This window comes from Peromyscus californicus, unplaced genomic scaffold (assembly GCF_007827085.1).
Source record: "Peromyscus californicus insignis strain IS unplaced genomic scaffold, ASM782708v3 Scaffold_9__1_contigs__length_137607984, whole genome shotgun sequence".
In the NCBI taxonomy this organism is placed as follows: Eukaryota; Metazoa; Chordata; class Mammalia; order Rodentia; family Cricetidae; genus Peromyscus; species Peromyscus californicus.
In genome coordinates, this window is record NW_026294617.1 from 70114525 (window position 1) to 70183039 (window position 68515).

The 68515-nt window shown below is 46.9% G+C and overlaps 5 protein-coding genes across 12 annotated transcripts; 3 read left to right on the forward strand and 2 right to left on the reverse strand.

The window, feature by feature from the left end:
* Positions 1-780: 780 nt before the first annotated feature.
* Positions 781-12169, reverse strand: Chtop (chromatin target of PRMT1). 4 transcript variants are annotated; one of them, XM_052730842.1, is made up of 6 exons: positions 11750-12125; positions 10134-10216; positions 8693-8846; positions 4961-5147; positions 3979-4116; positions 781-1950 (listed from the first exon to the last, which is right to left on the reverse strand). In XM_052730842.1, the coding sequence occupies exons 2-6, from the start codon at positions 10148-10150 to the stop codon at positions 1745-1747; spliced, it is 702 nt and encodes a 233-aa protein (XP_052586802.1). In that variant the 5' UTR covers positions 10151-10216; positions 11750-12125; the 3' UTR covers positions 781-1744. The 4 variants fall into 4 exon arrangements, with proteins under 4 accessions (XP_052586802.1, XP_052586803.1, XP_052586804.1 ...); XM_052730843.1 differs by having other exon boundaries at positions 4961-5144; positions 11750-12122; XM_052730844.1 differs by lacking the exon at positions 3979-4116 and having other exon boundaries at positions 11750-12169.
* A 1515-nt stretch (positions 12170-13684) lies between these two features.
* Positions 13685-17803, reverse strand: S100a1 (S100 calcium binding protein A1). The gene is made up of 3 exons (XM_052731350.1): positions 17530-17803; positions 15331-15484; positions 13685-14013 (listed from the first exon to the last, which is right to left on the reverse strand). Exons 2-3 carry the CDS (start codon positions 15469-15471, stop codon positions 13870-13872), a joined length of 285 nt encoding a protein of 94 aa, XP_052587310.1. The 5' UTR covers positions 15472-15484; positions 17530-17803; the 3' UTR covers positions 13685-13869.
* Positions 17804-18059: 256 nt separating this feature from the next.
* Positions 18060-26534, forward strand: S100a13 (S100 calcium binding protein A13). The gene is made up of 3 exons (XM_052731349.1): positions 18060-18346; positions 19193-19385; positions 26234-26534. The coding sequence occupies exons 2-3, from the start codon at positions 19233-19235 to the stop codon at positions 26375-26377; spliced, it is 297 nt and encodes a 98-aa protein (XP_052587309.1). The 5' UTR covers positions 18060-18346; positions 19193-19232; the 3' UTR covers positions 26378-26534.
* A 92-nt stretch (positions 26535-26626) lies between these two features.
* On the forward strand, positions 26627-31308 carry S100a14 (S100 calcium binding protein A14). Of its 4 annotated transcripts, XM_052731348.1 has the most exons (5): positions 26627-28993; positions 29245-29304; positions 29615-29731; positions 30227-30373; positions 30586-31308. In XM_052731348.1, the coding sequence occupies exons 3-5, from the start codon at positions 29702-29704 to the stop codon at positions 30721-30723; spliced, it is 315 nt and encodes a 104-aa protein (XP_052587308.1). In that variant the 5' UTR covers positions 26627-28993; positions 29245-29304; positions 29615-29701; the 3' UTR covers positions 30724-31308. The 4 variants fall into 4 exon arrangements, with proteins under 4 accessions (XP_052587308.1, XP_052587306.1, XP_052587307.1 ...); XM_052731346.1 differs by having other exon boundaries at positions 26627-29304; XM_052731347.1 differs by having other exon boundaries at positions 29245-29731.
* A 7468-nt stretch (positions 31309-38776) lies between these two features.
* On the forward strand, positions 38777-44578 carry S100a16 (S100 calcium binding protein A16). Of its 2 annotated transcripts, none has more exons than XM_052730398.1 (3): positions 38777-38910; positions 43414-43585; positions 43829-44578. In XM_052730398.1, the coding sequence occupies exons 2-3, from the start codon at positions 43433-43435 to the stop codon at positions 43997-43999; spliced, it is 324 nt and encodes a 107-aa protein (XP_052586358.1). In that variant the 5' UTR covers positions 38777-38910; positions 43414-43432; the 3' UTR covers positions 44000-44578. The 2 variants fall into 2 exon arrangements, with proteins under 2 accessions (XP_052586358.1, XP_052586357.1); XM_052730397.1 differs by lacking the exon at positions 38777-38910 and adding an exon at positions 42620-42758.
* Positions 44579-68515: the final 23937 nt, after the last annotated feature.

A 68515-nucleotide genomic window follows, 5' to 3' on the forward strand; every position in this document is an offset into this window, starting at 1 on the left:
ATAGGAGGCAGAAAGGGAGTCTAGAGTCATTCTCCTTTGCTGAGATCTACCCCTGAGCACCAGCCTCCTACACCCCAAAGTCCATCTCCACTGGGTCCCTCAAGAATCTCCACCTTAAGCAAGTAAGGATTCAAATTCAGATGATGGTGTTTAGTATTTCCTTCCTGGCTCTTAATGCACACACCAGTTAGCAGGCTGTGATCTTTTCTAAACAGAAAAAGAAACAGTACCATGGGCCAATACACCAGTACTTTCTATGTGGGTAATTCTTCCTAAGGGCTTTATAAAAAGAAAGGAAAAGTTTTACTTTCTACAAAGCCAAATACACCCTACCTCTGGATTGTTTGTTTGGTTTGTTTTTTGAGCCAGGGTTTCTTTTGTGTAGCCCTGGCTGTGCTGGAACTCATAGAAATCTGCCTGCCTCTGCCTCCTGAGTGCTGGGATTAAAGGCTTGCAGCAGTACTACCACTGCCGGCCCCACCCCCAGAAATTTTAACATGAGAACTTTCTTGTGTGTGTGTGTGGGGTGGTTTGAGACAGGGTTTCTTTGGTGTTTTGTGCCTTTCCTGGATCTCGCTTTGTAGACCAGGCTGGCCTCGAACTCACATAGCTCCACCTGTCTCTGCCTCCTCCCAAGTGCTGGGATTAAAGGCATGCGCCACCACCGCCTGGCACAGCATGAAAACTTTCAACTATAAAGGGACATACTAACACACCACAAAAAAAAAAAAAAGGTTATACAGCATTTTAAGAAACCAAAAAAATAAAACAAAGCTTGGGTTGAATTTGAGAGAACAATTGTTATAATGAACCAGAAGTACAAGATTCCACTGAAACTGAACAGCTGACAAAATATGCATGAACTTAAACCCCCAAGAAGGTCAAATAAAGCCAGTTATGTGGATTAGACCAAAATTGGTTCTGGACAAGCACAGGTAACTGCACTTCAGCATGAGCAGCAGGTGACCCCTTCCCAGCAGTTAGTTTGTAAACAGTTTCCCACCCTTGTCACACCTGAATGGCTTCTTCTTCTATCCTGGATGCGCACAAGTCACTTGGACTAGCCACAAACCCAAACGAAAGCTTAAAAATCTTTAAGGGTGGAAATTGAACATATCCAGCTCAGCATGTCAGCTACCACTTATGTGATGTCAATGTAGGCAGCACCAACTTGACCAAATCAAAGTTGCTACCATGTATAAGCTGTTCCTGGCCCAGCAGCAATATCAACATTTCCAAATGACTACCTTCACCCTCAACACAGCAGACACACCTTTAGTTTTAGCTATTAACAGGAAGTTTTAAGGAAGATGTAGAACTGTATCCCAGAGAACACACATCAGTGAGAATAGTAGCTCCCTCCTGGGAACCTTTTTCAGGATCATAAAGATGAACAGAAGAAATATTAAAATGTCAGATATGACGGTGAGGCAGAGGCTGGAAAAATGTTCTACTCACAAGGCCAAAGCATTCCTGTTCAAACAGAAGTCTGGGTGACTGGATAAACAACAAAACAAACTCAACCAAATCAAAGGAAAATAGGGTTTCATATAACACAGTATCAAAAAGTAGACGGAACAGACTAATTGCCCCAACTGGTGGCAGGTAAATCCACAGCCTATTGTGATAGGTCCTTCCAGCATCAATCAGGTTTCTTCTCATGTTTTCTCAAGGTTATTATTTTTTTTTTTTATAGATGTGGTGACTTTAACAAGAGTCTAACAGGCGGGCAGGCAGGCAGGCTTCAATCATTGGTTTCAGGATCTGTCTGTGCCATGTAGGCATCCAACTCAGCATCCAGGTGTCCTTTAGTTTTCGACATGTATGCATCCAATTGGTTGTCCAGCTGCTCCTTGGTTAATACAGGGCGAGTGAGGGCACCTCTCCCTCGGCCACGACCTCGGCCTCGGCCTCCAAAGCCCCCTCTTCCCCGACCTATCATACCCCGACCTGGCCAAATGAAAAAAAGAAAGAAAGAAAGAAAGACAGTTACACATGGGTTTGATGGGTCCTAGAAAAAGTGCCCCATTATGGTATGGGGGCCTAGCTGAGACAAGCTCAAGGACAGGGTAAAGAGGAGAAATCTGGAAAAACAAGAAACACACTGGGTGGAAAGCAGGACATGGAAAGCACACACAATGAGTCCCTCTTAAGTATTCATTCTAATTGCTACTAAAAGAAAAAAAAAAAACCTGTCCCCTCCCACTTTGAGACAGGGTCTTGCCAATGCAGACCAGCTAGCCTTAAACTTGCACTCCTGGGCAGGAGTGTAGCTCAGTCAGTAGGGTGCTTGTCTAGTATGGACGAAGCCCTGGGTTCAATCCTCAGCACCACATAATGAACACCTGTAATTCTAGCATCTGGGAGGCAAAAAGCAGGAGACTCCTAAGTTCAAGGCCAGCCAGGGCTACGGGAGACCCTGTCTCAAAAAAACAAAACCAAGAGCCTCCCAGTTGCTGGGATTATAGGTGTGTAGTATTAGCTGAAAACTATTAAACAACATTAATAAAGATTCCTAAGACAAAGGAATCGCCAAAAGTTTGGGACTTACTGTAAGTTCATAATTAAAAGACATCATATAGAACCCTAGTTAGTTAGGAGGCAGTAAGAAGGGCACAGAGAATCAAGGGTATGCATATAAACCTTCTAGATTGCTATCTCATCTGTTTTAAATTTAGTAAGTCTAATCAGGTGACTCCATGTATCCAGAGACTGAAAAGTTATTCTAGAGAAAAAACTTAGCTGCTACTTCTCTGACTGGTCACCTTAGGACAACTATTATCTGAGAAATGATTTCTATTCACTAACCAAACACTCAGCTTTCTCAAAATTGACTTTATTTAGTCTTTCCTAACCTCTGGAGTCTCTCTCAGAAACCATGTCAAGACAACTGGAAATTGTCTTGGAAATCTGGAAATCTAGAAACCCATACAAGCTCGTACTTCATTCAATAAGCCAAGTTACATATAATGGCAGAGAAGAAAAGAAACCTTTGTTGTCAAATGTTCTTTCCTAAGTTACTCTTCAGCACCATCGATGCTAAGGATTATCAAGACCTGTCCCACACTTTAGAAAGAACAAGAACAATTGCCCATAGAGCTTACTAGAATAAGATGCTCAACCTATCAACAGGTGTTGGGAGTTTCTTACTAAGCTCTAAGCCAGAAAAGCTCCCATAAAATATGGTACCGACACCACCATCATTAAACTCTTCTAATCTGGTCCACGAGATCACAAGACAAGAATCAAGGCACCAAGGTAAGATTACTAACAACAGTCAGTCAGCTAACTGGTAGTAACACATCTCAGTTTCAACCTTGATCAGGAAAACTGTTTTTGGTTCTTCACAAATCCTATGTTTAATTTACTTGGTTTCAGAGGCAAGGACAGGTGCCAAGTCTCATCCCACTACCTCACAGTGCTGCTGGACTGGATCTAGAGTCTCATGCAAGCCTAGCATGTGCTGTACCTCTGAGCTCCATCCTTCACGTTTGTTTCTGTCTCTCTTATTTTGTTTCTATGGTATAAGATTGACCCTGCACCTCAGATATGCTAGCTAAGTGTTCTACACTGCACTCCACCTCAGTCCCACTTCTCCTATCTAAGATAAACGGGCACTGGGCTATGGAATGGGTGTGTAATGGTGGTGGTGGTGGTAGCAGGGGCGGCAACAGAAGGCAGATACAGAAAAAGGAAAAATCCTAAACTGATCATTGCATCATTTTAATAGAACAATTTAATTTTCTAAAAACCTGGAGAAGAATGCCTAAAATGTGGCTCTAGATAATGTACCTAACTGTTAATCCTAACAGACTTTGCATTGTCAGCATATAAATTTAGAAAACAAGCCAGTTTCAAAAAACAAACAAGACAAACAAACAAGCCTGCCTATGACTTGAAGCTGTGCAGAAAGGTGGCTCTGAGTTTTGAAGGGAGGAAAATAAGGGAGCTACTCTCTGAAGTTGGTAGCTGACTAACCTCTACCACCGATTCCGCCACGACCCATAGCTCCACGCCCTAGGCCCCCTCTCCCAGGACCTCCACGACCTCGAACACCACCTCTTCTTAAGCCCATTCGGGGAGCTACGGCTCGTCCACCTCGGAGCAGGTTTTGACCTTGGAGAGGAGGCATACAATGTATATGCAGGTAAATCCAAGAGAGACAAAGTATATTCTAACCAAAGGAAGGCGGTGAGGGTTAAATAAGAATAATTAGTTAATGTTTAGTCTGGGTGGGGCAAACTGCACAGTGTGTGTGAACAGATTAAACAGCTTATTCAATTCAGTAATTCTGACCACAACCATCTTTGGAAAAAGCTGTGACTAAGTAAGTTCATACATTTAATAAGCTAACAATCAGATGCCTGGCATTATGATAGATTTAAAAATAAATGCTATGATTCCTGTTTTCAACACATTCTTGAAGGGATAAGAACTTTATAAAGGGAACAGTTTAACAGTGTCCAAAGAGTATGATACAGATAGGTAGGCACTATGGATCAAACTGTCCCCTCTTCCAGATTAACAGTTTTTCACTTCAGGAAGGCAGACGGTTAGTCATGACACAGGCCAAAAGACCCATCTTTTTTTTTTTTTTTTTTTTTTGGTATTGAGGATATTCAACCCAGGGCCTCGCACATGCTAACCACACATTTCTTAGATGTATTTCCAGAACTTGAATGTGCTTTGATTCAAGCAGCAGCAGGTGTTTTCAAATGGAATGGAGATGACATGAATTACCTGTTGCTATGCAGGTCATAGCCTCTCATCATTGCACATTATCAGTAAAGGAATGATATCGATAAAACACATGCAGCAGTACTAAAAATGTGATTTCAAAAGTTAATTAGATTAATACAAATTTAGGATTAAAGGTGCTAAACAAATGTGATCATAGCAGCCCAAGAGAAAGGGGAAGAAGATAGAGTCCAACCACTATCAGCTACACACAAGCACTGACCTCGGAGCGACATCCCGCCCCTAAGCAGGGTTCTGGTGGCACGTCCCCCACGTAGTCCTCCTCGGGGCAAGCCTCTCTGGATTATGGGTAGGCCTCTTCCTCCAATTGCTCCCCTGGTCAGGGCACCTATGGGTCGGCCTAAACGTGCCTGGATGTTACTCTTACCCAGGCGCTGCTTTAAGCTCTTCTGGAAGAAAAGGTGTTAGAGGATTGAGATCAAAAAAGGAATTCAGTGGGATTAGGCAATTTAAAGTATAGGACAAATGAGGCAAGTGAGACGCTTGCTGTGGATATAAGCCTGTTGTGGGTAACGTAAGGATTCCAAACCAAAAGACTTTATTTACCCCCAAATATGGATAAAGCAGAATTCTGATCCAGAACTAAGGCTCTAAGAAGCTCTAAGTATGGTCCACAACATTGGCACCAGCAGACAACCTTACTAATTTGGCTACTCAAGTCACACAGCAGAGGCTGCAAACTTGCTGCTTCTTGGCCACAGGTTGACAATGACATGCCTTCATCCATACCTGCCCCAGGACTACACTATTTTCAAAGGCTTACTCACACACCACTGGAAATGCATCATGTTCTGGGTAAACTGAAATTACAAGTTCACTTGAATTCTTGAGATTTAAGGACAAGAATGGCTTCTCAGTCAGAGGCCAGGGTGCTCCAGTTTTCCTTTGAGTATCTATCGCCAGACAGTCCTTTTTATTTATTTACCTTAAGATGCAATTAAACAAATCAAATCAACCTTCCTTTCCTTACATCTCTTGCAAATCTATAAATTCCACATTTCTCCTTGCCAACAGCTAATCCTTAAGAAAGAAAAATGGCCTTAACCTCACAATTCAAATCTATCTTCATAGAGAGCCAGCCAAATTCATGTTAAAATTAAAACAAGTAAACTATTAACCACACAGAGGACCACACAGAGAACTAGTACACACTAGAGTTATCAATTTTTCAATGATTAGTTTCTCCAAAAGACTCTGAAGATCACATCTCATGGAGTTAGAGTTCTTCAAAGGAAAAGGAGAAAAATATAGCCTCAAATACAACAAAGGTTCTAGCAATTCTGTTCTTCCACAAAGCCAGTCAGTATTAATGAAAACGGTGTTCTTGCACACAATCCACCTCCATCACACACAATGGCATAGGCATATACAAATGCCTGTGCATATATACTTTCCCTGAATTAAGAGCTCTGAAAAAGACGTTGAGACATTATCATTAGCTTTCTGGCACAAAATCTTAAAATGCTTCTAATTAGGAGAAAGGCTTTTAACATTAGACACTTAACACAGGCAGGCAAAACCAACCTCAAGGGCCTGTCTTGTCATTCCCTCAATTAGCACGGTAATTATTTTTTGTGGTGCTGGGCATGAAAATCATGCCCATGGTAGGCAAATCCTTTACCACTGAACTGTACCTCCAGACCCTAGCATACAGTTATGAAGTCACGAGTGCATTCTCATGTTCAATTACTAAGTATACTCACTCTCCTGAATTGTGTAGTACGGAGCCATCTCCATCTTTAGTTGCTACTCACCCTAACACTTATATATACTGGTAGTACAACTCAGCTTTTCCTCTAGAGCTGTGCTGTATAATAAAGTAGCCACTAACCACACATGGTTATTTAAAATTAAAAAAAAAATTTTTTTTGATCTGGGTGTGGTGGCATACACCTTTAATCCCAGCACTCTGGAGGCACAAGTAGGTACATTTCTCTGAGTTTGAGGCCACTCTGGTCTACATATAGAGTTCCAGGCTAGTAGTAACTACATAGTGAGACCCTGGTCTCAAAACCACACCAAACAATAACAAAAACCCAAAACTAAACAAAATTTGGGTTGGCTTTGAGCTCACAATGCCTCGATATGCTGAGATAACCACTGTATGCCCTTCATCTGGCCTTAACATAAGTAAAAGGAAAGAAAATAAGCTCCTCCATTTGCACTAGCCATACTGGAAGCTCTTAACAGGACACACGGCTACTGACCAGACTGAGAGCATCCCATCAATGCAGAAGCTGGGGAATGCTGCTGCTTTAGAGCTTAGCCTGTTGAAAGGACCTGGCACAGTGCATCAGAGACGTCACGATTTTTATTTACTCTTGGAAAACGGTGGGCCTCTGGCTCATTGCTTTCCTGAGTCATGGATGAACTTAACCACTCCAAGGCTGAAAGGTAGACAAAGCAGAAAGCCTTGCTTATTTTCAGTCAGTGAGCCCAAAGTTTCAGAGTGGGGGTGGGTGTTATTAAGTGCTGACTCTATGCACAGCCATGCAGTGCTACCAGTTAAAGTCCTTACAGTTGCATGGCACCGCCCTCTGGACGCCCAGCCACAGCTTGGACATATCCTTCCACAGCCACTGTCCGGACTTGCATATAAAGTCTACGAATGATAAAGAGCAGGTTTTATTTCAAGCCTGAACAGGATTACCTCTTACTGGAAATGTGAAAGAGAACTAACATTTGATTATCCTATCCTGTATGCTTGCTCTACTGTGATGTAAAAACTAGGTGCCGTTTTTTAGCACTGAAAACCTTAGACCACTCAGATGCAGAATAAGATTATTCTAGTTCGTAAATCTTTCGAGACAGGGTTTCTCTGTGAAACAGTCCTGGCTGTCCTGGAACTCACTCTGTAGACCAGGCTGGCCTCGAACTCACAGATCCGCCTGCCTCTGCCTCCTAGTGCTGGGATTAAAGGCATGCGCCACCACTACCTGGCCTTGTAAATTATTATTATTATTATTATTTTTTTGGTTTTTTGACAGGGTTTCTCCGTGTAGCTTTGCGCCTTTCCTGGAACTTGCTTTGTAGACTAGGCTAGCCTCAAACTCAGAGATCTGCCTGGCTCTGCCTCCCGAGTGCTGAGATTAAAGGCGTCTGCCACCACTGCCCGGCATAAATTATTTTTTATAGAGAGCAAAGCAACTAAAAGTTACACTCCTGTTTTTTGGGAAGGGGTGAGACTGAACCCGGGGGCCTTGTCCTTGCTAGGCAAGTGCTCTACCTTTAAACATCACTCTTAGACTAAACAAAGGTTCTCTGTAGAAAAAGATTAAAAAAAAAATTCTATTTTAAGAGTAAGGATCAGGGGCTGGAGAGATGGCTCAGAGGTTAAGAGCACTGACTGCTCTTCCAGAGGTCCTGAGTTCAATTCCCAGCAACCACATGGTGGCTCACAACCATCTGTAATGAGATCTGGTGCCCTCTTCTGGCCTGCAGTCATACATGCTGTATACATAATAAATAAATAAATCTTTAAAAAAAAAAAAAAAAAAAAAAAAAAAAAAAAAAAAAGAGTAAGGATCAGAAAATAATCAATCCTCACTGATAACACAAACAGGCTACAGAGGTGTCAAACTCCCCTAAAAGAGAACGATATTAAAAAGTTTCTTAAACTGGGTGGTGGTGGTGCAGATCTTTAATCCTGGCACTTGGGAAGCTGAGGCAGGTAGTTCTCTGAGTTCAAGGCCAGCCTGGTCTACAGAGTGAGTACCAGGACAGCCAGGGATACAAAGAAAAACCCTGTCCCGAAAATACAAAAACAAAACAAAACCAAAAAGTTACCTAACTGGTACCTGCCCAAACCAATATTCTTTGAACATTTGTTCAGGTAAGTTTCAGCTTTTGCCTTGAGCCATCTTGGAATCATCCATTATATCCCGACAGCTTTGGTGGACTGCCTGACACAGACTGCCAAGACCCATTCTCTCACCTGCTTCAGTTTTAATGCTGCCTGGACAGAGGGTCTATTCTCCATCTGCTGGGCCAGTCTTCTGTTTCTGGCACTGGCTAGCTGCTGCTGCTGCTGCATCGAAGCCCGAATATTCACTGGCATCGGCTGTTTGTTCTTCAGCATATTAGTAAAGCTTCAAGGTCGAACAAAATGGGTGTTTAAATAAAAGCTTTATTATAAAACACTTATTGGCATTTTCATGGCTTGCTAGACCAGGAGCTCCAGATCCCACGAACTTTAAAGTGGTACATTTGGATCAAGGTTGATGTGGGTTAAAGACTCCTCTGTTTCCACAAACTTGCAAGAACCAGAAACTCAGAAATGCAGCCAAGTGCAGCACAATTAAAAGTGATAACAAGGGCTCAGGTAACAGCTCTTAGAGAAGTGAAAAGTATGAAAAACACGCATTAAGCCAATATGATGACAAGAGACAGAGAGAGATGCAGTTACAAAGACAAACAAAAATGCCTACACCTTTGGGGAGTGAAGGGTTCATTCTAAGGACAAACAGGAGGAAGGACCAGAACACCTTGGAAGTCCACTGAAATAATACAGACAAATAAATTATGGAAATTTATTACACTCTAACATGTTACTTAGTAACACATGAATACAGGTAATTAATGTGTCATATTTTAAGATATGAGCAGAGAAGTACATTTGCTTTAGAAACAAAAACAGACATTAAATGCCTTGGGAGTTCTAGCAGCAATATAATAAAATGGTGAAAGACACCAAATAAATGAAACTCTCAGAAACAAAAACTGCCTTTAACTTAATTTCTCTCAGTCTCAAATAATCACTTTTTCTAACTCAGTACTTCTGAGACAGTTTAATTAGTCAACCACTTAGAAGCCTATGAGGACATTCTATCATTCCTATTGTGATTAAGTTAATGGAAGAAAACATACAGGCGTCAAAAGAATGCCAACAAAACATACTAAAAAGCAGAATGGGAAGAGAGTGAAATGAAGCAAAGCAAGTGCCTCTTACAAGGCCCAAGAATGACATTCAGGGGCCTTTGGACATAGTCACGGCTTGCTACCTGCCTCTTACAGGCCAGCCACAACACTGCTGGCCTTGGACTAGGCAGCAAGCCTGTTGCAGCCAGGATATACCATACCATCATGCTGCACCACCCCTGTATCAATGTTTAAAAAGGAGGGTGTGAGGAGTCTTTCAAAAAAAAACAGATCCCACCATGTAAATATTTCAGATAGTTTAATATAAAAATCTACTGATAAGGGGTTTTGAAACAACCGCCCAATTTGTTCTGTGTACCACATTAGATGCAATTAAGAACAGAGGTCTGGTAGCCTTCTGTTTTTAGCTTACAACTGGTTTTTGTGTAGTGGACCCCAGGGCCAACTTAAGTACTGTTTTCTTAGGAAGGAGCTGAAGTTGCTGTTGGCTGCCTCACCGCTCATTTAGAGACATCTTGGTGGTGCTTTTTAGCACAACTTTCGGCGCTGACTGTGCGGCCCATCTTCAAATCCCGAGAATCTACAAAGGACAATATGCATAATGAGTGAAGTAAAATCATCAAGACTGCATTTTCTTTCTTTCCCCTCTGTTGTAGCCTTGGCTGTCCCGGAACTCAAATCTATAGACCAGGCTGGCCTCGAACTCAGAGATCTACCTCTGCCTCTGCCTCAGAGTGCTGGGATCAAAGGTGAGCACCACAACCACCCAGCTGAAGATTGCATTTTCACAAGGAACAAGGCATAAATCAATGAAAGGTCTATATTACAAACTGTTGAAAACCATATTAAAATTCATTTTTTATGAACATAAGTTTATATCACAGTTATCAAAATGTCAAAGCCCCAGTATGAAGAATGTCTGCCAAAGTCTCCAAAATGGCAGAATCAGATGTAGTCAAAGCCTAGGAGCCTGGCTTTCAATCTACAACAGTCCTTCCAGCCTACACTGATTCAGCCAAGTAACGTGAAAGAAAAGAAAGACCCCAAACCACATTTTACCTTGATGCCTGGACCCAGACCAATTAAACTACAATCTGGCCACGAGGACTGGGGAACAGCAACTGGGATTAGGGTGCTACCCAGGTGCATCTTAGAAGTCTATAGAAAATTGAAAACTATGTATCAAAATAAAAGCAGGAGCTGGGAATAGAATATAGCTCAGTGGTAGAGTGACTGTGTTGCACTAATGAAGCCGTGGGTTCAATTTCCAGCTGCGACAGGGGAATGGTGTTAACAGTCTGAGGCCATAGTGGGTTACAATGTGACATTGTGAGGCACGGACTCTCTCACACACATACAAAGAAATGCCTAGCTTCAAAACCGATTCTCAACTCCAAATGCAAGTGGCGTTCTAGTAAGATACGGCAGGGTGAAGACAGAAAGGGTTCTCTAAATGGGTATTCAATCTTGAGAGCTCTCAGGAGCACTCCACAAAATTTAACCGTAGCTACACCTGTTGGCACAAGCTCAAGGCGAGCCTGGGTGACTGGAGAGGCCCGGTCTCAAACGAAAATTAAAAAAAAAAAAAAAAAAAAAAAAGGTTGAGGACGTTAACTCGGAGCGCTTGTCTCGCCAAAGCAGCATTTTGGATTCAATGTCGGTGCCGCAAAAACCAGCACCTAGAGCTGTCGCTCAACTCTTGTAATCTTTACGTAACCTTCCACCCCATCCTCAAAGGCTCTCAAGATGCCCCCCACCCTCTTTGGTCAGTTGATTATTTCCGTTGTTACCCCCCCATCAGACACTACTCTGGCGTGGGGGGGAGGGAGGGGGAGGCTGCGGCCCGGGTGTCTAGATAAGTAAGACACCGGGGTCAAGGCCCAGTCCCGAAAAAGCCCAAACCACACCACCATAACCACACCAGACAACCCAAACCAGCACCGACCATCCCGCCGGCTCGCCGGCCGGCCGCGGTTCCGGCTCAGCCTCCGCCTCCCGGCTCCGCCCCCTCCCCGGCCTGCGCGCACCTCGGCGCCATCCACACCTGCCACCCGCGCCGCCCTGCCCCGAGCCCCCACGGCGCCCCGCCTCTGCTTCCGCCACAGAAACTCACCGAAGGAGACGGACGCCAGCGCTCCTCCCGGGGCTGCCACGACGGCTGCGGCGGGCGGGCCGGAGGCCGGCCTAACCTGAGCTGACGGGGGGACCGTTCGTGCGGGTTAACTAGCTGGGCGGTCGAGTGAGATGCTTTTAACGGTATGATGCGAAGCTCACTCGTCGCGGGCCGGGTATCGGAGCCGGCCGATCCTCCCCGCTCGTCAGGCCTGCCCTCTTCCCTGCCTTGTCGTCTGTGCCACCACAGCCGGCGCCGCCAACTCCCGCTTGGTGTCCAAAACAAAATGGCTGCCAGGCCCACCAGGGCAGCGTGACCGGCTAAAATGGCGCCGACGGACTTGCGTCAATGCGCGCGCGCGCGCGCGCAACTGGGGGCGTGGCAAATGGGTGCTTGGGCCGGCTCCGGAATCGCCGGGGAATCTCCAGGGGCCTTGGCAAAGGTCCCTTCAGTTAGGCGTAGTGCTCCGCCCATTGGGGGCGTGGTCATTGGCCTTGCTCGCTAGGATACCTCCTAGACTGCCTGCTGGAAGAGTTAACGCTCCACTTTAAAGGGATTTTTCTGGGTTGCAAAAGAGCGGTTTAGGTTTGATTGGAAGCAATGTTTGTATTCTGTTATTCCTCCATCCCTAAGCTAAAGACAACTCTTTTTTTTTTTTTTTTTTTTTTTGGTTTTTCGAGGCAGGGTTTCTCTGTGTAGCTTTGCGCCTTTCCTAGAACTCACTTGGTAGCCCAGGCTGGCCTCGAACTCACAGAGATCCGCCTGGCCCTGCCTCCCGAGTGCTGGGATTAAAGGTGTGCGCCATCACCGTATGGCAATTTTTTTGTTTGTTTTTCGAGACAGTTTCTTTGTGTAGCCTTGGCTGTCCTGGAACTTGCTCTGTAAACCAGACTAGCCTCGAACTAACAGAGATCTTCTTGCCTCTGCCTTCCTAGTGCTGGGATTATTGGCATGCACCACCGCGCCCAGCTCTTCCATGTCCTTTTATGTGGGCTGCCACTAGAAGATGTGGCTAATTTCAGGGTGGGTCTTTTCACCTTGAGTAATCCAATAAAGCCTGTCACAGGTGTGCCCAGTCCCTTGGGTTTTAGTTGATTCCAGATGGAGTTAGGTTGACAACTAGGATTAGCCATTACACAGGATGTCTCACTAGGATGGAGCCCTAGCTGGCCTTGAACTCTCAGAGATCCTCCTGTCTTTGCTTGTGTCTCTACCTGAGAGGGCTGGGATTAAAGGGTACTTCACCATGCCTAGTTAGAGCCACCGCCCCTCCCCACCCAGCACTATGCTGGGTGTTGAACCTGTTGAGCTAAATATCCGCCGCCCCCGCCCCCCCCCCCCCCGCCGCCGCCCCCCCCCCCCCCCCCCCCCCCCCGTCAGAACTGTAAATGGCTATAAAGCCTGACTTTGATGTGTTTTCCTTTCTTCTTTTACTCGTTTTTTGTTTTGTTCCTCCAAACCCCCACCCCAGTCAGGGGTTCTCTGTGTAGCCCTGGTTGTCCTGAAGCTCACTCTGTAGACCTGGCTGGCCTTGAATTTACAGAGACCCACCTGCCTCTGCCTCCTGAGTGCTAGGATTAAAGGCGTGCGCCGCCGCCGCCGCCGCCGCCGCCGCCGCCCGCCGCCGCCGCCGCCACCACCACCCACCTTTTCTTCAGTTTTTTGATTGCGTTTTTGTCTTTGTTTTTGGACACAGGATCTGGCTGTGTAGTATGGGCTGGCTTGGAACTCAAAATCTTCCTGTCCCATTCTTCAAGTGCTAGGATTACCAATGGCACTTCAATTTCAGCTAAAACTATGGACCTCTACATTTTTGGGTCTTGAATGTTCCTTAAATAAGATGTAATGCACATAAACTCACCAAGATAGGGAGTGTTGGGAGTGAGCACCCTTTACTTCACACATATCCAGACCCAGAGCAGATAGTCATTGACAGATGGTGAGGGAAGCCTTTATTAGAGTGAGTGGCAGACCTAGACAGACCACCACTCTTGTGCCCTTGGTGGGAGACTGGGCAAGGATGGGGACATGGGGAGGTGTAGGTGGGGTGAGGAGAAAGCAGGGTATAGGAGAAGTTGACAAGGCAGAGAGGAAGGGCACTGCCCATTGCGGCCATATGCTCAACTGTTCTCCCAGAAGAAGTTGTTACAAGCCACCGTGAGAGCAGCCACCAGCACGACATACTCCTGGAAGTCCACCTCCCCATCTCCGTTTTCATCCAGTTCCTTCATTACCTTGTCCACAGCATCTGCATCCTTCTGGACCTGTGGAAGGAGGAGATGGAAATTGATACCACTAAGTTAGAGCCTGCACAGTGGTTGAGGCAGAGATGAGCAAGTGAGAATAATATTTATGGGAGTCTTTGGCAGCACGAGAGACTGGTGAGCTCCTGGTGTCTGCAGAACCCAGCGGAGTTGATACTGACACCAGTTGTTGACCATGATTGTCTACAATGTGACAGGTGCTACATTAGGAACCTTACAGGCTCTGTTTTAATAAAACACACACACACAAAATGATTTTAGGGCTCAGTGGCAGATGCCTTTAATTCCAGCACTCAGTGGGGAAAGAAGCAGGTAGATCTATTTGAGTTCAGGGCCAGCCTGGTCTACATAGCAAGTTCCATGTCAGTTGGGGTACATAGTGAGACCCTGTCTTAAAACAAAACAAAACAAAACAAAACAAAACAAAAAACAACCAACCCAGTTTTTGCCACTTGACCCAGGCTAGCCTGGAACCTGAGGTCTTCCTGGGTCTGCCTCGTTAGTGCCAGTATTACAGATGTGTGCCACCAAGCCTGTCTTTAATACGAATGTAAATAATGTGGGAGGCGTTTCCACTGCTTCCATGACAGAGAAGAAACAAAGTGACAGTTGGGGTAGAAACAAAAGTTATGCAGCAACAAAATAGCAGGGCCAGAGCTTCAGTGAAGCCTAAGAAAGCTGGAGTTGGTATGTGGTCCCTGTCAGCATCTGTCTCTCTGCATCCTCCAGTCAAAGGAAGCTTCCGAGCAAACTTTCCATCCTTCCTCCCATGCTTCTTTTCACGTGGGCACCTCCTGCCATGTCTTAATTTACCTACAATCTTCCAGTGGAAATCTATGGCTCAAGTGCCACCTCAGTAGAGAAGCCATGTGACTTCAGAGTACTAATCTCCATAGTTCTAAGTTTCTTTGAGTTCATGGTTTTACTTTTTCTGGGGTTTTTCAAGACAGGGTTCCTCTGTGTAGTAGCCTTGGCTGTCCTGGAACTTACTATGTAGACCAGGCTGGCTTCAGACTCACAGAGATTCACCTGCCTGTGCCTCTTGAGTGCTAGGATTAAAGGCGTGCGCCACCACGGCCCGGCTGTGACTCCATTCTATGCTGTGGGTAATGTAATTGGTAAATCTGCAGAGCCTAGTATTGATAGGTGGTCAGTAAAGTAGGGCATTTTGACTTTTCCAGGGAGGTGTTAAGGGAGCCTGGAAAAACTTAGTTAACAATGGAAGAGGAAGATAATTGGGCTGAGCTTGGGGTGAGGCAGGGATATGGCAGGGCACCCATCTCCTTCCTCCACCCTGTACCTCAACCCTCTGCTCACATCTAGGAAGCCGGAGAGTTCAGTCTGTAGCAGGTCTTTCAGCTCCTTCTTGCTCAGCTTATATTTGTCCCCCTCCTTGCCCGAATGGGCATGGAACACGTTGATGAGGGTCTCCATGGCAGTCTCGAGCTCAGAGCCCATTTCAGCAGCACACCTACCCAACCCCACAAAGATGGAAGTGAATTGTAAATCAGGTTCAGGATATCTGGGGTCTGGGTAAGGGATATCCTCAGACTTGACCCTGGTTTCACAGCTCAAATAGCTACAGAATGGGCCCCCCTTGTCCTTTATCTTTCATTGGGATTTTTGCAATGTGGGAGAAACCCTATCACACCTAAATCCAGTCCAGCATTCTGGGTCCCTCCAGAGGGAGTCCGGGATGGGCATGGAGATTGAGCAGTAGGAACCGGGCTTTCTTAAGAAGCCTGCAACAGACATCTGCAGTGGCTGGCTCCTGGCTGCCTGGATGGAGTTGGGGTGGGGCGGGGCAGGCATGGGTGGACACCGGCCCAGGCAGCTTTTTAGCTCTATTTTCACCTTCCAGGCCTGTCACAGTCAAGCTTTGCAGTTAGTAGTAAGTGAGCTGATGTCTACGATGCCCACCCCAGGAAGAAGTCTGGTGCCTTTGGTGAGCAGTCAGGGTGGGAGACCCAAGAGTTGTTGGGGAGGGGGTCTCACTGTTTGAGCTTCCTGTCAGCAGGTGTGGCTCTTCCTCTTTAGGCACCGAGGATTAAGCCCAGGTAAGTTAGCTATATCTCCCATCTTTTCCTGCTTGGGATTTATTTATTTATGACAGGGTCACATTCTATAGCCTAGGCGGTCCTGGAACTAGCTCAGGCTGGCCCTCAACTTGTGGGCAGTCCTGTGTCCATGCCTGGCTCCCCTCGCTCCTCAGTATGTCGTTTTGGTTTCTCTGGGGCATGCTTCCCATTACCTCCCATTCTACTCATCCTCTCTACAGAACCATCCCTTTCCATCAGGTAGGCAGAAGGGAGGGAGAGGGAAATGTCTGAGGTTTTCCTGAGACGCGAACCTGAAGGCGTTGTCTCTGACGCTGTCCATTCCTGCCTCAGGCCAGCTCTGTTTGGGTAGCTACAGCGGGAACAGGATAGGGCTGGTTTGTGTTAGAAGGACTGAGTGCATGAGGTCATTTGAGCTCAAGGGGCTGGGGGAGAGCAGAAGAATGGGGAGGTCTATTGAGAAAGGACTGCCAAGCTAGGGGGCCTCAGACCTTTGGCCCTGGGAGGGTCATGCTTTCCACAGCCTCGGGGGCAGCTCAGATGTCTCAGATCAGGTGTCCTCATCCTTCCTCACCACTGGGTATACTGGACAATAGGTCCTGATTAGATGACATCCCAGCTCTTCAATGGAGCCCTTGTGACTGTCACCTGAACTCCAGTCACAAGAAGCAGTTGTCACAGAGACAGGGGGAGATAGAACCTAAGCCGGGCTGATCAGAGGGATAAAGAGTGCTCAAGGGAGGAATTTGGGTGGCTCAGTTACCGTTCTCATCTATGAGGGGCACCTGGAGGTCTGCCTGGAGCCCTCCAGCAGCTTGGAATTTAATGAAGGGGAGGACCTAGGGGTGGAGCAGTGGGAAAACAAAAGGAAAAATTTGGGGAGAGAGACGTGGGGGTCAAGACTGAAAAAAAGGGATAAGGAGGACGTCTTGTGAAGGCAGAGATAGGACAGGGCATACTGCCATGGACCCCCTTCTTCATGATATCACAGGGCCTATGCTCTGCTGCTCCTGACTTCCCCGGGATTTGGTTCTTGATAAGGCTGGTTAGGGGGTGGCAGAGACTGAGGCTGGGGAGGGGGCAGGAACAGCCGTTCTTATTCTTACCCTAAAGGAGCAGGGCTGTCTCTCCTCCCTTTCCACACCTAGAGACTGGGGTACCTGGCAGGGGACACTGGGTTCTGGGGGAAGGACTGGTGGCCTGGAAGCTGGGTGGCGTCCTCACTCACCAAACTTCTGGCTCTCTGACCTTCTCTCACCTCTTCTCAGTACTTCCCAAACCTTATCCCCCCTAGATACCAAACCGCCCTTTCCTTTCCCTTGACTGAGTCCTGCCAGACCCTTGCCAGACCCTCGCAGACTGTATCCTTTTCCAGGGCTCTTGGGGGTCTTTCTGAGGCTCCCTGTCCTCCAGGCTGGCTAAGCCAGGGGACCTATCCTAGTGAGGGTAGGGTACTCACGGTTGGCCTGGGCCTGAGGTGGGAGCAGGTTCTCGACAGGCAGGCAGGCTGCGAATGTGGCACCTCCAGCGGTGTGGGGAGACCTGCCCTTCCCTGCCGACCCTCCTCCCCACCAGCTCCACCCCTTCACCAACGACACCGCGAAGGGCCAGAGGCCAGGAGTGGACAGAGGCGCCCTCTGTCTCCCGGGCGGGAACGGGCTGCCCCGTGTTTCTATCCGTTCTTTATTGCATCCCCTCCCGGAGCCCGCAAGAAGGAGGTGGAAGAGAAGAAATCTTGGGAAGGGTGCTGTGGGGCGGACTGAGCAGGGGAAGGGAAGGATTCTGCCCAGGGGTGCTTAGCCTGTGCGCCTCCGTGAGGGGCTTCTGTCCGGGAACTCAGTGAAGAATTTCAATTGGAGTTTCATTATGGGGGCCTCCGTCTGGGGCTTTCCGAGTGCCCTTGGCTGTGGGGTCTTTTGCAGGGTCTCTGGTTTCTCAGACGAGGCTTACAGTGCTGAATTCCCCAAGCGTTTTTTTTTTTTTTTTTTTTTTAATTTTGCCAAACAGCAGTAGCAGCCCCTCTGACAGACTTCTGACTAGCCATCATAACTGGGAGGGATGGGACCCTATGGTCCCTCCTCAACAGGCTCTGTCCGAGTCGCGTGGTGCAACATTGGGATGGCTAGTGACAGCAGGGGCGGTCCCCTCTTTTCCGAATCAGCGGAGGCGGAAACTTGACACTTCGGAACTGGGAGTGGCTGTCTTCTTCCCTGGTGCTTAAAAACTTCAGCCTTGAGGCTTCAGCTCAGCTTACTGCATCCCATCTCCCTTCCCGGGTGAGTTGCTCTCTCTGACTCTGCAGAGAGCCTGGCCAAGACCTTTTCTTTATCAGCTCCCAGGTTCCTCCTTCCAAGTGGGTTCAGGCAGAGATTCAGGAAGTGGCTTCAGGAAAGCAGGCAAAGGTCCTTGCAGGAGTATGTGGGTGGGTGGACAGAAATGAGGGGGATGAGTAGGCATGTTTCTTCCCTTCCTGGAGCCCCGAGGGCACTGGGTGTCCATGCCAAACACTTTGTGGGCTGTGGGCTTGAGGAGTTTGAAGAGTCCCTTTCTGGACCTTGTCAATCATAGAGTGGAGAACGTTGGTGGGGTCTCGTGCTGAGCACTCTTGGACCCCCTCAGAAGAGGTAGGGTATGGGGCAGAGAAGATGGATCTGGCCCGATTGAGCCAGACCTGACCTCAGTTGGGCCTTTGCCAACACTAGGCTTCTCTACTATGAACAGTAGCCAGTCTGTGGGAGGGTGGAGACTCTGCTCTCAACATAAATAAGCACTGGAGACAAATAACTTCCTGACCCTAAGACAGGGAGAGACAACAAGAAAGGGTCATTAGAACAGAGACCCTACAGGTGATGTTAGCACACTCAGAAGACTCCAAAGAAAAGCCCTCAAAGATAGAGTGGTTGCCACACGGAGAGACGCTACAGAGGCATCCCTAAGACAGACACTTAAAAAGGACACTCAGACATGGGAGTCGGGGAAAAATTCTTTCTGGAAGTGAACCTAAACTGAAATACTGTTGCCTGTTCTGGACCCTTTCATCTTTCCAACACTGACCCTTTCAGGCAGCCACCTTACCCATTCTTGGATCCCTAACTCTCGTGGTCTCTTTCTTCCCCTGCCAGGTCACTCTGTGAAGACCTCGGCTCCTACTTTGGGGTACTAATGGCAGCCGAGCCGCTGACCGAACTGGAGGCAGCCATCGAGACCGTGGTCACCACGTTCTTCACCTTTGCAGGCCTGGAAGGACGGAAAGGCAGCCTGAGCATCAATGAGTTTAAGGAACTGGTCACCCAGCAGTTGCCTCATTTGCTAAAGGTTGGTGGAGGTCTCTGGGATTGAGACTGGCCTGTGTGTGCCGGGTGATGACACCGAGTGGATGATGTGACAGGAACAAATGTGAGTGACTGCAGGTGTGCTGGGTTTCCCTGTCTGAAGGGTGTGTGTGTGGGGGGGTGTGTGTGTTCGTGTAAAAACTAGATGAGCGAAGATGCTGTGTTGGTGCAAATGGGAATGTGTCAAACAAGGTTGTTGAGTACTTGAGTCTGCCTGGGTCTCTCTAGTCTCATTTTCTCAACATATTACTGGACCCAGAGGTGGATTCCCAGAGATTTACAGACGGTAAGAACTAGAAGGAGGCTTAGCAAAAATAAAACCACACCCAGGCCTGGTGCTGCCTGCCTGTACATATGTAATCTCAGCACTCAGGAGGCTGAGGCAGAAGGATCAGGAATTTGAAACCAGTTTAGGGAGACCCTTTCTCAACAAACAACACATAAAGTCATAGTGAGCTATATTCTCAGGGTACCCGGGTCTATGAGGAGCTTCCACGATTAGTTCCCACCACCCATGAGCAGTTCCCATTCCCTCAATAAGGTGGCTCATTCTACAGAAGTGATTGGGGGTTCTAATTTGTTGACTCTGAGTTTGTACGCTATTCTAGTCTGTTAACAGTTTCTTTTAATCCTTTATGAAAATTCACAGCCACATAAGAGTGTGTGACTGTGGCTGGGCGTGGTGGCTCATGCCTTTAGTTCCAGCACTGGGGAGGCAGAGGCGGGCGGATCTCTTGAGTTTGAGGCCAGCCTGGTCTACAGAGTGAGATCCAGGACAGCCAGGGAGACACAGAAACTGTAACCAAAACAAAACAAAGTAAAACAAAATCAATTCCTTACTCTCTTCTAAAGATCTATCGTGCACCTCAGTGTTCCGTTCTACAGTCCATCCTTCAATAGCCATCTCATATTCGATTCAACTGTATGTTCTTCATTAGCCAAAAAATGTGCCAATCCTCCAGCTCCTGGAGCTTTCAGAACCTCCTGTAGTCTCCCTTTGTCTGATCACCCTCTGTTGTTCCACTTCTTATTTTTGTGTTATTTTTTTTAACAGATTTATTATTTTGTGTGCATATGCAGCACATGTGTTCTGGTGTCTGCAGAGGTCAGAAAAGGGCGTCAGGTCCCCTGGGACTGGAATTGCAGTGAGTGCCAGGATTAAAGGAACACACCACCATTTGAAGCCATTTATGGGGTTCCCCCCCCCCCCCTTTTTTGGTTTTTCGAGACAGAGTTTCTTTGTGTAGCCCTGGCTGTCCTGGAGCTTGTTCTGTAGCCCAGGCTGGTTTCAGACTCACAGAGATCCACCTACCTCTTCCTCCCAAGTGCTGGGATTAAAGGCGTGCACTACCAGCCCAGGTTCCTCCTCCTCCTCTTCTTCTTTGTTCATTTGTGTGGTTTTAAAAAAAAGATGTATTTAATTTTTCATTTTATGTAGAGGATTGCCCACATGCAGGTCTGTGCACCATTTTCTGCGTAGCGCCCACAGAGGCCAGAGGATGGCTTTGGATCCCCTGGAACTGGAGTTACAGATGGTTGCTAGCCGCCATGTGGGTGCTGGGAACAAAAACCTGTGTTCTTTACAAGAGCAGCAGGTGCTCTTAACTGGTGAGCCATCCCTCCAGCTCCCTTTTTTTGTGTTTTTGAGACAGGGTAAAAAGTTTGTATAGTTCAAGATAGGCTTGCAGTCATTGCAGCCCTCCCGTTTGGGCCTCGTCGGCGTCAGTTTGGGTCCAGTTCTGAGCGTCTCGACTGCTCTGTTTTCGTTTCCTCCCATCAACATCATCTCCTCGTGCCTCTTCTTCTTTAGTTCGTGTTCTAAGACACGCCGTTGTAACCACGCTTGCAAACCCCTTCATCCTGTCTCTCTGTCGTGGTCAGTCAGGACCCCCGCACACCTACATTTCTGCCTAACCCCACCACCTGCGTCTGTCTGCACTTGGAGAGCTGAATCTACCCAGAGGATCATGCACAGCCAGGTTGACTTGTTTCTCTAAATCTATAACCACAAACTCCAGAGGAACCCTCGGCAGCGTCGAGCACTTCTGTATTTCCTTGTGAATGGTCGGGACACAACCTTTTCCTTCCTCAGATTCCAAAACCTCCTTCCACAGTCTCCCTGTCCCCGAGGAATTGACTCACTTCGAAAATAAGCAATCTCGAAGGTTCTCTGTGCTCCCTCATCCCCAGAGCGTCTCCTGGGTCAGCATCTACTGTGCCTTCCTTCGGGGCCTCACACGTGATCTGTCCGTGCTTCTAAGGCCAGCTCTCTGCTGGTGTCCTGCAGTGCATCCCCTCTCACCTACTTAGAATACTTGCTCCTGCAGTGATTCCCTTTTCCCTCTGCACCGTCACATTTCCCTTCTTCTGGATCGTTTGTAGTAGATTACCATGTGCTGGAATTCATAACAAAATCGGCTTAGAATTCGATTACCGGGCCCTTTCTTTTCTTTTCACCTCCCAGTTCAAAATGCTTTTTATCTCTTAAGAGCCAGAATCCGGGTGGTGGTGGCACCTTTAATCCAGGACTCCAGTCCCCCAAAACAAAAACCTTCCTGGTGACAATAGCAGTGCTCTTTCCACTTTGCCCAAACATGCCTCTGAATAGACCTGTGAGAACTTTAACATGGAGGTGCCCCACCCCCACCCCAAACCCATAGGAAAGGGGTACCAAATCCAAACAGGCACATGTGGCACTACAGTGGTCTAAGTGTTTATTTATGGAAGCCCCCCAATTCTCCTCAAAACCACTCTGTTACGAGGTGGACACTAAGACTGCTTTCCCTCCCTTACAGGTTGAGGACACGGAGGTCCAGAATTGTTAAGTAACTCGTCCAAAGCCCCGGTGTTTAGAATAGGCCCTGGACTGACCGGAAAAGAGGCCTGTGTTTCCTCGCCTACACTGTAGTCTATGCGATTTATTTAAGGGGGTGTTTCAGAAGGACTAACTGGACCCTTCCAAAGGAAAGTGGCTTGAGATGCCCCACATTTTGGGCTATTATTTTGCAAAGGAAAGCTCCAGAGTACGGGAACAGAATCTACCGTGACTCTGCGGCACAGAAAGGGCCAAGGAAGGCAGTTCAAAGGCTCCTAGCCCACTCAGCCACGCAGCATCCAGCGGTCACGTCAGCTGGAGGTGACTAGGGCCTGGGGTTAGCAGATTGCCTAGGAACTCATTATCACTCATCGTCAGTGGTCCTGTGTCGTTCAGCCCGCCCGAGGTGGTGGCTGGTTCATGCAGGTCCCCTGGCTCCAGGCGCGCCCCTGGGATCTTCCGGTGGATCTGGCTGGATGCCTAGTGGGGCCTCCTGAAGATCCCGGCGTTTTTTCCCTTGAGGCACCAGCTCTGGGCCAAACTTCATTGCCTGGGGCTAGGAAGCCCAGTCATCTGGGTGGGACAGCTGGTTCTGGTTGTTCTCTTTCAACCCAGCCGGGTTTACCACTAGCTCCCTAGACCCCCACCCCCACTTCCACAATGACACAGGCAGATCTCTGTGAGTTCGAGGCCAGCCTGGTCTACAGAGTAAGTTCCAGGACAGCCAGGGCTGTTACACAGTGAAACCTTGTCTTGAAAAACAAACAAACAAACAAACAAACAAACAAAAAAAGAGCTAGAATTGTCTTAGATCTTCAATAGGCTCAACACTCAAGCCTTAATGAATCTTCTCGGTAGTTTTAACATCTTTGAGGAAAGTAAACTTAGTCTGCCCAGGGTAGCCCATCATAGGGCCACTTTCCCTGGGTACACAGAGACTCCTTGCTCTTCTGTACTGTGTCACTTTGTGGGGTGTAATGAGTATTTTCATCCCACTTGCCAGCTCCCAAATAATGACATGGAGATTTCTTATTAATTATAAAAGCTTGGCCATTAGCTTTCACTGGTCCCACTAGCTTTTACAACTTAAATTAACCCATTTATATTAATCTATGTTCTGCTACTTGATGTTACCTCTTCCATCTTGCACCTCCTGTTTTCCCCCTCCATGTCTGGCTTCTCTATGGCCAGTTCCGGTCAGCTAGTCACTGGCTCTGCTCCCTGATTCAAGGTATAACTTTATTGGGCAGTCTTGGGAGTGCCAGGGGGCAATCAAAATATCCCACAATAGTGGGGTTCATGCTTACATTTCCTGCAGAAAGTCAGGCAGGTCTTAGAAAGTTCAAGATGTTCTTGGGAGTGCCATCAACACTGAAGCTTTTGCTTATTTATTTTTTAATACTTATTGTTTTTATTTGATGTGTCTGGGTGTTTTGCCTGTGTGCATGTCTCCGCACCATGTGTTGGTGGGGGCTGGAAGAGGACATCAGATCCCCTGGAACTAGAGTTACAGATTGTTGTTAGCAGTCATATGGGTGTTAAGGATTGAACCCAGATCCCCCGGAAGAGCAGCCAGTGCTCTTAACCTCGGAGCCATCTCTCCAATCTCCTGGTTAACATTCTTATAACTAAAAGCTATTTTAAAAAATTCTTTGTTAGACATGGTCTTATTATGTATCCCAGGCTGGCCTCAAACTTGCTACATAGCTAAGAATCATCTTGAATTCCTGATCCTCCTGCCTCCACCTCCCAAGTGCTGGAATTACAAGCACGTACTACTATGCTATGTTTACCTATTAATAATAGTTTTGTGTGTATGGTATTAGAGATTGAAACCAGGGCCTCATGCATGTTAGGTAAACTCCCAAGGGCTGAGCTATATCCTTAGTTGCCCCACCCCCCTTGTTTTTGAAACAGACTCTCATTAAACAGCCCAGGAAGGCTTTGAACTCATGATCCTCCAGACTTAGTCTGCTGGGCAGCTGAGACTACTGTCCTGCACCACCAGGCCTGGCTCATTTCTAGGGTTTTTGTTGTTGTTGTTGTTGTTGTTGTTGTTGTTTGTTTGTTTTTGTTTTTTTTTGTGGTGGGGGCAGGTGCAGGCAGGGGAGAAAGACACAGAGCAGTAGCTAAAGAATTGAAGCCCTGATTTAGAAAATCTGGGTTTGAGCTGGAGCAATGGCTTAATGGTTTAGAGAGAAGACCAGGCTTCTGTTCCATTGCCAGCATGACGGCTCGTCACTGTCCATTCTCCAGTTCCAGGGGGTCCACACTCTCTTTTGGCCTCAGCAAGTACCAGGCACATACATAGTACAAAATGCACATACATATAAGATAAAATAAAAGAGAAAAAGCTCTCTGTGAGTTTGAGGCCAGAGAGAGAGAGAGAGAGAGAGAGAGAGAGAGAGAGAGAGAGAGAGAGAGGTCGGTCTCGAGAGCAACCTGGACTCAAACAGGTTTTAGCTGTTCAACTGTGCTTGGTGCCAGTACCTGGCCTTTCTGGGGTTTAAGTTTCTCATCTGCTAGGCAGACTCATCATGCCTTTCTTGTTGGACTGGTGGTGGACTTCAGCCTGTACTTATTGAAGATTTGCTCTGTCTTTTCCTGTCTTAGCGAACAAACTTCAGCTGCGTACTTGACATTGAAAGTGTAGTGTTGGACAAGGTAGACCAGGCCCTTGTGCCACAGAAGCTGTCATTCCAGTGGACTATGAGGCTCAAATGAAATAAAACATAGTGTAATACCACAGTGCCTGGAGTCAGAGACGTAGCGGGTTGCCCTCCTACATTTCCCTTGACTGGTAGTGGAGGAAGTGTGGCTGTACAGTGAGTGAGCTTAAGACTCTGCTAAACTCAGGCTGGAGAGATGGCTCAGAGGTTAAGAGCATTGACTGTTCTTCTAGAGGTCCTGAGTTCAATTCCCAGCAACGACATGGTGGTTCACAACCATCTATGATGAGATCCGATGCCCTCTTCTGGCCTGCAGGCAAATATACAGACATTATTATGTATATGTATACAGACATTATTATGTGTATACATAGTAAAAAAAAAGACTCTGCTAAACTCAGTGGGTAAGCCTGATGACCTTGGTTCTATCTCCAGGTCCCACATAAAGGTGGTGTGCCCCTCCCCTGTATCATACACATGCATAATAAATCTTTTGGGAAAAAAAGACTCTGCTAAAAAAACAAAACAAAACAAAAAACCAAACCAAAACCAAAAACCCTCTATGGATTTGCTTCATGTCATCTAGAGATTTGTTTGGCAGATCTTTGCCTTTGTCCAGATGTTGACCCAAATGTTGAGCGTGGGGCTGGAGAGATGGCTCAGTGGTTATGTACACTACTCTTACAAAGGACCCAGGCTCAGTTCCCATATGGTGGCTCAAATCCATCTGTTACTTCTGTTTAGACAGCATCCTTATGTTGGTTTGAAAGAAAATGGCCCTCAAAGGGAGTGGCACTATTAGGAGGTGTGGCCTTGTTGGCATAGGTATGGTCTTATTGGAGGAAGTGTGTCACTGTGGAGGTGAGCTTTGAGGGTTCATATATGCTCAAGCCACACCTAGTGAGACAGTCTTCTGATCAAGGTATAGCCAGCACCATGTCTGCCTGCATGCTGTCATACTCCCCGCCATGATGATAATGGACTAAACCTATAAACTGTAAGCTGCCACCTCAATTAAATGTTTTCCTTTATAAGAGTTGCTGTGGTCGTGGTGTCTCTTCACAACATTAGAAACCCTAACGAAGACAATCCTCTTCTGACTTCTGTGGGCACCAGGCATGTATGTGGTACACATACATACCACATGTTGGCAAAATGCTCATACATATAAAATAAAATGGATGAATCTAAAAACCCTTGGATATGGGACCTCAGGCAGTGCAGTTCTGGGTCCGTAGCCTCATCCTTTGGGCAGGTGTTGACATTGTCTGAGGGAAGCACCTGATGGTTCTTCCCTCTCTCCCTGCTCCAAGAGCCCTAGTTCCTAATCCTTTTACATCTTCTTAGGATGTAGGCTCTCTAGATGAGAAGATGAAGAGCTTGGATGTGAACCAAGACTCGGAGCTGAAGTTCAATGAGTACTGGAGACTGATTGGGGAACTGGCAAAGGAAATCAGGAAGGAGAAAGCCTTGGAGATCCGGAAGAAGTAAAGCCTGCATGTCAGGATGAAGGAAATAAGGAAGGAGAAAGCCTTGGAGATCCAGAAGAAGTAAAGCATGCGTGTCGGGATTGGGGCCCAGCAGAGTCAGCTGGGCAGGGCCAGGCAGAACCCCACTCCCCCTAATAAAGCTTCCTTCTTAAAACACAGATGCTTATTTTTATATTCTACCAGATTTCTTTTTGTGAGACCAGGGAATGGGAAAGCCCTATCTTTACCTGAGGTGAAAACATGAAAATTGTAGGCACTTTGAAGGCAAGGAATGTGATTCTTCTTCAGCTCTCCTGAAGCATCTAGCATCCTACCTACTATATGATTTCTTCATCCCTCTGGTGTTCAGGACAGAACTCAGGTCCTTGAGCATGTGTGACATAGCAATAGGTCTTGCATTAAGCAGGTGCTCAATAAACACATAGTTGATGAGTGAAAAATATGGAGACGTGGGGGCTGGAGAGGCTCAGTGGTTAAGAGCACTGGCTGTTCTTCCAAAGGACCTGGGTTCAAGTCCCAGCACCCACATGGCAGCTCACAACTGTCTATAGTTCAGGTCCAAGGGATCTGAGACCCCAACACAGACATACAGGCCGGCAAAACACCAATGTACATAAAATAAAAATAAATAAATCATTTTAAAAGGAAGAAAGAAAAATGCAGAGATTTGAGGCAGGCAGCTCCTGAGGCTCAGCTCCATGGCTCCAGCTTCCGGTTTTCCCCATATAACTCCTGGAGTTTGTTCCTGGGCTGGTCAGGATAATGAACACCTGTTAAACATTTTACCCATATTGCCCTCGTTAACTGTCACAGCTGTTAAGGTTAATTAATCCAATTTTTTTTTTTTTTTTGGTTTTTCGAGACAGGGTTTCTCTGTGTAGCTTTGCGCCTTTCCTGGAACTCGCTTTGGAGACCAGGCTGGCCTCGAACTCACAGAGATCCGCCTGGCTCTGCCTCCCGAGTGCTGGGATTAAAGGCGTGCGCCACCACCGCCCGGCCAATTAATCCAATTTTTACAGTGTTGAGGATTAACCTAAGATCTTGCACGTGTTAGGCAATTGGAAGGAATCACACCCCCAGGCCTCTTTTAGCTTTTTTCTTTCTTTTTGTGTTGTTATTATTTTAATGATTTGCTTATTTTTATTTTATGTGCATTGGTGTTTTGCCTGCATGTGTGTCTGTGTGAGGGTGTCAGATCTTGGAGTTACAGACAGTTGTGAGCTGCCATGTGGGGCCTCTGGAAGAGCAGTCAGTGCTCCTAACTGCTGAGCCATCTCTCCAGCCCCCTTGGGATTGTTTTGAGATAGAGTCTTGCTCTCTTCAGCAATCTTCCTTCCTCAGCTTCACAGGCGCTGGGATAACAGGTGCACTACCACGCCTGGCTTTGAGGAAACATTTTTAGGGAGGCTAGGTTGCAAAGACAAGAATCACTAGTGCTGGACTGGAGAAGTGCTGCTCAATTATGATAGGGAGAGGGAGCTGTGGTAGTATGGAGTGCTTAGGGACAGAGTTGTCCCCACCCTGCATTCTCTGACTTGAGGGACGAGTGGTTTGCACAACTCACCACTAGAGAGAGTAGGGGTGTGGCAATGATGTAAGCCTCTTGGGTTCTCACTGCTGTAACTGTGGGTGTCCACGTGGGGCAGCTAGTCAACCAGAGGAAAATTAGCAGAGACAAATTCCCCATCACATACCAGGAGAGGGACCTCAGAGGGATCACTGGGCTCTCAGTGGGAACCCAGGCTGAGGGACTCTGAGAAGCCCTCTGATGGCAAGACCCTTGTAGTGTCTCCAGACTGAAGCCCTTCAGAGGAGCTTTCCAAAGGAGACTGTTGTGGTAGAGTCCCCGATTGAGACCACAAATACAGGGGACCTCCAGCAGGTGACACAGGGAAGACCATCTGCATATCTGCTCTTGATTTCAGAGTTAGGAAGGGAATTTTGAGTCTAGGCCCATGTAATCCTTCTACTGACCCCTCAGCCCTTCCACTGTGGTCTGTCCTTCCCATGACTTTAGGGGCCCAGCCAGGTCCTAGGTCCTGGGCAGGTGAGGAGGGCTAGTTGGATTGGTCACAGTCCCAGGAAGTATAGTTTAGGCTTCCCCTGGGGTTTCTGGGTAGTAGATTGGAGTTCTGATGTTTGACATGCTGTTCAGGGAAGGGGTAGGATTTGGAGGGAGGGGGAGAGGAGGTGGCAGCCCAACCAGTTTGAAGAGGTTGTTCCCTGCCAGGGAACTCCTTTGAGCCTTGCACATGTGTGCCCTGGGCGGCTGCAGGGCGCTGGCAGGGCGTCAGGTGAAGGCTCAGTGCGGTCGGTTCCCAGTACCAGGGTGCACTGCTCTGGCCCTTCCTTTCAACCTTTTCATCTCTATGCCATCAGGACTGGGAAAGGCTTGGCTCTGGGTTTCAGCAGGCCTGAGTATTACTAGCCAAATTCGCTCTGGTTGGGAGGGAGAGGGGAGAAGAGTGAGTGAGCATCCGTCCAAGCACAGAGACCCTGGGGATCTCTTTCAAGCTCCTCGTCCCACAAATTCACCTTGATCAGCCCTTGCTTCTCCTTCCGTGCAGACTCCCTCTGCTCCCTGCCTCACAGCTGCTACGGGTTCCTACCCTCCCGGGTATGGCTCCTTCTGCACCCCTTGCCTTCCTTCTCCCCTCTCCCTGGGACTCTGTAAGGTGATCTTGTGCCAGGGGTATCCCATACCCAGCCCTCCATGGCTTCCTCCTCATGGTAGGGGTGGGAACTGACTCTAGCGCTGTAGAGGGTGGGGCTCACAAAGCTGGCTCCCAGCCCGGGAGGCTGCAATAGCTGGGGTGGCTGAGGGATAAGGCCCTGGCCCTGCCCCTGGCTTCCCCTCCCTTCCCCCAGGTATAAGAGCTGAACTCAGGTGAGCTGGCTCCTCCATCCTGTCTCTGCAGCTGCCAGCAGGTAAGAAAGTCCAGCGCCTTCCGCCTGGAAGGGCTGTCGCTCTTCAGGGAGTACCCCATGCCTCTCTTGCCCAAGTCTCACAGGGGTGGCTGGAGGAGGTGGGCAGAAGGAGGCCCAGGGGGATACCCTCTGAGTGGGTTGGCCTGGGGGCTGTGGCCTTAGCTCCTGGAGTTTGGGCAGGGACTGGATCTGTGTGGAGTAGACTCCAACCGCTGAGGTGAAGGTGTATGTTGGGTGGAGCCAAACGCGGCCATGAGAAAAAAAGAATGAAGAGCTCTCCCCTCACCTCAGGCCTCCCCCTCTTTTCCAGGCAGATCATGAGCCATCAGCTCCTGTGGGGCAGGCTATAGGACAGACGACAAAACTAACTCACGGAAGGACCAGTGTACCAGGCACCATGGGACAGTGTCGGTCAGCCAACGCTGAGGTGGGCCCATTCATCTGGCCAGTCTTTCTGTTCTTACACTCTTCTTGTTAGGAGGGTTCATGCCCCTACTGACTTCTGCTGCTTTCCTAGGCCTTGCCCTGTAGACACTGCCAGCAAGCCCCCAATCTCCTCCCTTTTGCTTACCCAGGATGATGCAAATGGAGTTCTTCTGGAAATAGGATGTCTGGGCACATGCTGGGGCCTGCCCTGCCTGGGAGCTGGGGTTGTGGGGCTTGCCTAATCTGTGGCTTAGGGCAGAGGCCACTGAGTCCTGGAGCCTGGGCTAGGGGAGAGGGAAGTGGGGCAGGATTCTGGGCTCTGGATTGTCTTCTAGCTGCTTTCTTATATTTTTGGTTGTGAGCCTAGCCTTTAACGGCTGAGCTATCCCTCCAGCCCTCTAGCTGCTTTCTAGCCTGTTGATTTTCCAAGGCTCCTGGGAAGGGTTTTGTAGGGTGGGTGGGCCCTCCTGATGTGGGTTGTGTCTCCTGTCTTCAGGATGCCCAAGAATTCAGCGATGTAGAGAGGGCCATTGAGACCCTCATCAAGAACTTCCATCAGTACTCTGTGGAGGGTGGAAAGGAGACACTGACCCCGGCTGAACTACGAGACCTGGTTACCCAGCAGCTGCCACACCTCATGCCGGTACTGAGGGAGTGGACCCCACCCCACCCAGACCCCTGACTCCCCAGACTAGTGCTCCAAGACCCCACCCACACTGGCACTGGTAACCCCGTGCCTTTCCCTCTTGCCAACGCCTGGTAGGCTCCTGCCCTCCTACCCGCCCCAGGCCAGGGTGGGGCAGGAAGATCTGGAGGTACTGTCTTGCTGAGTTGTGGTGTCTTTCCTGTCCTCAGAGCAACTGTGGGCTAGAAGAGAAAATTGCCAACCTGGGCAACTGCAATGACACGAAACTGGAGTTTGGAAGCTTCTGGGAGCTGATTGGAGAAGCAGCCAAGAGTGTGAAGATGGACAGCCCTGTTGCTCGGAGCTGAGGACCTCTTCTTGGAACTGGTTGGGGGTGTTGGGGGTAGGGGATTTTCGAGGTCCTGAGCCTGGAAATAAAATGTTTCTCTACCCCCACCACCCCATTCCCCAGCCTGCACCTCTCCTCATCTCTGTAAGGACAGCCTTCCCTGTGGGCTCTGTGCACTCATCTAGGGTGCTCTGTGGAGCTCCTGGGTCCAGAAGTCCTCATCCCAGGGGAGCTCAGGGGGTGGGGTGGGGCTGGAGAGGATATGCAGGGATCCTGGCGGGGTAAGGGCCAAGCCCTTGGTAGTAGGGGAAGGGCAGAAAGGAACTGGGCTATGGGAAGTGATCTGAAGAATGGGGCTGGGAAGCTGGCTGGATACTTGGTCCTGAAAAGGGTGTCTGAGAACCTATCCCTTCTAATCCTGTCCGACCTCAACTGTAGCTGTCAGCCTTGTGCCATCCTTGCTGCTTCCAGCTCTGCCCCATCCTCCTTCCAGGGTCTGTCTCTGAGTAGGAGCAGGGCAAAACAGGAGCAGAGTTGCAAAAGAGGCTGAGGAGGGCATGACTTCAGAGGTTTGGGGTGAGAGGACCAGCTAGGTGCTTGGGCATTTATGGATGACAGTTATTTTATAATATTTGATTAATAAAAATATTGGAAAAAGTAAAATATGTTGTCTTGACTGTTTGTTCCTCTCCTTTGCCCAGTCTTCAGGGTTCAGGGATGAGGGGTTCTTTGAGGCAAACGGCGGAGTCATTGGTGGGTGAGAGACAGGAGGATGGAGTGGTTGGCAGTGGAAGAGATTGGGTGCTCACCTCTCTCCATGGACTTGGGTTGAGGATGGTCCTAGCCCTAAAAGCTGAAGAAGATATTCCTCTCAGAGAGACAGGCTCCTCCTTGCCTGGGCTGGTCCTCTGATAGGAGATGAAGGCATGTATTCATACCCGGGGAAAGGAATGAACCCTGTGTCCTGGGGCACAGCTGACTAATGTGAAGGGAAATGGGCACTAAGAAACAGGTTGAGTGGCTGGAGGTTGGATCCCAACTCTGCCACTTATGGCTTTGAACTCTGGGCATTCTCCTTCAGTGTGTTTCCTCATGGGGGTGTGACTAGTCCTCTCATAGGAGGAGGATGTGATCCATCACCTGAAGTACTTGCCAGGAAGCCCGACACAGTGAGTGCCTCGTAAGTGGAAGGTGCATGAAAGTGAGGATATTGGTGTAGTCGAGGAGAAGGTTTTTATTGTGGAGATGGGGGAGAGAACAGCCAGAGAGAGGCATCTGGAAGAGTCCAGACTGAACGTGGCCAGCAGAATAGACCGGGCCATGAGAGGAGAGAGAGGGAGGGAGAATGAGAGAGGAAAAGAGGGCGGGGGCCAAGAGAGGGGACCAGGAAAGGAGCCAAGGACCAAGGGGACAAAGAAGACCCAAGAGTGTGTGGCAAAATGGCTGGGTTATGATAGGAGTCAGAAGCTGGGGGAGGGGGAGCAAGGCTCCGGGGCTGGAGAGGTTTAGGGTAGGGCATGGGGCTGAGAAGCACCGAGAGGAGCCAGGACTCTATGTCAGGCACTTGCAATGGAGAGAGCCTGGCTTTGGTCGGCTCAAGAGGCACCACAGTTAGCCATTTGGCTGGGGTTTCTTTGGGAATCTGACATTCCAGCCTTTTTGTTGATGATAAGGGGTGAGGTAATCTCTTCTTAGTTGAAATTGGGACATCGTTGTTGGGGGCCCAAGAATGCTGGAAGGAAGAGAAGGGTGCAGGCTAGAGGACATCTGTTTTGCTCACTGCCCAGGTTCTGAGGGACCACCTGAGGCTAGTGAAGTGCAGGCTGCTTTGGAACAGTCTAGGATGCAGATTCCAAGGAACATCTGGGGCTGGAGTGTTTCAGGGAGTTTTGGGGCAGTCTGCACTCTTCAGCTGATTGGAAATCTGCTGGGACAGGTACAGGCTAGGGACCGAAGGTAAAGTTAAGGAGCTTAGGGGAAACTTTTTATCTTGGGTGTACACTTGAAACTTCTAGGCCCATGGCCCTGGTAATTGAAGAAGGGGAGGAACCCTAAGACCAGGGAAATGGGGATCCCACCCTCAGAAATAGGCAGGTAGGGAAACTTCGGCTGTTGATTGACAGGACTACGTATCTGGAGTCTTTGACCTGTGAGAAGTGGATCCAAGTCTCATGACTCCCTGAAGCTTACAAGAATTTTTTTAAGTTTACAAAAATAGATAAAAGTTTTATATATATTAGCATTATCATTCTTTGTAATCTGTACTGAAATTTACATTGTAAAAAATTGACTCATGCCCTTGAGTCATAATAAAAGCTTGGGGACCCTCCCCAAAAAATAATTCTGAGTTAAAAGCATGAACAGGCTTTCTTTTATCTAGAAACTGCACAGATGTCTTTAAAACAATGAGAAGCACTTTTTAAGTTCATACTTAGAAATCAACCAGCCAGGGGGTGGTGGCGCACGCTTTTAATCCCAGCACTCGGGAGGCAGAGGCAGGAGAATCTCTGTGAGTTTGAGGCCAGCCTGGGCTACCAAGGGAGTTCCAGGACAGCTAGGGCTGTTATTAGAGAAACCCTGTCTTGAAAAACCAAAAACTAAGCCAAACCAAACAGAAACAAAACATCTTCTTAGACCCTCACAATTTAAGTTTTCGCATCCTCAGACCTTTACAACTTGCATTTATATAACTTCAATCACGTTTTTTTTAGACCCTTACAGCTTACACAAGCTTCAAATCTTTTCTTTCCACCCAATCAGTTGTCATGAGACACAGGTGATTGGTTCCTGAGGGCAGTCATTGCAAAGCAAACTCCTTTAAATGAAGGAATAGTAAGAAGTTACACTGAAACCTGTTTTGTGAGTTTATCTCATTTAAAGTGTGAAGGCCGTAGGCAAGGTAAACTGTCTGTGTCTGCCTTTCTCAGCAGGAGACCTAGTAGCTCATATCTTTTGAAATGGACTGACCAGGCCGTACAGCCTTGGGGAAGGAGCTGGTTTTCTTGCTGCTGTTAACAGCAACAGTTAGTCATCAACAGTATCAGAGACTTGAGAGGGACAAATTATAGCAGGAAGTACAATCCAAACTGCCTCTGTATCAATTAAAATGACTACCTGGATGGCTAGTGTAGGTGCTCCATGGTGGTCTCAATGGCTTTGTTGGGGGGCAGCTACTACAGGATACAGCATTGGCCTTTGACTGCTAGACCCAGAGATCTGAGAGATTTTCCTGTGGAGGAGGAACTTGGGGAAACTGGCATACCTTGATGAGGCTGAGTAGGACAGCCAACTCAACAGTGTCCACAGTTTGGGCAAAGCCCTGGTGTGGGTGAGGCATGGGTCAGTTCTTCATCCAGTGGTTAGTGTTGCCACAATCCAGGTGAAGTCATCTGTGCCCTATTGTCTTCTTTGGAAACCTGAGGGTCATTGTTAGGAGTGGCAACTCTGTCTATCACAGGAAGCTTTTTCCATTAAACATTTTAAATGCCATATTTAGCAGATCTCTGAGGAGTCTGAGGACCATCATCTGTTAAGCATGCCTGAGTTAAGAAAATTTTACTTCTTTTTACTTATTTACTTTAGGATTAACCTTGAAAAACATATACAGAAGGCTAAATAAAGCTTGTCCCTGTAAATGAATTACATTTGTACTTAGTGTGGCTTATGAGCATAGTTTTTAGTACATTAAAGAATTTGATCTTTTTTTTTTTTTTTTTGGTTTTTCGAGACAGGGTTTCTCTGTGTAGCTTTGCGCCTTTCCTGGGACTCACTTGGTAGCCCAGGCTGGCCTCGAACTCACAGCGATCCGCCTGGCTCTGCCTCCCGAGTGCTGGGATTAAAGGCGTGCGCCACCACCGAATTTGATCATTTATAAGGTGACTGACCACTAACTTGCATGTCTTAATTGTCTTTAATAGTTTACAACAAGTTAGCACTTTTTTTTTTTTTTTTTTTGGATTTTTCGAGTCAGGGTTTCTCTGTGTAGCTTTGGCTGTCCTGGAACTCATTCTGTAGACCAGGCTGGCCTCGAACTCACAGAGATCCCCCAAGTGCTGGGATTAAAGGCATGTGCCACCACCTAGCTTAGTTAATAAGATCAGGATTTTACAATTTTATCTCTGTTAAGTTTGAGTCTTAAAATTTGGAGTTTAAGATCCTTTAGCACCAAGATAAAACTTTAAACCATAAATAAAGTCTACAAAGAGACTGGGAATTTTACAAAACCATAAATACAGTCCACAGAGGGATTGGGAAACTTATTTTCTTGGTCTTTCTTTTATTGTTATTGTCTGTTTGTTTGCTTTTTGAGATGGGGTTTCTCTGTATAGCTTTGGCTGGAACTCACTCTATAGACAAGGCTGACCTTGAGCTCACAGAGATCTGCCATCTGCCTTCCTCTGCCTCCCGAGTGCTGAGTTTAAAGGGGTGTACTACCACTACCTGGCTTCTTGATCCTTTATAGTGAATGATTACAGAATATCAGTTTCTTGTATGATTCAGTTTATCCCAGAAGATAAAGCTTAGAAAAGCTAGGAAAGACAAAGAGGAGAGACATGCATCTTCAAGTCAGCTATTGTTTACCTGAGTAGATCTTAGGAATTTATAAATCTTATTTACCAAATACACATTATTTATCAAACATGTTGTTTGTTATTAAAAATGTTCTAGAAGCCTGGTATTGAACAGTTAGCAAAGATGTAAGTGGTTAGACTTACATCTCCAAGTCGGTTTCTGTTAACCTGAGTAAACTTACGAATTTATTATCACATAAAAATCTATTCTAATCCAAAATATTTTGGACCTCGTTCGTCTAAAAAGGAGATACAATGATAAACAGAGGGTTCAGTAGGACTAAGGAGTTTCATGAGTGTTGCCTTAGTTGGTTTATACCATGTGGTCATCTTAATCAAGGTGGTGGTGAAGTCACATTGCATGTACTCTCTTTTAACCCCAATAAAGTTGGCTGCCAGACGCATGGTTCCTTCCATCCTGATGAGGTCATCAGCCAAGATGGAGGTGAGCCACATGGTTGCTATTTAAAAACATCTATTTTTTAGTAGATCTATTTTTTAAAAACAGGAGTTGAATCCAAGTTACATATACACTATATTCTAAACAACAATAAAATCATTGCCAGTCGGTGGTGGCACTCGCCTTTAATCTCAGAATTTGGGAGGCGGAGGCAGTCAGATCTCTGTGAATTCAATAACAGCCAGGTCTACAGAGCGAATTCCAGGACAGGCTCCAAAGCTATGCAGAGAAACCCTGTTTTGGGGGGGAAAAAAAAGAATTGAATCATATATATATTATATGTGTGTATATATATATATATATATATATATATATATGTATGTATGTTGTAGCAAATTAAGATGACCTATGTATAGTTTTGTAATTGTAGGCCCTTTGTTATAAGTTTTAAGTTAAATTTTGTTACAGATTTTTAAAACATACCCAGTGAATTTACACATTCTGGGGTAGTTTACAATATAGTCTTAAGAGATTATTTGAGAGCAGAAAGCAAAGAAATAGTAAAGATAAAATTTTTTTGTTGTTGTTTTTTTGAGACAGGTTTTCTCTGTGTAGCCCTGGAGCTCACTCTGTAGCCCAGGCTGGCCTCAAACTCAGAGATCTGCCTGCCTCTGCCTGCCTAGTGCCAAGATTAAAGGAGTGCACCATCACCATCTGAGATAAAAGGTTTTTTAAGAGAGGAAAATAGAAAAACCTTAGAGATAAGAGACTTTTGGAAGTGTAGAGCAGAGATTTTGGGGATCATTTGTTTGTGCAGTGGCAGAGATTGTTACCATATGAGAGTATCTGAAAACCAATGATGTCAAGTCTTGGTCATTGATTGAGCTGTACTGAGACCAAGTTGTTTACAGTAAGACAGTGAGGCTTTAATGCAATCTCTGAGTCTGAGGAAGAAGAGAAAAGTTCATACAAGGCCGGGAGGGTGTCAGGAAGCAGTGGGACTTCCAGGAGGCAGCTGAGAGACAGGAGAGACAAGGGTCACAGACAGAACTCTGCCTGAGGGAGGATTTCAATGTTGTAGCGGTCCAGGAGGACGATAGGAAACCATGGGACTGCAGCTCCTAGGCAGAAGTGAGGGAACTCCAGGAAGGAGTTGAGAACAAAGGGAGCAGGGGAGGTGTCATGGTGACAAGAATCTCAACCTGGAGCATCCCCAAGGGGGAACTGAGAGCCTTGTCAGAGAGAAATGTTCCAAATCACAGAGGAGAAGCATCCTTTCCCACGTGCTAGGGGCTCTGGTAGGATGAGCTTTCTAGCACATGAGTGTGGCTTTTGTAGTAGTCATAGACAAATTAGGTAGCTCCAGGGTGACACTTACCCAGTAGAGGAGTAGAGCAGGTAGAGGAGGAAACAGCTGAAGCCGTGGACTGGGGGGAGAAGCTTTTGGGGAAAGGGAAGATTCCAATAGAGCAGGGTTCCCAACCTTCCCAGTGCTGCGACCCTTTAATACAGTTCCTCATGTTGTGGTGACCCCCCAACCATATTTTCGTTCCTACTTCATAACTGTAATTTTCGCTATTGTTATGAATCATGATGTAAATGTCTGTGTTTTCTGATGGTCTCAGGCAACCCCTGTGAAAGGGTTGTTTGACCCCCAAAGGGTTTGTGACCCACAGGTTGAGAACCACTGCAATAGAGGGAGGGAGAGGAGCAGGTAGTAGAGAGATACCCATGTGGTGGGTGCCCCAGAGGGTACATCAGGCTCCAGGGGCCAGAGAGACACTTACTGGAGAGAGGTGAATGGTTATGGAGAGCAGGTGGAGGGAAGAAATGGCTGAAGAGGCAGACTCTAGAATTTGGAGTCAAATTTGGTGGGTGGCGGAAGCCAGCGGAAACAAATGATCCGTACATTCTTTAGGAGAGTCAAAGAGAGAGAAAGAGAGAGGCTGAGCCCCTTGGAAGGAGGCTCATATGTGCCCCTCTTGGGTTTCGAGCACCACATGAATGACAACGAGGAGGACATTGACTGCCCCTAGGGATGGCTGAGGAGAAGGGTTCTTAGTGTAGATATGGGGGAGAGAACAGCCAGAAGCAAGTGGAAGCGTCCAGTCTCAACATGGCCGCAGAGCAGACAAGGCCGCGGGAGAGAGGAGGGGATATAGCGAGAGGAAGAGGAGAGAGAGGGGACCAGGAGCCAAGAGTGGAGGACCGAGAGAGAAGCTGAAAGGGTGAAGAGAACCAAGACAGTGTGTGACCAAAATGTCTGGGTTATATAGGAATGAGAAGCTGGGAGAAGGGAAGGGAAGGGAAGCTCAGGCTGGAGAGGTTTAGGGTGTGTGTGTGTGTGTGTGTGTGTGTGTGTGTGTGTGTGAAGTGCTGAGAGGAGCCAGGACGCTGTAACGGGTGCTGAGAGAACCTGGCATGTGCTTTGATATGCCAATAAGCATGTCAGTTAGCCACTTTTTTTTTTTGGAGGGGGGCTCTTCGGGACCTGACAGAAGCCATCACGGGAGTGGGCCAAAGGGTCCCCTCGGTTTTGGCTGCTGCCCTCTGAAAGGAAGTCAAGCTGGCCAGTTTCCTTGGGTACCTGCAGGAAAGGTGTGTACAGAGGAGGCATCCGCCACGAAGGAGGGTCTTAGGAATGGGTTTCTGAGCTCAGGGTGGCTGAACCGGAGAAGGGAGAGCAGAAAGAGCTGCTGTGCGTGCCCTCTTGCTCTAGCCAACAGAAATCGGGTGTTAGAGTCCGTAAATCCCAACAGTGCAGAAGTTCCTGTGGCCGGGTAGGCTGGCTGGGAGTCTACTGAACTCATCTTTGGTGGAGGCTGCCCTGAAACCTGGCTTTCAGCGACCTAGGGGAGAAGGGAAGGTCATGAGCCTCCCTTTTCTTTCCTCTATCTTGTTAGTTCTGCTCAGAGCCTGTGGGGTTAGGAGGGTGGGGTTGGGGGAGTGCCAGCTTCTACCACTCCCTCTAGGGTGAGGGTAGAGGGGTGTTTAAAAAAAAAAAAAAGGTGTGTACCTCTTTAACAAGGGCCCAACCCCAGGGCCAAGTCAAGAGTTCAGTCACTACCTTCCCACAGCCAGCAGCTCAGCCAGGCAAAGCGGAGAGGGAGTGGGACAGATTCTGGGAGTGCAGTTGGGAGGAGTCCTGGCTCCGCTGAGCAGGAGCTGCCTGGCTGTCAGTGCCAGAGCCCAGGCCTCAGAGCCCTGCTGGAGGAGGTGGACAACGTGGAGGCAGGTGAGCCTTGCAGGCCCGGCTGGGGAGGGTTGGGGTTGCTGGGGGCACCCTGAAGCCTTGGCAGGTCAGAAGAAGGGTCAAGGAAGGGAGCCTGGGGAGAGGTGCCTGCCAGACACAGGGCAGAAGACGTTGGTAATTAACTCTCTCCAAAGGCTGGTTAGGCAATGAGGGGCCCTAGTGGCTTTGTGAAACCCTTAGAGGACTAGGCAGGGTGGTAAGCCCCTCTCCTTGGCCAAGCAGCTGACCTGGCTCATCTCCAGGGGCTGGGACACTGGTCAGGACATTCCAGGGCCTTGCCCACAGCTGTTGCGTCCTCTCTAAACCGGGAACAGGGCGAGCAATTTCTTGGTGGGTGTTGGGGGCGATCAGACTCTAGACACAGGCCTCACTGGGCTACGGTAGCTGTGACCGGGGAAAGACAATGGGGTCCAGGAGGAATTGGAGAGGGCCCAGGGCTCCTAAGAAGCCAGGAAAGGGAGGCAGGGGCTGAGGTGGTTTCTCTTCCACCTGAGGCACAGGCAGGGTCTGCATGCAGGCCTCATTTGCTCTGGGTGGTGTTCCTTGGGAGGGGCCTGGGGAAGCCTGGGAGGTCCCCTGGAAGGGGAGAAAGAAAGAGAAAGGAGTGGAGCTTCAAATTGGCAGCTTTTCCATTCCAGGACCTAGGCAGGTCTCAGCTTGACTGGCTTTGCCTGGCACAGCCACTTGCACTGTAGGAGTGTTTGCCCGCCCAGCCCAGCTAGGGGCAAGGGCAGGGGTGATGATAAGGTGGGCTCAGCCTTTCCCCAGGAGAGAAGCCCTATGAACGTTGGGGAGGCCTGAGGTAGAGGTGTGTGTGTGTGTGTGTGTGTGTGTGTGTGTGTGTGTGTGTGTGTGTGTGTGCTCGCCACCCACTTACAACTTTATGAGTTGGGAAAAAAATTCAAAGGACTTCTTGCTTCAGCAGAAGTTGGCTGAGGATAAATGGGGTACCCAAGCAGATCAGGACTAGCAGAGTTCTCTGCTCTGTTCATGGATGTTTGTATATGGGTGTGATGTCATGAGTCCTGTGAGGGTGCAGACGTAGGAGCACCTCTGTGAACCATTAGCCTCCAACACTGGGAAAAGCACGAGGGAGCAGAGACCGGGCCTGGGAGGCTGGAGAGAGTCACTCAAGAGCCTTGAAAAGGGAGATTCCTAGTCCAGTTCAGTTATTTTACTATCCCTGTGTATTGATAGCCGTTGGGAGGCATGAGCTAATTGAGAAGGGAATGACTGAATGAATGAGGCCGTGAATGTGTTGCTGAACGTATAAATGAATGAATGAAAATGGGTAAATGAGGCCATTGGTGAATGAGTCAACAGACCAGTGAATCTGTGGCAGTCGAGAGGGACGCAGGGCATGCCAGAGTCAAAACTGAAACTCTTTTAGGCTTTAAAGAGGATCCTGAGTAGGAGAGGTAAGAATAGGGACATATTCAACATTTGGAAATAAGTTACGACTTAAGTGTATGAGGTGAACCTTGGAGGGTGTGGTGGACATTCAGAGTTCCAGACCAAGGTGGACTAAGGGATGGTGGTGAGCAGGCTCTTTGAAAGGGGTGGGGACCAGAATTTGGGGGTGGGAGGGTGGAGCTAGAGTGGCTGAGATCCAGGGGCATGGTGTCAGGGCAATTTGGGCTTTTGGAAAAGTCAGCAAGCTGGGCTCAGGTGGGCGGGGAGGTGGGGAGGTGGGAGCCTCTTGGTTGCTCAATGATGAATCAGTCCAGGAGACTAAGAGAACATTGGGGGAAGGGTGGGGCCCAAGGTGAATGGCCCCTTTAGGGGAGGGCCCTTTGGAGGGTAAGTGATTCCCCTATGTCTGCTTTTTTGGAAAACTTCAGTGTACACTGGCATACTCCCATGTCCTCAAGACCCCCCGACTCTCTTTCCAAGGCTTGCCTGTGAAGAAACTACCTCCTGGATAGGTCTGCTAGAAAGGGAAGAGTCCCGCTTCCCTCCCCCATGCCTGGAGGTCCTCAGGCCTGACTGGTTGAAGGATGGGGCAGCTGCAGGAGCAGGTGGCTGTGAAATGGGCGGGGCAGCCGAGCCTGTCTTCTGCCCCCCAGGGGAGGGTGGGGAAGGAGAGTAATGACACCTGACTGCCTCGCTCTGATGCTCTGTCTTCAGAAAAAGCTCCAGAAAATCACTTGTCCTGATGGTTATCTCAGAGCTGTCCATTTTATAAGAACCTGGGGAGGAGATCCCTGGGAAGAAGGCCTGGGAGAGCCAGGACGCAGAAGCTGCATCTCTGGTCGGCCCAGTGCTCCTGAGACAGGTGTCTGCCTCATCTGTTGGGTGTCTCTCTGTCAATTGCTTGCTTGGCTGCTGCGAGAGGCCAGGTAGGGATTAGGCAGAGCACTAAGGGGCAGGAGGAGGCTACGTCGTCGGTGGAAGGCAGATAGAGGGAGAGCTGGCCTGGCCTTTGGGGAGAGCAACAGAGTCACACCATCCCAATGATCTCCTTCCCTGTCTTCTCCTTGACCGTTTCCTACAGAACTCTTCCCTTGGAACGGCTCTGGGATGGTGAGGGGTGGGAGGTTCTCTGATTCTTTTCTTGCTCTCAAGGCTTGGGTGGGAGAAAGCTGAATGCCGCCCTTCCTGATCCTGGTGCAGGTTCCAGAATCTCCAGGAACGCTGGCCACGGGCCATCCTCACCCCACCCGAGGGCATCAGGGCAGACAGATCATGGCTTGAAATTTGTGTGCGTTAGAGAATTTGTCTGAATGTCTTTCAAATATTAAACCACACTGTTACACCCTTAACAAACAGAGTATGGGCAAGAATATAGTTTCCTGTGGGTCTGGCACTATACGTCATCCTTCCAGCCACAGACCAGCGTGGTTAGGGGGGTAAGGAGGGGAGGATATCCCACCGGAGATGCCCCAACCTGACCCCGCTCCCTCTCAATTCTCCTTCTTTCCTGCATCCTGGCCTCTTCCTTCTGATCATCCCTTAAGAAAAAGATGCACAAAAGTGTAGAAGGCCGGAAGGGACCTTCGATGCTGGACATCAGGGCTGGAAGAGGGTGAAATATTGGAATATCTCCCTTGAGCAGGGCACTTGGCCAGGCATTGTAGGCCAGGTCAGTTACAGAGATTAAAAAGAGGGTAGTTGTATATTCAGGATTAGAAAAGCTTGCCCTCACATCTGCATATTCAGCTATTTGGATCAGAAAACAGCAGCGGAATGTAAAAAAGCACGATGGAGACTTAAGAGCCAGAGACTAACCAACCTGGCTAATGGCCCCAGCTGGTGTTGACATGGTGAAGACAGACATGGCTGTGGGAATCCAGGAGGAGTGTAGAGATGACAGAGGTCAAGGCAAGTTTTCCTGCAGGCACAGTTTGGGGAGGGCCAGAGTGACAGGCCCTCAGCTGAGAGGAGTGTGCCGGCTGATGGGCACCGGCATGGGAGAAGAAGACTCCGCAAGAAGCAGGTGGGAAGGACAGGAGGCCTGGTGGGGCCTGCTGAAGGAGGCTGTGGGTGCTCAGGCCTGCCCGAGTGGCTGTGTCCTTTTGTGTCCACCTCCCCTTCCCGGGACCAGCTGGGTGAGGGCAGCAGGACTTCATTCTTGTGTCTGAGGGTGGGAGGGGAGTCTGATTTGCCAGGCTGACTTGGAGGGGCTCTGGGCCTGGGCGGCGACTCACAGAGTAGATCCGCCTGCTCCCCTCATATCCTGTTATTCAGAAGGCTGTATCCGCTTGGAGTGTGAGTGCCTTTTGTTCTGGGGTGAGGGAGTGATGCATCTGGCCTCTGCCAGGCTGCTGCTGCGTCCAGAGGCCCAGAGTCTGTCTCCAGCTGGGGCAGAACTGGGCCTGGATCTTCCTTAGGTAATGGGGTGAAAATGTCATTGTGCCATGATGTATATACTTCGGAATGGTTGTGAGGGAGGAGAGGCTGACAGGGTGTGGCCAGGAGGGGAGCCACACAAAATCTAATCTGATGGAGCCGGACCTTGCTCTTTCCTAGAGAGGGGCCGTGGTGGCCTGAGGCCCTGAACTCACTGCCTCAGAGCTGGTACAAGGGGTGAAGGTGGGCCAAGGGCTCCTATTCCTGGTTTGTGGCCTAGGGCTGGGGTCTCAGCCAGTCCTTGGGATGGAAGGTAAAAGCCCCTGGCCTTCTCTGTCTTGATTCTTCCCAGCAATGGCTCCCTAGAACAGGGGACCTGGGTAGGTGTAGGGGGACAGTTACCTGCCTGCTCTTCCCACAGGAACCTCCTGCTCTCAAGAGGGCTCTGACAGGCAGCATGGCTGCCGAGGGCACAGGAAAGACCTGGAGAACCTGTTTTGGCAGTTGGCAGCCTGGCTGGGGAACACCTGGCTTAGAGGAGCCACATAGCTCTCCTTCCAGGACCACCCCCACACTCACTTTGCGACGCCTGCTCTGTTCCGGAAGACAGGCAGTCTGGGGGTGCTAGGGGGCTGTGTGGGTGTGTGTGGGTGTGTGGGGATGTCTCTCCTCATCTCCTCTTTTTCTGCTTCCTAGGCCCAGCCGAGACAGTGAGATGGCTGACTGCTATACAGAGCTGGAGAAGGCAGTTGTAGTCCTTGTGGAGAACTTCTACAAATATGTATCCAAGCATAGCCTGGTCAAGAACAAGATCAGCAAGAGCGGCTTCCGCAAGATGCTCCAGAAAGAGCTGAACCACATGCTGACGGTACCCTCACTACCTCTCTCCCTGCCTACTCTGCTCCTCACAGGCCTCTCAGTGACACCCCGCCCCCGGCCCCCCCCCCACAACCCCAGCCCCGCCCCAGCCCCGCCCCGTGCCCTGCTCAGTGACCCCTCCCTGTGCTCTGCCGTCCTGGCCAAGGCAGCTGCTGTCAGGGCTGATTCTGGGACTCTGCCTAGGGTCCTGTCTGGGTCATCCCAAGCTTTACTGACTCCAGTTCTTCTACAGGACACAGGGAACCGAAAGGCAGCTGACAAACTCATCCAGAACCTGGATGCCAACCACGACGGGCGCATCAGCTTTGATGAATACTGGACCATGATAGGCGGTATCACCAGCCCCATGGCCAACCTCATCCGCCAGCAGGAGTGCCAGCAGGAGCAGCAGGGCAGCAGCTAGAGGCCCCCCTGGGCCTCTTTTCATGTCCTGACCCACATCCCGCCAGTGTTCTTCCCATGCTTTTCCGTCGACTCTTTCCTCTCTTCTCCCTCCAGACCCTTTCCTACCCTTGCCGAACAGCACAAGGGGGTGGGGGGCTATCACGGCCTCTTTGTGAGTGTCTCACTGTGGTCATGCTTCCCTGAGCATTCAGTCCCTGGAGCCTGCAGGCTCTGGGGGGTCCCCTTTGTGAAATACCAATGCTGTTTGGGGGCCCCCAAGAGTTTCCTCACCTGTTGAGTCTGTATACTCTTGCAGTGTCTGATGTTCCCGTCTGATTCTTGCCTGATTCTGGGTCTGTCCTGACCTCTGGAGGTCAGCTTGCTGCTTGAGGTCTCCCAGCTCCTGGCTGTGGCAGCTGTGGAAGTGGCAGCACCAGTATTATCTTCTTCTTCTCCTCCCAACCTCTTAGCTGGGTGGAGAGGCATTCCCAGGGGCTCCCGTCCAGCTCTCTCTGTCTGGGAATGACCTAACCTGGGTTGAGCCTCCTCTCTGCTCTGCCACTGAAATAAAGGCTGGATTTGGAGTTTGTAACTCCTAGCTGGTTCCTTTGTGATGTTCTTTAAATCTGCCACACTCCCTGGGCATTTATCCCATGTTGGTGGTCTTTGACCTGGACTCTGGGGCTCTAGGGTATCTCACAAGCAAACCTCATAGGCAAACAAAGCAAGGAAAAAAAAAAAGCCAGAAGTTAAACTTGGCTCGATGGCACACGTGCGTAATTCTAGAATCCAGGCTGAAACACAAGGGTCTGGAGTTAGAGGAAAGCCTGGGATACATAGCTCAGCATGGTGGTGTTTGTCTGCAATCCCCAAAGACCCTTGTAAGCCAGTCTCAGACTCTAATTCAACTTCTAGGTGCAGAGTAGGTGTCCTTTAGTCCTCACTGCAGTTAAATAAAAGGGCTTATGACCCTCAGTTTTGAGCCACGAGTAGCATGGAGGGCTTAGATCCTCCTCAGAGGATAATTCTGATGTGCAGAGATGTTTGGGGTGGGGACACAGAATGTAACGGGAGGGAGGTATGGGAAGCCAGAGACAGAAAGGGAACCAAAGTTTTCAGCTGCTGGGCACAATGCCAGCTTTTCCATCTCTCTCTGCTACTGCACCGAGGAGACCTCAATAGGCATACTGCAGGAACCTCAGCCTGTCCCCACAGTTTAAGACTGCCCCAGAGAAGCACAGGTCGGAGATTATTTTCCCTCCCCATTTTTTTTTTTCAGACAGGATCTCACTGTGTAGACCAGATTGGCCTCGAACTCACAGAGATCCAAGTGCCTTTGCCTCCCAAGTGCTGGGATTAAGGGTGTGGGCCACCACCAGGCCCAAGTGCAGAGACTTTTATTGGAGTCCATTTAAAGATCTTCAACTTTGTAAAACTGGTGTGCCTCAGACAGGCTGGTGTCAAGGCCATGCTGGCCCTCCTTTCCCACCTCAGCATTACAATAACACTCTTTTTTTTTCAAACGTAGTTTTAATTTCTATCTATCTATCTATCTGTCTGTCTGTCTGTCTGTCTGTCTATCTATTTTTTATTGAAAAGAGATTCTTCTCTCATACAATACATCCTGACCACAGTTTCCCCTTCCTCCATGCCTCCCAGCTCCCCCAACCTGTCCTCTCCTTTGGATCCACTCTGCCTCAGTTTCCCTTAAGAAATAGCAGGCCTCCAAGAGACGACAACCAAACACAACAAAACAAGATGCAATCAGACAAGGCAAAAGCCCTTACACTGAGGCTGGACAAGGCAACCCAATAGGAGGAAAAGAGTCCCAACAGCAGACAAAAGAGTCAGAGACATACCTGCTCCCACAGTTAGGAGTCCCACAAAAACACCAAGCTAAGTCACAACATGTACGCAGAGGACCTGATGCAGACCCATACAGGCCCCAAGCTTGCTGCTTCAGTCTCTGTGAGCCCATGTGAGCCCCGCTTAGTTGATTCAGTGGGCCGTGTTCTCCTGGTGTCCTCCATCCCCTCTGACTCCTACAATCTTTCCTCTCCTCTTCCTTGTGATTCTCTGAGCTCTGAGGGGATGGACCAGATGGAGACCTCAAATATAGACTCTCTCTCCAATAATGTTTGGCTGTGGGTCTCTGCATCTGTTCCTATCTGCTGCCAGAGGAAGCCTCTCGTATGACCACTGGCCAAGGCACTGGTCTATGAGTATAGCAGAATATCATTAGGAATTATTAAATTGATTTTTTTTAAAGTCCAGTCCTGTTTAGTTCTACCCTAGGTCTGTTGGCTACCCAGTCTCTGGTTCCTGGCCAGCCAACCAGTGTCTGGCATGGACTTCCTCTCCTTGAGTGGTCTCAAGTTATATCAGACATTGGTTGGTCACTTCCACAAGGTCTGCAGCCTCGTTGCTCCAGCACATCTTGCAGGCAAGATGTAGGTCAAAGGTTTCATGGTTGGATTGGTGTCCAGGTTTCTCTTTTGGTGAGAAGGTGCTTCTCTGGTGCTTGCAGAGTACCTTTCCATACCAAAGAGACTAGAATGTGGGGATGAAGGCTCCATGCAGGCACCAGTTTGACCTCTCCACGTTCAATGAGTTGTGGATGTTGTCCTCAGCAATGGGGTTCCTCTGTCAGTTTCAGACAACATCCCTCCGTCCTAGCATCAACCTTGGTTGTTTGGGGATCTCCATGGACCACTTTGACCAACAATTCAACTGAATGGAACCTAGTCCCACCACTGGGAGCTTGCCTGGCTACAAGAGATGGCCAGTTCAGACTCTGTATATCCCCCATTACTAGAAGTCCTCACTAGGATCATCTTCATCGTTTCAGGAAGTATCCATTGTGCTAGATTCTACACCATCCCCCAAATGCAACCAAATTCCAGCTGTCTCTCCCTGCACTCTCTTCCTCTATCCCAGGCCCCCGACCTGAACTCTCCCTCTCCCATCCCCATCCACCCCAGTCTACCTTCAAAATCTATTTCCTCTTCCCAGAGAGATCCATATGCCCCCCTTAGAGCCTTCCTCTTCACCTAACATCTCTAGGTCTATGAACTGTAGCTTGATTATCATTTACATAATGGCTAATACTGACTTATAAGTGTCAGTATACCATAATTGTCTTTCTGGATTACCTCACTCAGGATGATTTTTTTCTAGTTCCATCCATTTGCCTGCAAATTTCATGATATCATTTTTTTAAACAGATGAAAAATACTCCATTATGTAAATGTACCACTTTTTCTTTATTCATTCTTTGGTTGAGGGACATCTAGGTTGCTTCCAGTTTCTGGCTATTATGCATAAAGCTGCAATGAGCATAGCTGAGCAAGTGTCTTCTGGTAGAATGGAGTGTCCTTTGGGTATATGCCCAAGAGGTATAGCTGGGTGTTTTAAATGTGTGCCATTTTGCCTAGGATTTTTTGTTTTGAGATGGCCTTTTTTTTTTCTTTTCTTTTCTTTTTTTCTTTTTTTTCCCCTGAAGCTGAAGACCGAACCCAGGGCCTTGTGCTTGCTAGGCAAGTGCTTTACCACTGAGCTAAATCCCCAACCCTGAGCTGGGTCTTGAGGCAGAGCAATTCCCAATTTTCTGCTGAACCTCCATGTTGATTTCCATAGTGGCTGTACCAGTTTGCACTCCCACTAGCGATGGAGGAGTGTTCCCTTCGTTCCACATCCTTGCCAGCATAAGCTGTCACTTGTGTTATTGATTTTAGCCATTCTGACAGATGGATTCTCTAAGTAGTTTTTGATTTGCATATCCCTGATGGCTATGGATACTGAAAACTTCTTTAAATGTTTTTTGGCCATTTGAGATTCCTCTATTAAGAATTCTGTTTAGATCTATACCTCATTTTAAAATTGGATTATTTGGTTTATTTGATATTTAGTTTCTTGAGTTCTTTATGTATTTTGGATATTAGCCTTCTATCGGATGTGGAGGTGGTAAAAATCTTTTCCCATTCTGTAGGCTACTGCTTTGTCCTATTGATGATGTCCTTTGCCTTACAGAAGCTTTTCCCTTTCATGAGGTCCCATTTATTAATTGATGTTCTAAGTGCCTGTGTTATCCGTGTTCTGTTCAGAAAATCTTCTTCGCCAATGCTGTTAGGATCCTGCCCTCACTTCTCCAGGTCTGGCATCTTATGTCATCAGTGAGCGTGGGCAACTACATAGCTGCCTTAAAAAGCCAGACATGGACCTTCTCTCTGTGTGTTTTCTAAGTGCCACCAACCAGTGCCGTTTAACTATCAAATGTGTTCAAGGCTATTCCCACTTTCTTTTCGATCTGGTTCAGTGTGTTTGGTTTTATGTTGAGGTCTTTGATTCACTTAGACTCGAGTTTCTGCAAGATGACAAATATGGATTTATTTATCTTCTTCTACATGCAGATATCCAGTTTGACCAGCACCATTTCTTGAAGATGCTGTCTTTTTTCCATTGTGTATTTCTGGCTTCTTTATCAAAAGTCAGGTGTCCGTGGTATGTGAACTTATGTCTGGGTCTTCAGTTTGATTCCATTGATCCACATGTCTGTTTTTATGCTAATACCATGCAGTTTTTATTACTATAGCTCTGTAGTACAGCTTGAAGTCAGGGATGGTGATAGCTCTAGCAGTTCTTTTATTGTTCAGGATTGTTTTAGCTATCCTCGGTTTTTTGTTTTTCCATATAAAGTTGAGAATTGTCCTTTCAAGGTCTGTAGAGAATTGTGTTGGAATTTTGATGGGGATTGCATTGAATCTGTAGATTGCCTTTGGTAGAATGACCATTTTTACTATGTCAACCCTATCAATCCATGAGCATGGGAGATCTTTCCATCTTCTGATGTCTTCTTCAATTTCTCTCTTCAAAGACTTGAAATTTTTGTGTTTCATTTGCTTGGTTAGAGTTATCCCAACATATTTTATATTATTTGAGGCTATTGTGAAAGGTGTTCTTTCCCTGGTTTCTTTCTCAGACTATTTGTCATTTGTATATAGGAAGGCTATTGACCTTTTTGAGTTAATCTTGTATCCAGACACTTTTTTTTCTGAGTAGATCCAAAAATCTACCTTTTATCTTATCATTTTTTTTTTTTTTGAGACAGGGTTTTTCCGTGTAGTTTTGGTGCCTTTACTGGAACTCACTGTAGACCAGGCTGGCCTCAAACTCACAGATATCTGCCTGGCTCTGCCTCCAGAGTGCTGGGACCAAAGGCATGTGCCACCACCGCCCTGGCTTTATCTTATCATTTTTATATCTTCCCTTTTTCAGCGTAGATTCAATGATCTACCCTTTTCTATATCTTCTTTCTTTTTCTTTTAAACAAGAACCCTGTATCTAATCTCTTTTGTTTAGCATTTTTTTTTGACCATTAACAATTAACAACTTGTAACTAACCATCGTAAACAATAACAATTATCCATAAGCCATTGAATGACCAAAAAACACCCACCCCACCTCTTGGGAATGTGGGTGTCATTTTCTTAAAATTACTTCCTGCTTTCTGGGGATGAAGACATCTTTAGGGAATCCTGAAAAGAAAATTTTGGGGTTAATTGTCAAGTCCTGAGAGAGTTAGCTGTAACATTTGTCCAGTCTCTGCATAATGGGAAAGTGCAGGGCTTGTCTCAAGTCCTTGCTAGAGTAGTCTGTGAATCTGGATCATCTCAGCTAGCCATCTCGAAATTATCCTGAGCAGTTTGTAGTCCAAAACCAATCTTTTTATGGTGTTAATCAGCTTAATGGCTTTACCATAGTCCGTGTGGAATCATCCTTGTGGGATCCTGTCATCTTTTTGAAGATTTCAAAGTCGCTGTTAGGTGTGGTCATAGTTCCCTGCAGATTTGTTTTTTTTTGCCTCTTCTGTGGTTTGGAGCAATTATAGTCTGATAAATGTCTGTCTCTTGGAACCATGAATGTTCTTCCCTAGAAGAGAAAATCTTCACAGCAATTTCTCCCCACCATTTGTCTTGACAAACTTTTTCAAACTGACCTTTGACGATGCTTTCTTGTAACACGATGGTCCTGGCAATTCTTCTCTGAACCAGCAGTGGTAAATCCTTCGTCCCAGGTAGCAGCATCACTGCAGTCACCAACACGATGAGAAGGAGCTGGCAACATGGAGCAGCAGCCACCACCTCCATGGTCTCACCGCCACTGTTTGTAGCTCAGCACCAGCCACATCATCTCTTTAGCAAGCCTCCTAGGCCGGCCTCAAACTCAGGATCCTCCTGCCTCTGCCTCCTTCAGTAAATCCAAGCAGTGTGCGCAACCACAACTGGCAACATGTAGCTCGGGTCTGAGCTGGGGCCTGCAAGGCCACAGGCAAGTAGCTTTTTAGTGAATTTGTACTAAAAACATTGGGTGCCAGACATAGCATGAATCTTAAAAGGTCTTATTAATAAAAATCAAACTTGAAGCCAGGTATTGGGGTGAATGCTGGAAGATCAGAGAAGCAGAACAAGCCACAGCTTCCTCACCTCGCCAATTCCTCAGCTGATCCTGTTTCCTCAGACTGGAAGGCTCTGAGTCCTCATCCAAATGGATCTCAGCTGAACTGCTGCTCAAAAGCCTAAAAGCTTAACAGGCTCTAGTTCCTGGTCCTCCCGTCTTAAATACCTTTCTGCTTCCTGCCATCACTTCCTGGGATTAAAGGTGTGTATCTCCATGCCTGGCTGTTTCCAGTGTGGCATTGAACTCACAGAGATCCAGACGGATCTCTGCCTTTGGAATGTTAGGATTAAAGGTGTGTGTGCCACCATTTTCTGGCCTCTATATCTAGTGACTGTTCTGTTCTCTGACCCCAGATAAGTTTATTAGGATGCACAATATTTTGGGAAACATAATACTACCACACCTGAGTTTATCTGCTGTAGGAGTGCCCTGGTGGAGTTTTTAGGGTCACTTATGTATCATTGTATCAAATAATGATACTTTGACTTCTTCCTTTCCAATTTGTATCCCCTTGATCTCCTTTGGCTGTCTTACGGCTGTAGCTAAAATTCTAAGTACTATATTGAATAGATAGGGAGAGAGAGGACAACCTTGTCTTCTTCTTGATTTTAGTGGAATTGCTTTGAGTTTCTTTCCATTTAATTTGATATTTGCTATAGGCTTGTGTAAATTGGCTTTATTATATTTAGGTATGCCACTTATATCTCTAATCTCTCCAAGACTTTTATTATGAAGGGGTGTTAGATTTTTGTCAAAGGTGTTTGGGTAGGAGCTCCACTTCAACCCCTGGCACCCTGGCATCCCTATACCCAAAGAGTCTGGAATGTTCTGGTGGAAGATCTACCTCAACTTTCCTCCCCCATCTCTTTCTCCAAACCTGCCCCTTCAAAGCCCGCCAAACACAGCTCCTCCCCCAGAGAGGCTCAAGACCACTCCCATGGGGTAAATAAGCTGCAGTCTCGCATTCCCGTTTCCTCTCTGAGGGGCCGGGAATCACTCGGGGACGCTTTACCCATTAAACCTGGGCTTTTCCATTTTGGTCTGATTTGGTTTAATTTGGATTGCTGTGTCGGTGGAGAGGCCTTCAGGGTGAAAAGACTTATCAAAAGGCCTTTTTTGCATCTAATGAGATGATCATCAAGTTTTTCTTTTCAGCTTGTTTTTAGGGTGGATTACATTTACTGATTTTTGTATTTTGAATCATCCCTGCATCTCTGGGATGAAGCCTAACTTGGTCATGGTGGTTGATCTTTTTGATGTGTTCTTGGATTCAGTTTGCAAGTATTTTATTGAGTATTTTTGCTGGGCAGTGGTGGTGCACACCTTTACTCCTAGTACTTGGGAGGCAAAGGCAGGCAGATCTCTGTGAGTTCAAGGCCAGCTTGGTCTACAAAGTTAGTTCCAGGACAGCCAAGCCTACACAAAGAAACCTTGTCTCAAAAAAAGAAAAGAAAAGAAAAGAAAAACAAAACAAAACAGTTGAACAGATACTCATGCCTAACCTGGGTTATGGTGGCACATATATTTAGTCCCAACTCTTGGGAGGCAGAGGCAGGCATTCCTTTGTGAGTTGGAGGCCAGTCTGGTCTACAAAGTGAGTTTCAGGACATCCAGGGCTACACAGAGACACCCCTATCTTGAAAAGCCAATAAGAAAAAAAGAGAGTATTTTTGCATCTATGTTCATAAGGGAAATTGGTTTGTAATTCTTGTTGTTGAGTCTTTATATGGTTTGGATATCAGGGTAACTGTGGCTTCATAAAATGAACTGGGCAATGTTCCTTCTGTTCTTATTTTGTGGAATAATTTGGGGAGTATTGGTGTTACTCTTCTTTGAAAATCTGGGAGAATTCTGCACTAAAACCACTGGTCCTAGGCTTTTTTTGATTGGGAGATTTTTTTTAATGACTACATCTATTTCACTAGGGCTTATAGGTCTATTTAAATGTTTATCTGATCTTGATTTAACTTCGGTAAGTGGTACCTATTGAGAAAACTATCCATTTCCTTTAGGTTTTCTAATTTGGTGAAGCACAGGTTTTTAAAGTATGTCTTTATGTGGCAGTGTGAAGGAAAATGGTCCCCAAAGGGAGTGGCACTATAAGGAGGTGTGGTCTTGTTGGAAGTGTGTCACTGTGGAGGTGGGCTTTGAGGTCTCATATGCTCAAGATACCACCCAGTGTCTCAGACTGCTTCCTGCAAGATGTAAGACTCTCAGCTACTTCTTCATCACCATATCTGCCTGCACGCCACCATGTCCCACCATGATGATAATGGATTGAACCTCTGAACTGTGAGCGAGCCACCCCAATTAAATGTTTTCTTTTTTAAGAGTTGCCATGGTCATGGTGTCTCTTGACAGCAGTAGAAATTCTAACTAAGACACTTCATGATTCTCTGAATTTCTTTAGTGTCTGTTGTTATATTCTCGTTTTAATTTCTGATTTGTTAATTTGGATATTCAATCTCCGTCTTTTAGTTTGTTTAAGCGTTTGTCAGTCTTGTTGATTTTCTCAAAGAACCAACTCTCTGTTTCATAGATTCTTTATATTGTTCTCTTTGTTTCTATTTTATTGATTTCTGCCCTCAGTTTGATTATTTCTTGCCATCTACTCCTATTGGTGAAATTATTATTATTTTTTTTTTTTTTTTGGTTTTTCGAGACAGGGTTTCTCTGTGTAGCTTTGCGCCTTTCCTGGAACTCGCTTTGGAGACCAGGCTGGCCTCGAACTCACAGAGATCCGCCTGGCTCTGCCTCCCGAGTGCTGGGATTAAAGGCGAGCACCACCACCGCCCGGCATTCTATTGGTGAAATTATTAAGGCCACTCCACGTAGTTAAAAGGGAGGTTTATTTTGTGGGGTAACTTACAAATGAAGGGATAGTTTACAGGGTCTGGGAAAGGTGTAGCGCAGTCCGGCGGTGTTCTCTGGAGAACTCTGCTCGGTCTACCTCCAGCGTCCAGGGTCCAGGAACCAAGAGAGCCGGCTCATCCAGATCTCAGGTCTTCAGGGTCCTCTCTCAGCCCCGCCTTGTAGGCATGACAGTTACCGAAGCCTCAATGGGGGTTGGTGAACTTCCAGATCAAAGCTGGAATGGCTACCCACTACATACTCCTCTCTGTGTGTTTGCTTCTTTTTGTTCAAAAACTTTCAGGTGTGCTATTCAGTTGCTAGTATGAGGTCTCTCCAGTTTTTTTTTTTTTTTTTTTTTTTTTTTGGTTTTTAAAGACAGGGTTTCTCTGTGTAGCTTTGCGCCTTTCCTGGAACTCACTTGGTAGCCCAGGCTGGCCTCGAACTCACAACGATCCTCCTGGCTCTGCCTCCCGAGTGCTGGGATTTAAGGCGTGCGCCACCACCGCCCGGCCCAGTTTTTTAATGTAGGCACTTAGTGTTATGAACTCACCTCTTAGCACTGCTTTCATTGTGTCCCATATAGTTGGGTATGCTGTGTATTAATTTTCATTGAATTCCAGAAAGTATTTAATTTCTTTATTTTTGTCTTGACCCATTTTTCTTTCAGTAGAGAGTTGTTCAGTTTCCATGAGTTTATAAGCTTTATGTTGTTTCTGTTAGAGGATAAAATGGCTACACCAGCTTGCTTCTTAGGTACACTTGCTTGGAATATCTTTTCCTAACCCTTTATTCTGAGGTAATGTCTATCTTTGATGTTGAGTTGTGTTTCTTGTATGCAACAGAAGAATGATCCTGTTTTCACAACCATTCTGTTAGTCTGTGTCTTTCTATTAGGAATCCGAGACCATTGATATTGATAACAATATCCAATAACAATAACCAATAATGGTTGATTCCTGTTATTTTATTGTTGCTGTTGTTGGTGTGTGTATGTGTGACTGTGACTGTGACTGTGTGTGTGGTTTTGCTGGTGTGAGATTATTTATTTCCTGTGTTTTCCTGGGTATAGTTAAGCTCCTTTGGTTGGAATTTTCCTTCTAGCAGCTTCTGTAGGGCTGGATTTGTAGGTAGATATTGTTTAAATTTGGCTTTATCATGGAATAGCTTATTTTCTCCATCTATGGTGATTGAAAGTTTTGCTGGGTATAATAGTAGTTTGGGATGGCATCTGTGATTTCTTGGAGTCTGCAGCATATATATCCAGTCCCTTCTGGCTTTTGGAGTCTCTGTTGAGATGTCAGGTGTAATTATAGTAGGTTTATATATTTTTATTTGTTACTTGGTCTCCCCCCCACCTTTCAGCTTTTAATATTCTTTCTTTTTTGTTCTGTATGATTAGTGTTTTGATTGTTATGTGGTGAGGGAAACTTTTCTTTTCTGATCCAATCTATTTGCTGTTCTCTATGCTTCTTGTACCTTTATAGGCATCTCTTCTTTAGGTTAGGAAAATTTTCTTCTAGGATTTTGTTGAAAATATTTTCTGTGCCTTTGAGATGGGATTCTTCTCCTTCCTCTATTCCCTTTATTCTTTTCTTTTCTTCTTCTCCTTCTCCTTCTCCTCCTCCTCCTCCTCCTCCTCCTCCTCCTCCTCCTCCTTCTTCTTCTTCTTCTTCTTCTTCTTCTTCTTTTTTCTTTTTTTTTGAGACAGGGTTTCTCTGTGTAGTTTGGAGCCTGTCCTGGAACTCTCTCTGTAGACCAGGCCTTGAACTCACTGAGATCTGCCTGGGATTAAAGGCATGTGCCACCACTGCCCGCCTACTCCCTTTATTCTTATGTTTGTTTTTGTCATAGTGTCCCAGATTTCCTGGATGTTTTGTGTCAGGAATTTTTGAGATTTAACATTTTCCTTGACTTATGTATCTGTTTCTTCTATCCTGTCTTCAATGGCTGAAGATTCTCGCTTTCATCTTTTGTAGTCTATTGGTGAAGCTTGCCTCTGTAGTTTCTGTTTGAATTCCTAAATTTTTCATTTCCAGAATTACCTTAATATTTTGTATTTTCTTTGTTGCTTCTATTTCCATTTTCATGTCTTGAACAGTTTTATTGATTTCCTTCAACTGTTTGTTTTTTCTTGGCTTTCTTTTTTCTTTCTTTTTTTTTTTTTTTTGTTTGTTTGTTTGTTTAGGACACAGAGTTCCTCTGTATAACAGTCCTGGCTGTCCTGGAACTCGATTTGTAGACTAGGCTGGCCTTGAAGTCACAGAGATCCACCTGTCTCTGCCTCCCAAGTGCTGGCATTAAAGGTGTGTGTCACCACTACCTGGCATTGTTGGCTTTCTTTAAGGGATGTATTCATTTCCTCCAACTGTTTGTGTTTTCCTGGTTTTCCTTGAGGGATTTATTTTCTCCCTAGAAACCTCTATCATTTTCATATAGTTGGTTTTAAGGTATTTTTCTTGTACTTCAGCTATGTTGGAATATTCAGGGCCTGCTGTGGTTGGATAGCTGGGCTCTGGTGGAGACATATTGCCCTGGCTATTATTGATTATGTTCTTATGCTGGTGTCTAGGTATCTGGGATTGGGGTAACTATAGGTATAGGTCCTGATTCCTGGGTTTGTCTTTGTTGGGTGGGTGTTCTGTTCCTTGGTTTCTGTTTCCTTTCTGGATTTTCAGAGTGTGATGGCTGTCTTTTGCCTGTGTTACTGTCTGCTCAGCTGGTATGCCTGCTGGTGTTGGAGGCTGGGATGCAGCAATGAGTGGGGGATGAAATTATGAAGGGAAGATTTGTGGGACCCACAGGAGGCATGGACATGGGGGCAGGGAGGCTGCAGCTGGTGTTCTGTTACCTGAGGGATTGGGTCTGTTAGGGGAACAGAGCGCCACAGTAACCCTCTTTCAGTCAAAAGCAAAGGCAGAGGCAACACCTTTGCCTCCTCCAGATAGTAATACTCTGCCCACCAGAATGGTAAAGAACTTGCTCGCACTTGTTTTTGTTTTTGTGTTGATCTTTTACAGTCTATCCATCTACCATCGACTATCAACCATGACAAAACACAGCATAAGTTTTTTTTTTATACGGTCTCTCTATATTTCTAGCTGGTCCAGAACTCACTATGTAGACCAGACTGACCTTGAACTCACTACGATCCATCTGCCTCTACCTCTCAAATGATAGTACTAAAGGTGTATTTACCATCTTTTAATCCACATTCTCTCATGCTAGACAATGGTCAACATCCTGATCCTCCCACCTCAGCTTCCCAAGTGTTGGGATTACAGGAGTGTGCCATCACTCCTCCACCCCCTACCCCTGCTAATTTTACTTTTTCCCTTTTCAATTTGAATGCACTTTTTTTTTTTTTTTTTTTAAAACTGGTCTCATTTCTCTGAGTAAGACTTCCAGTACTGTGCTAAACAGAAATGGTGAGAGTAGCCGGGTGGTAGTGGTGCATGCCTTTTTAATCCCAGCACTCAGGAGGCAGAAGCAGGCAGGTCTCTGTGAGTTCAAGGCCAGCTTGGTCTACCAAAACCAAACCAAACAACAACAAAATGGTGGGAGAAAACTTTCCTGTCTTGTCCCAGGCCTTAGAGAAAGTGAAGGCTTTCATTGTAGAACAACAGCCGTGGGCTTTGCATATATGGGCCTATATTAGGTTGAAGCTGTTTTCTTCTATCCCTAGTTTTGAGTATTGTGATTTTTTTTTTAATCATGAAAAGGTATTGAATTGCTATTGAATGCTTTTTCCATATCAACTGAGATGATCGTGTGGTTTTTGTGGTCTTTGATCTGCTTATACGGTCCATTTCATTTATTAATTTTCATATGTTGAATTCTTGCATTCCAGGGATGAATCTACTTCGTTACAGTTTATAACTGTCTTGATGCACTGTTGAATTTAATTTGCTAGGGTTTTGTTGATTATCTTTGCATTAGTGTTCAATAGGAATTTCAGTCTGTTGTTCCCTTGCAGTGTCTTTATCTGGCTATGGGTCAGAGTTGACGACGGCTTCATAAAATGGACCCCGAACTGTTCCCTTTACTTTAGTTTTTAGAAAGCTCTTGAAAAATATTGGTTGTTTTATTGGTTTGTTCTTGAGGTAGGATCTTTCTTTGCAAGTCTGGCTTGAACTCCTGATCTTCTTGCCTCTACCTCCCAAGTGCTGGGTGTCCAGGTGTGTACCACCACTCCCCCTCTCCTCTCCTCTCCTCTCCTCTCCTCTCCATTCCTCTCCTCTCCTCCCCTCTCCTCTCTCCTTCCCTCTCTCTGATTCGAGTTCCATGTAGGTAAGATTGGCACCAAACTTACTATGTAGCTGAGGATGACCCTGAACTCCTGAGTTTTCTGCCTCCATCTCTCAAGTGCATGGATTGCAGGTGTGGGAACCACCCAGGCACAAATTTTCTGTTTCTTTATGATTCAGTCCTCATTGTGATCTCTATGTTCCTAGGAATTTATCTGTTTCTTGAAGGACATTCAGTTTGTTAGTGTTAGGTCTCAAACCTAGGACAAATGGCTGAGATGTCCATTAACATTTCAAAGCCAATGCTGTCCACCAGATTCTCCCAGCATCTTTCAGTACCTGTTACAAAGTCATCCTGGCTGGCACACTGGGCTCCCTACCCTAAACCCCAGTCCAGGAATTGGGCTGAGCTTTCTCTCCTCCCAGCTTCTCTGATTCCTATATAACCCAGCTATTTTGGCGACACCAGCCCTTTTTGGGCATATAATTATTCATAGAAGTTTCTTATAATCCTTTTAATTTTTGTGGTATCATACTCCTCCTCTGCCCCTGCCCTGATGTCTTGTTCTGACATAGGATCTCATTCCGGCTTAGGCTGGCCTTAAACTCTCAGCCTCTTGAGGGTTGGGACTGTAAGTGTGAGTCACTGTGCTCACAATTACCAAACTTTTAGAAGCCTGTTGTTAGAGGGTCTAAGTTCAAACCTAGAATTATTGGGAGGATGCTGAATTTTTGTAGAGTTCAGAAACTTCAATGGCAGTCTGGGTTTTTGCCTTAGGGCCTGGACCAGAGAGGTCCCAGAGGGGCAAATATAGCTAAGAAAAGGTCAGGCCACTTGGCAGGATTTAGGGCTCCTTGGAAAGTGTGGGGTGAGAAAAGGGCTGACAGTGTAAACTGAGCAGGCCAGAGGACCAGCACAAGCCTTGGCAAGCTGGCTTTCCCAGCCCCCTCTGTGTAGGGTTTCCCACTGTCCTGCCTCAGCATCCATCCCACCTAAGACTGAGGATGGTGGTTGCCCAATGAGTTATGTCTGTCAAAGTCAATCAGTGGCTTGACTTGTCATTCTTTAAACCTGGAATATTGTGTGGCATGAGGGCAAAATACCTAAAAACCTTATGTCAGCATCAAAAAAAAGATCTATTATTTGCTTTTCTGATATGAGTGTTTTGCCTGCCTCTGTGTATGTGCGCCATATGTGTGCCCAGTGCTGTGGAGGCCAGAAGATGATGTTGGATCCCCCGGAACTGGAGGTACAGGGTTGTGAGTTAGCACCTGTGTTGGCAACCTAACCTGAATCCTCTACAAGACAGCAAGTGAGTATGCTTAACAGCGGAGCCATCTCCCCAGCCCTTACATCAGCTTGTGTTTTCCATTTAGATCCCTTTTGAAAAACTACAACTCTTTCTGTTGTCCAGCATTAGAAGTTTGTTTTTCAAATCTAAGGCTTATTTGTTCCTTCTGGCAGCCGTGTGAGGCAGGAATCAGTGCTTACATTCCACAGTAGAAGACACGGAGGCTCGGGACATGGTGTGACTTACCCAAGGATATGTTTTTGCTCGTGGTCAAAAGATCTGCAGCTCAGGTCCTTTTTTTTTTTAAACTAACTTTCTGTGGATTGAGCAGAGGCCAGGAAGGTTTGTCTATAGTTTGATGCCAATACAATGGAGAGCCAAGTGTGTTCTCCGCAGGCTCTGCATGGTGGCGAGAACTGGTAACCTTGAGGAGCTGAGGAGCTAGCTCAGCGTTTGTTGCATGAGCAAGAGGATGAGGATGGAAATTCCATCCCCAATACCCGTGTATTTAAGAACAAACAAACAAACAGATACCAACAGGCATGGTGGTGTGTACATGTAATCCCAGTGCTGGGAAAGCAGACAGCAGGATGCTTAGGGCTTGCCATCCAGGCCGTCCACCTGATTTGGTGAGGGACAGGTTCAGAAGAGACCTTGTCTCAAAAAAGAAGGTGAAGAGTGACTGAGGATGATATCCAGCATCAATTTCTGGCACGTGCACTTGTGCACACATACACACACGTCAGTGTGTACACACACATCTAGATATACACAAGCCAAAAACTCACAAAAAGAACGTGGTACTTATTTTGTGCCAGTTTTAACAGAAAGAGTATAAGGAGGCATTGTCTAATTTTATGGGACTTACAGCTTTAGTGAAGAAGAAAGAAAATGGACACATGATCGTACAAACATCTGGGGAATTACAAAGTGAGATAAATCCCGAGGGCATTCCTAACAAAGTTCCCTGGTGTAGCGTTGATGGGGAGAGTGTCTTTGTAGAAGTGAGACAGGTGGAGATGTAAGAAGGGGTGGATTTGCCAGTGACATGGGTAAAATGGGCCTTGAAGATGGGATGGGTCTGACGGAACAGGGAGAGAAAGCTGTTTGGGAACCAGAATGGCGGTGCTATGCACTGACGCACAGACAACTTTGGAAGAGACCCAGATGTTTTCCTTTGGTAGAGAGGAGGGTATGTGAATATGGTTAAGTCTAGTTTGGTCACATGGTGATGTCAAAAAGGATGTTTACACGTGGAGTTCAGAGCTATGGGCTGCATTTGGTAGTTTGGGAGTCAGAAATGTTTAGGGTTCTGCAGAGGAATGGGACTGATACAATGAATATTTATTACAAAGAGGACTTATTAGGTAGGTGTCTTACCTAATATGGGCTGGGTAGTCCAGCAATGGTTGTCTGCATGCTGGAGAGGCTTATACCCACTGGCTGCTCAGTCCACAAGACTGATATCTCTGCAGTCCTGTGCTGGTGCAGAAGGGCCGGAGCATTACTAGAGATCTGCTGGTCCTCAGTCTACACTGGAAGCCTGAAGAAGCTGGACTGTAGGCTGGAGATAGCTCAGTGGTTGAGAGCATGCATGACTTGCTTCCAGAGGACCTGACTTCAGTTCCTGATTGCCCACATTGGGTATGTACAATTGCATGCAATTCTAGCTCCAGGGGCCTCAGAGCATCTAGTTTCCTCAGGCTCCTGCAAGTGCAGACACTTACCCCATACAGACACACATACTTTTTTTTTTCTTTTGAAGAAGGTAGAACAGTGGGGCATGGTGGCCCATGTCTTTAATTCCAGCATGTGGGAGGCAGAATAAGGCAGAGCTCTGTGTGTTCAAAGCCAGCATCATTTATGTAGCAAGCTCTAGACTATCCAGGATGGTGTCAACCCTCCCTCCCCCCAGAAAAAAGAAGCTGGAAGCAGAATTCTTTTTGCTTTTTAAACATTTTATGTGTAATGTGTATGGGTGTTTTGCCTACATGTATGTCTATATACTACCTGTGTGCAATGTCCTGGGAGGCAAGAAGATAGTGTCAGCTCTTGTCTTGTTTCTATTGCTGTGAGGAGATGCTATGACCATGGCAACTCTTATAAAGGAAAACATTTAATTGTGATGGCAGCTTACAGTTCAGAGGTTCAGTCCATTATCATCATGGCAGGGAGCCTGGCGGCGAGCAGGCAGACATGGTGCTGGCTGCCTCTTGATCATAAGGCAACAGGAAGTGGACTGTGACACTGAGTGAAGCTTAAGCAAAAGAGACCTCAAAGCCCGCCCCCACAGTGACACACTTCCTCCAACAAGGCCACACCTACTTCAACAAGGCCACACCTCTCAATAGTGCCACTCTCTATGAGCTTATGGGGGCCAATTACATTCAAACTACCACAGCTGTCCCATTCCTGAACTGGAGTCACAGATAGTTACGAGCCACCATGTGTGTGATGGGAATCAATCAAACTTGGATCCTCTGGAAGAGCCGACAGTGCTCTTAACCGCTGAGCTATTTCTTCTGACCCAGAAGCTTGATTCTGGTATCAGGGAAGAATAACAGTAGCGGCAACAGCTACAGAGTAGATGCACTTACCATCAGGAGCGAAGGCCAGAAGGCAAAAACAGCACCGTTTCTCCTCTGGACCTCTTTGTATCTGGGTTACTACTGGAAGATGCTCCTTACTCTGCAGAGGACCTTCCCTTCTTAATTCATCATTCTAGGAATTATCCTCAGACTCATCCAGAGGTGTATATCTTCGTTGACTCCGGATCCAATCAAGTGGACAACCAAGAAAGATGGTAACCTAAGTGCTGAACATGGATGGGTTTGCCAAGGGACGAGAACACAGAGCAAGAAGCAAAGAGGGTCTTGTCTAAAGCATTTCAAAGTGAACATGTATGAATCCAAGCTCCGGATGACCCCCCACCTCTACTCCAACTCTGTTCTCCCCACTGCTGAGCCTGGAGCGCTGGAGTTACCTCAGATTCCTTTTCCTATCTCACATCTCCTGGAGAGTCTGTTTTCAGTTAGTCTTCACATGCATTAGAGTCGGTCCCTTATTTCCACCATCTCAATCATCATTATTACACCAGTCAGAATCACGGTCATGTTTTTAGTAAAACAAGTGTTATCCCTTGTCCTTCAGGGAGGTCAGATGCTACATACTCACTTTGTATCCACACAACAGCAGGAGTGAGTCTTACTTGTAGATAGGTCACTGCTGTGGAATAATCCTTTTGTACACTGTGAAGATGTGTTGCTCTCATTGGTTTAATAAAGAGCTAACTGGCCAATAGTTAGGCAGGAAGAGGTTAGGCAGGAGACCCAGACTAAGAGAACACTGGAAAGAAGAAGAAGAAGGAGAAGAAGGAGAAGGAGGAGAAGGAGGAGAAGAAGGAGAAGGAGGAGAAGGAGGAGAAGAAGGAGGAGAAGAAGGAGGAGAAGAAGGAGGAGAAGAAGGAGGAGAAGGAGGAGGAGAAGGAGGAGAAGAAGGAGAAGAAGAAGGAGAAGAAGGAGAAGAAGAAGGAGAAGAAGGAGAAGAAGAAGAAGGAGAAGAAGGAGAAGAAGGAGGAGAAGGAGGAGAAGGAGGAGAAGAAGGAGAAGAAGAAGGAGAAGAAGAAGAAGAAGAAGAAGAAGAAGAAGGGTGGAGTCACCAGCCAGATGGAGAAGGAGCAAGACATGCAAGAGGACAGGTAAATGCCACGAGTCATGTGGCAACATGTAGATTGATAAAAATGGGTTAATTTAAGTTGTAAGAAAGAGCTAGTTAGCAACAAGCTGAAGTTATCAGCTGGCTTTTTATAATTAATAAGAAGTCTCCATGTGGTTATTTGGGAGCTGGCTGGCAGAACAGAAACTTAGAGCTGGAAGTTTTCCTGTGTCCCACCCGGTCTCACAGCTGCTCTGTCCCAAATAAACACACAGAGGCTTATATTAATTACAAACTGTGTGGTCTATGGCTCAGGCTTCTTGCTAACTGGCTCTTTCATCTTAAGTTAACCCATTTTTATTAATCTATATGTTGCCATGTGGCCATGGCATTACCGGTCTGCTGGCATCTTGTTGCTCCTTGGGTGGTGGGCTGGTGTCTCTCTGTACTCTGCCCTTCTCTTTGTCTCTCGACTTGGATTTCCCGCCTGCCTCTAAGCTTCCTTGCCATAGGCCAAAGTAGCTTATTTGTTAGCCAATGAGAGCAACACATATTCACAGCATATAGAAAGACATCCCACAGCAGAAACTTCCTCCAACAGATCACTTTATAGGTCTCACTGGCCCAGACCTTGAATTTGCAGCAATCCCAAGCGCAGGGATTACAGGTGTGCTCTCACACACCCAGCTCCAAGTATATTCTATCACATGCCTCCTCTGCTCAAAATCTTGGTGCTTCCCAGTTTCTCTAGGGAGAAGCTGAGGCAGGGTAGAAAGATGGAATGATGGTGACATATGGTTACACAAGGAAGGAGGCTCCTCATCTACTTTTACTGCTGAGAAAGGCAGGGACTCCAGACTCCACTGAAGGACCAAATGGTTGTAGACAATCTGTGTTTTCTTTCTTCTGGAGCTGAGGACAGAATCCAGGGCCTTGTGCTTGCTAGGCAAGTGCTCTACCACTGAGCTAAATCCCCAACCCCTCAATCTGTGTTTTCTAAGAGATATCTTGTCAAAGGCAATAAATAAGTTGCTCCCGTTTAGGGCCAGATGGTGCATTCACACAGTTACTACCCTCAAGGACATCAGTTGACAGTAACTAGGCAAGGCTCACTTAGGGTGAAAATGATGTATGACCTTATTATTGTCCTGGTACTTCTTCCTCCTAGACCTATATGCGGCTGCTCATCAATCCACCTTACCACTTTGTTTACTGAGAAGACCTCTTAACTTTTAACCTCCATCCAAAGTATACTCCTTAGGCAGAGTCAGAAAGAAAGGAAGCGGTTTCTTAGAAACCTTTAGGGATGTACCTCGAGGGCCACCAAGATCCCATAAACACCGTCTGTGCAGGAACACAACAGCGACTCACCTCTGAGAAGCCCTCAGTTGTCTTCCCATGTGTGCTTTACTCACTGGGAGGTCACTGGGAGCACGCGTCACTATGCCTGGCTATTTTCTTTGTTTTTGGACTAAGGATTGAACCTGGGGCCTGACAAAGGCTAAGCAAGTACCTTTCCACTGAGCTGAACTCTCACTCTGCCTCAAGTTTTACTTTGAGGCAGGCTCTTTTTTGAAGTTTCCCAGGTGGGCCTTGAACTCGTGATGTTCCAGCCTCAGCCTCCTCGACAGCTGGGGTTATAGGCTTGTGCCCCCCTCCTGCTTGGTTTTTTGACACGGCACTTACAAATCTCTGAAATGGTATGCACCTTACTTGTTGATTGCTTTTCTTTATCACAACCGTCTCCATGATTTCCTCCTGTCTTACTTTCTGTGTTGTTCCTAGTACTTGGCATGTAGTCAGTGCTCACTATTTGGAGGATAAATGGACTCCCACGTGAAAGTATTACATTTGGGAATTACCACATCCCAAATCCGTACTTTCTCTTCCTGTGTTCTTTGCTGTCTCATTCAGGTGTCTCATCTGTCTTAGGGTTTCTATTGTTGGGAGGAAACACCATGAACAAAAGCATCTTGGGGAGGAACGTTTCAGTTCTTTTACACTTCCTTATCACAGTCTGTCATTGAAGGAAACTGGAGGCAGGAGCTGGTGCCGAGGCCATGGAGGGGTCCTGTTTACTGGCTTGTTCTCCATGATTTGCTTAGCTTGCTTTCTTATAGAACCCAGGACTACCAGCCCAGGGTGGTACCGCCCACACTAAGCTGGGCTTTGCCACATTAATCATCAATCAAGAAAATACGCACAGGCCAGTCTTGTGGGGATATTTTCTCAGTTGAGGTTCCCTCTTTCAACATACCTCTAGTTTGTGTCAAGTTGACGTAAACCTAGCCAGCACAAAGTCTAGTTGTCGGAAGTCTTCCTGAGTTCTTCTTTACCCCTTACTTCTCATGTCCAGTTGATCAACAAGATCTACTGCTTTTATCTCAAAAGTGAAGAGCCCAGAGATATAAAAATTGTAAGCCTATACACATATTCTGGGGGAATTGGAACTGACAGCTACTGTGGACAAAGGTTAACCTTTTTTTTTTTTTTTTTTTTTCCGAGACAGGGTTTCTCTGTTTGTGCTTTTCCTGGATCTCGTTCGGTAGCCTAGGCTGGCCTCCAACTCACAGAGATCCACCTGGCTCTGCCTCCTGAGTGCTGGGATTAAAGGCATGAGCCACCATCGCCCGGCTACAAAGGTTAACTTTTAGCAATTGCTCCCTGTCTTACAGCCAACAGCAAAGGTTAATCTTTAACTGTTGCTTCTACGTGACCGTCGGCCTTCTAGTCCTCTAACCTCTAACTCTTGCCTCTACGTGACCCTCTGCAGTGCATTCCTTCCAGCTACAAGAAAGCAGCTGTGTCAAGAGAGGCACAGGCTTTCACAAATATCTTGAACTAACACCCTGTAGCCAAAAATTGTAAATCTTAAAACGTAGTGTGACTCTAGGAGTAAACTCAAGATTGTAAAATATGGAGTATCCAGGGTCCAGGGGCTAGCTCCGTCCGGCGTGGGATATCTAAGGGGAAAAAAAAAATCTATGTACACTATGTTCTTATGTCTGTAAACTTTATTCCTCTAAGACAAAATTCTATTAATGCAGTTATAGCTCCGTCAGGCATTCAGGGTAAGAATAAATATAGACACACCAAGCTCTATATCCGTCTACTCTTATTTCTCTGGGATGAAATACTGTCTCCATAACTACAGTTCCGTCCAGTTCCCCAGCTCATAGTCCTGCTAACGACTAAACTCCTATGCTTCCAGCCTCATCTTCGTCCTCTGTATCCTCTTTCTCCATCTCTGCTGCTCTCTACTCCTGGCACTCAGAAAACTCTACCCGAGATCTGCTTACCCTCTACGGAACGTTTGTCGTCCGTCCTCTCTTCTCTCCCGCCATGCCGTTCTGTCCCCGTCTACAGAAAATGCCTGCGCTTTGTTTCCCTGGGCACGTGGTTCTCTGCCTCCTCAGGAATGTTGTTTTACTTCCCACCTCTTTTGTCTTCAGTCAGTTGCTCTGGAGAACCACTAGGCCTCCTCAAGGCGAGGGGATGGTCTGAGCTTCATTAGCACAGGAAACAAAGCTATGGGTCTCCTGCCAGCTTGTCTCCTAAGCTCTGCAGGGGAGTTAGTAATTTAGTAGGTTCAGCAGGTCTGGGGAGCCGAACTGTTTACAAATTGGTCTGGGCACGCAAGGATTTCATAGCAGAAGACAGCTGGAATCTTAAAGGCTGGATAACACCAAATATTCTTAATAAATGACTTTGCCTTTCGATAGATCCTTGGCCGGTCAAAGTTTAGCTTTAATACACAGCTGAATTTCTATGATATATTCTTGCGGCCCGCAAGAGTAAAAGTTCCTTTAATTCTCTCCAAAGCCTAACCTCAAGATTATAAAATCTCTTTGGTCCACCACCTAGTGCTTGGTTGTTGCTGTAGGAAGAGGCTTGAAACCTGCTCCCATTGTCTCGGTGTCAGGAACCTGAACTCTGACCTTGGCCCCACGGTGTCTGGAATAAAGTTTGCTTCTGGTTGATAGACTCCGTTGGTCTGTCCCCATTATTTGTGCGTCCCTGAGACCCAACAAAAAGTAAATCTCCGCCAGGTGTGGTGACACATGCTTACAATTCAAGGACTTGGGAGGTGGGGCAAGAAGATTTCTGTGAGTCGAGGCTAGCCTGGGCTACATAGTGAGTGGGTCTCACTGTGTAGCTCAGTCTGTTCTGGAACTCAGATGTAGAATAGGCTGATCTTGAATTTACAGATACCTGCCTGCTTTTGCCTTACTAGTGTGCTGGGACTCTGACCATGCCTTAAGTAACAGCAGCAACACATGAAGCAAAGTGCAGAAACAAAAACAAAACGAAAAGAAAATACACAAAACAAAACAAAACAAACCCCAACAAAACAAGAACCCTACTGTGATGGTTTAAATAAGAATGCCCCCCACCCTGAAGGCCCCAAGGCTCATAGATTTGAATTGCTTGGTCACCAGGGAGTGGCACTATTAGGAGGTGTGGCCTTGTTGAAGGAAGCATGTCACTGGGAGGGGGCATTATGGCACCATGCTCCCTGCTTTGAGGATGATGGACTAAATCTCTGAAGCCAGTCCCAATTAAAGGCTTTCCTTTGTGAGAGTTGCCATAGTGGTGGTGTCTCTTCACAACAATAAAACTCTCGCCCAAGCCAGGCCCAGTGGCTCTTTCTCTCTTCCTGCTGCCTGCCGATCAGGACGTAGAACTCTTGGTTCCTTCTCCAGCACCATGTCTGCCTGTGTGCCACCATGCTCCCTGTCTTGAGGATAAGGGACTAAACCTCTGAAACTGTAAGCCAGCTCCAATGAAATGCTTTCCTTTATAAGAGTTGCTGTGGTCATGATGTCCCTTCAAAGTAATAGAATACTGGCTAAGACACCCAACTCACTGTCCCAGCCCCCAGAAACAAACATCATTTGTTGGACATCATTTGAGTTTATCTCTGAGTGGACATTTGGCCCTCCACAACAGAGGGCTCCACATCCTCAGAGTCAACCAACTGTAGGTTGAAATGTTAAGCATTTTTTCTTTATTGGATATCAAATTTTTCCTTCTTATTATTCCCCAAATAATACAGTATAATGGCTATTTATGTGAAATGTATATGTACTAAGTATTATAAGGACTCTAGTGTTAACCTATAGTATATGTGAACTTGCATGTGGTTATATGCAAACACTACATGATTTCACGTAAAAAAGGACTCGAACAACAGTGGGTTTTGGTATTCTTTAAGGGTCTAAGAACCAGTTCCCTGAGGGTACCAAGAGAATATCAAGAGTACAGTTAAATACACTATGAGATGTATCCATACAACAGAAGGTACAAACATGGATTGTGGATTGTGCTACACACTATTCACATTGAAAAGTTCCACTTACATTTTACCTGTACTTTACCTAGACAGAAAAGTAAACAAACACCTGAACTTCAGATATTGAGAAACATTAATTCCTCAAAAATCCAGCAGAGAAAACAACTCTTCAGTGTGTTTCATCTTGGACGGTTACATACGGACTCTTTCAGGAAGCTGGGAAAAAGAGTAAATTTACTTTTATTCCTGTCTCCCCTGCCTCAACCTGCCACATTCTGATGACTGTGTTCATTAATATTAAAATGTTGATACATACACCATTCACACACACCATGATGTGCATGTATGTTGAGCCTCATTCTCTGGATTCAGGGCTCACAAGCTTGGCTCCTTCATCCCCGCATCCTTTATTTGATTCATTATTTAGTTGGTTGGATTTCAAAGGCTCTTGGCTCATGTATTCCAGTGCTCTTTCAGCGTGAGACTGTTGCTGCTTGGCAGGGAATACAGCTCTTGCTCATTCATTCTTCTCTCCACGCACCCCCACCCCCCATCTCCAAACACACACACTGCTTCTCTGTCTGTGGCCCTCAGGCGTTTCCTGGGAAAGGCTCACACTAACCCGATTTCCTTTCCTTCATGCAGCTGTCTTTCTTCCCACTGATTCTCTCTCTCTTCTAAAATCCCACCCCCACCTTTTTCTACTATTTTAGTGAGAGAATATTTTAGTTGTATAAAAAAGT

What these genes read in the sequence shown, in the direction of transcription:
- Chtop (XM_052730842.1), bottom strand. An exon ending in CAGCATTAAAACTGAAGCAG is followed by an intron (nt 5,148 to 8,692) that starts GTGAGAGAATGG and finishes CTTTTCTTCCAG; the next exon opens with AAGAGCTTAAAGCAGCGCCT. An exon ending in GGGCGGGATGTCGCTCCGAG is followed by an intron (nt 4,117 to 4,960) that starts GTCAGTGCTTGT and finishes CTCCTCTCCAAG; the next exon opens with GTCAAAACCTGCTCCGAGGT.
- S100a1 (XM_052731350.1), bottom strand. Translation starts at nt 15,471, where the DNA reads ATGGGCTCTGAGCTCGAGACTGCCATGGAGACCCTCATCAACGTGTTC. An exon ending in AACTCTCCGGCTTCCTAGAT is followed by an intron (nt 14,014 to 15,330) that starts GTGAGCAGAGGG and finishes CTCCTTCCACAG; the next exon opens with GTCCAGAAGGATGCAGATGC.
- S100a13 (XM_052731349.1), top strand. Translation starts at nt 19,233, where the DNA reads ATGGCAGCCGAGCCGCTGACCGAACTGGAGGCAGCCATCGAGACCGTG. An exon ending in AGTTGCCTCATTTGCTAAAG is followed by an intron (nt 19,386 to 26,233) that starts GTTGGTGGAGGT and finishes ACATCTTCTTAG; the next exon opens with GATGTAGGCTCTCTAGATGA.
- S100a14 (XM_052731345.1), top strand. Translation starts at nt 29,702, where the DNA reads ATGGGACAGTGTCGGTCAGCCAACGCTGAG. An exon ending in GTCGGTCAGCCAACGCTGAG is followed by an intron (nt 29,732 to 30,226) that starts GTGGGCCCATTC and finishes TCCTGTCTTCAG; the next exon opens with GATGCCCAAGAATTCAGCGA. An exon ending in AGCTGCCACACCTCATGCCG is followed by an intron (nt 30,374 to 30,585) that starts GTACTGAGGGAG and finishes TCCTGTCCTCAG; the next exon opens with AGCAACTGTGGGCTAGAAGA.
- S100a16 (XM_052730398.1), top strand. Translation starts at nt 43,433, where the DNA reads ATGGCTGACTGCTATACAGAGCTGGAGAAGGCAGTTGTAGTCCTTGTG. An exon ending in AGCTGAACCACATGCTGACG is followed by an intron (nt 43,586 to 43,828) that starts GTACCCTCACTA and finishes GTTCTTCTACAG; the next exon opens with GACACAGGGAACCGAAAGGC.